The sequence below is a fragment of the Cololabis saira genome, chromosome 19 (assembly GCF_033807715.1).
Source record: "Cololabis saira isolate AMF1-May2022 chromosome 19, fColSai1.1, whole genome shotgun sequence".
NCBI lineage: Eukaryota > Metazoa > Chordata > Actinopteri > Beloniformes > Belonidae > Cololabis > Cololabis saira.
The window spans coordinates 15,184,043-15,256,131 of record NC_084605.1 but is presented as its reverse complement, the minus strand read 5'-3'; the positions used below and the strand labels follow the sequence as shown (position 1 = coordinate 15,256,131).

Here is a 72,089-nt window from a genome sequence, read left to right as displayed (position 1 = left end):
CGTTTTCTCAAGTCATATTCATAAAGAACTGGCTTGTTGGGTAGTTAGTCGTACGGACGGACCACAGTGGCCAGCTGTCAGTTGGTCTTGGAAACATTGCCTGGATGTAATTGGGTTGGAAGGGCGAAGCTTGGCTAAGCAGCCAGAAGCAGCTACCTCCACCCACAGTTGGAGGCTGAAGGTCCTGCAAAGGATGCACAGTCCAACGTATTTGTGACATATTTGATTGTGTGATTTAAACCAATAAGACAACAACACTAAAGATGTAGAACCTGGAGGAGATGATATATGTGCTGCTGGGTCTGTGGCTTGTGTTCGATATCAAATTAAAAAATGAGAGTGAGAGAAGCTTCAAGCGGCGACGCTTTTTTTTTGTTTGTTTGCTTGTCTCTGCGCTGCTGAAAAGTCAGCTGGAGCCGCGAGCAGCTATGAAGTGTCAGAGCTCCTGGTAGATCTGGTCGTTCCTTATCGCCCGTCTAGATCCCTTTTTAATTCTCTCCTCAGCCACCAGGTTTATGAACATCTGCACCTCAGAGTTGGATCATGAAACAGACTTTTGCTGCCGTTACCTGTCGAATAAAATGAGAAAGAAGCCACCGTCAGAGTCGCTCTTTCGCTGATGTCACATCCTGACTCAGACATCTGACTCCAACCCCCCGGCCAATCGGTGGCCTGTAGTGTAAGATACAGCCGACTCAGCCGCTTAGAACCTCGGCAGAGTAGTTAAAGAAAAGTATCTACTCGGCACGTTAGACCTCTAGTGCAGGGGTCGGCAACCCACGGCTCTAGAGCCGCATGTGGCTCTTTAGCGCCGCCCTAGTGGCTCCCTGGAGAAAATGTTTGACCTTTTTTTCAGTTTTTTTTCTTTTTTTCCTTTTTTTCTCTTCTTTTCTCTTTTTTTCCTCTTTTTCTCTTTTTTTCTTTTTTCTCTTCTTTTTCATTTTTTTCCTTTTTTTCCTTTTTTTCTTTTTTCTTCTTTTTTCCTTTTTTTCTCTTTTTTTCTTCCTTTTATCCTTTCCTTTTTAGTCTCGACATTTTGACTTTTTTCTCAACATTTCGACTTTTTTCCCGAGATTGTATTTCAACATTCATCTCCACTTTTTTGTTAAAATTTTGACTTTTTCTCGACATTTCGACTTTTTTCTCAACATTTCGACTTTTTTTTCACGAAATTTTGATTATTTCCTCAACATTTCGACTTTTTTCTCGACATTTCGACTTTTTTCTCGAAATTTTGACTTTTTTCTCGACATTTCGATTTTTCTTTTGAAGTGCATAATGAAAAAAAAAATCTTCCCCCAGTTCTAACTAATATAGATACATGCAGCATGTGGTGCCTTTATTCTAAGGTTTATACAAGACTTTTCATTTTTTGCAGCTCCAGACATATGAGTTTTTTGTGTTTTTGGTCCAAAATGGCTCTTTCAACATTTTGGGTTGCCGACCCCTGCTCTAGTGGAAAAGCGCAAAACCGAGTCGGGCTGAGTAGGTACTAGTGGAAAAGCGCCATCAGTGTGGTCACGGAGGCCGGACCAGTTTGTTTTCACACAGAAGAAAAAGGGGGAATAATTTTCACATATGATGCTGCAGCTTATAGTGAAATTGTGTTTTTATCCCAAGAGTGCAAGTCCTTTGATGATCCTTGTTCTCTTTCACAAGACATCAGGATTTAGATAACCTCTCAGGCAGATGGTTATATGAACCACAAGTACCCCCCCCCCCTCCCTCCAAAAAAAGCTGCTATTGTTACATATCTTCAGATGTAAGACTAACAACCCTCCACTTACTGGCTACAAAAGCTTGCGGCTAAAGTAGGACCGAGCAGTGGACACTGCGAATAAAAGGACTGCAGATTGATTCAGATGCACTTATTCTGGTCTGAAAGGATCTCAGGGGTAAAAGCACCACGTGCAGATATGCATTACAATGGAGGGAGAACGTAGAGGCAGCTCTAAATGATAGAGTACAGCACACGCAGGGACCATCTGGATAATTCTGCAAAAAGGGTGCTGCCGGCTAGAGGCTTCCATCGAGAAAGACGTTCATGGGCTGGATAAAAAGGTTGAAATATTAATATGTTTACTATGCTGAGATTTAAAATGAGCCCAGAAAAAAATAAACGTATGATCGAAAGATGATAAATGTTTCTTGAAATTCTGTTTTCTGAAGGAAATCAACTGCGTTTGAAATGTTTTTACCAGCAACAGCAGAGACGCCGCTGTGCTGCGTGATGAATGCAGACCTCTGCTGGTGTTGCTCCGAAAGTGGCGGGTGGGATTTTATTGTGGGGTTTTGATCCAAATGTTTTCAATGCAAAAGTGGAGAAAAAAAAGCCTTTATGTATTTTACAGTGATAAATGCTGAAAAGTCGTTCATCCTTTTGTATTACTGACATATTGAATCAGATACCATTATCAATCAGCAGTACTCATGGTCTAAAATGTTATATCTGCTGCTAGTCGCTCCAACTAATAACCAAGCAATCACATCAGCTGCTTGTGAACAAGTCAGTCCAAATTGGATTTGAGCGTCCTGCCACTTCCAGCTGATTTGCAGAAGGACTCAGGTGGTCGTCCTGTTAATTGGTCATGCAGGATTGGGACGTAAAACAAGGAGGGGAAACTGTCAATAAAGATGCTACTAAATCACAGTAAGGTCAAGACGTCTCTCCGCCAGATGAGGCTCGTTGTGGCCTCTTTCCCAGCATCCCCTCATGATTTAAATCACTGTTACAGTGCTCGCTGCTGTTTAGTACTATTCACATCAGGCCTTTAAAAAACAACAACAAACAAAAGAAGTGTGGGTGCCAAATCCTCCCAGCTGCTAAAAAAGAAAATTAGGGGTTGAGGGTTGTTTACTAAATATATTACACGAGTAGGGTTGCCACCTTTCAGAAATAGAAATAAGGGACGCCCTGATTTCAGCAGCGCAGGAGCCAAAAAAAAGCCCCAAAACTTCTAAACTGAATAAAAATGTGTTTATTTTATATGAAAAAACAAAATGCTTTGATTTAAAGTTTAAAGTGCTTTAATAGCATTGAACTTGCATGACTGTAGAGACAGACAACCATACTAGCAACTGAAATAGCCTCCTATGCTACGTATGTCCACATCAGCCAAGATGTATAATATAGTTACAGGTGAAGAATATGGTGTAAAAGTTAATTTATTTCAATAATTCAACTAGAATATGGTGTAAAAGTTAATTTATTTCAATAATTCAACTAGAATATGGTGTAAAAGTTAACTTATTTCAATAATTCAACTAGAATATGGTGTAAAAGTTAATTTATTTCAATAATTCAACTAGAATATGGTGTAAAAGTTAACTTATTTAAATAATTCAACTAGAATATGGTGTAAAAGTTAATTTATTTCAATAATTCAACTAGAATATGGTGTAAAGGTTAATTTATTTCAATAATTCAACTAGAATATGGTGTAAAAGTTAATTTATTTCAATAATTCAACTAGAATATGGTGTAAAAGTTAACTTATTTCAATAATTCAACTAGAATATGGTGTAAAAGTTAATTTATTTCAATAATTCAACTAGAATATGGTGTAAAAGTTAACTTATTTAAATAATTCAACTAGAATATGGTGTAAAAGTTAATTTATTTCAATAATTCAACTAGAATATGGTGTAAAAGTTAACTTATTTAAATAATTCAACTAGAATATGGTGTAAAAGTTAATTTATTTCAATAATTCAACTAGAATATGGTGTAAAGGTTAATTTATTTCAATAATTCAACTAGAATATGGTGTAAAAGTTAATTTATTTCAATAATTCAACTAGAATATGGTGTAAAAGTTAATTTATTTCAATAATTCAACTAGAATATGGTGTAAAAGTTAATTTATTTCAATAATTAAACTAGAATATGGTGTAAAAGTTAATTTATTTAAATAATTCAACTAGAATATGGTGTAAAAGTTAATTTATTTCAATAATTCAACTAGAATATGGTGTAAAAGTTAACTTATTTAAATAATTCAACTAGAATATGGTGTAAAAGTTAATTTATTTCAATAATTCAACTAGAATATGGTGTAAAGGTTAATTTATTTCAATAATTCAACTAGAATATGGTGTAAAAGTTAATTTATTTCAATAATTCAACTAGAATATGGTGTAAAAGTTAATTTATTTCAATAATTCAACTAGAATATGGTGTAAAGGTTAATTTATTTCAATAATTCAACTAGAATATGGTGTAAAAGTTAATTTATTTCAATAATTCAACTAGAATATGGTGTAAAAGTTAATTTATTTCAATAATTCAACTAGAATATGGTGTAAAAGTTAATTTATTTCAATAATTAAACTAGAATATGGTGTAAAAGTGAACTTATTTCAATAATTCAACTAGAATATGGTGTAAAAGTTAATGAAAATACGGTACAAATCGTGTCCCGTATTAGTTCAATACGGGACACAACATTTCTTTCTCAAATAAAGGACAATTCCGTATTTTACGGGACGGTTGGCAACCCTATACACGAGGCAAAAGGACGCAACGGTAACTGATAAGAAGCTCATGTACTCTCCAGTATTTAACTGAAACATGATAATTAAACATAACTGGCTTCAGTCAGTCAGAACAAGCTTTACTTTCTTTGTTGGAAGTCGTCTAAGTCCACAGACTTAAATGGCAATCATGCAGTGTATTAAACGAAAGCTCAAGCAAGTAAAAGTAGAGCAAAACGTTAGCATTTCCTGCCACCTCAGTGTTTCTGACCCACAAGAGCCCGCTTTCATCCACGGGAACGTAGGCTTCGATCTAAATCCTGGATTTAATCTAAAATGATGACCGGCGCCCGTGTACAAATGTCTTAAAGCAAACTGCATGCAATAATGGAAATATACCAGTTATAATCAAGAACGCACCGCTGGGCTGGTTGCACTGCTGGTTAGCATGTGGCTAATGCACACAGATGGAAACGGGTGTACTTTAGCTGCAACTAGGGTTGCCACCCGTCCCGTAAAATACGGAATTGTCCTTTATTTGAGAAAAAAATGTTGCGTCCCGTATTGAAATAATACGGGACACGATTTGTACCGTATTTTCATTAACTTTTACACCATATTCTAGTTGAATTATTGAAATAAATTAACTTTTACACCATATTCTAGTTGAATTATTGAAATAAGTTAACTTTTACACCATATTCTAGTTGAATTATTGAAATAAGTTAACTTTTACACCATATTCTAGTTGAATTATTGAAATAAGTTAACTTTTACACCATATTCTAGTTGAATTATTGAAATAAATTAACTTTTACACCATATTCTTCACCTGTAGGCTATATTACATCTGGGCTGATGTGGACATACGTAGCATAGGAGGATATTTCAGTTACTAGTATGGTTGTCTGTCTGTACAGTCATGCAAGTTCAATGCTATTAAAGCACTTTAAACTTTAAATCAAAGCATTTTGTTTTTTCATATAAAATAAACACATTTTTATTCAGTTTAGAAGTTTTGGGGCTTTTTTTTGGCTCCTGCGCTGCTGAAATCAGGTGTTCCTTATTTCTATTTCTGAAAGGTGGCAACCCTAGCTGCAACTGGGGGCATTTCAACACATGACACGTGGAGAAAATCATCTCGTTTAACTCTAGACCTCAGCTAAGTTAACAACAGTGCAATTAGCCCAGTGGGGGTTCTTATATAGCTATGCTCTGTGCAGTATTTTAGGGGATACTCAGAGCTGACACGCCCCTGCTCCAACATAAACATCTCTTATGTCACGCCACCTTTCTCTAGACACACTAATAAAGTTTCAATTTCATTTGAAGGAATATTTGATGCTTTTAAGTAGCTTTGTCATGATCTGAAGATGGTCTGTTTCCTCTACTTCATGATCCAGTCGGCAAGGGTTGGAACTGAATAAAAGACGTGGAGGAAAATAAGCTAATAAAAAAAAAAGAAGCAGTTTCTACCCGAGTGTTCCTGTGAGACGCACAGCAGTTCTGGCCTCGGTTCCCCCATCCCTGCTGGAGTTATTAACTCCACCTGGACGAGGGAGCTTCAGCGGGAGAGGTGCCAGCCAGGCTTCATCCAGCGGAGGCTCCTCCGGGTTTCTGGCAGCGGGTGTGCGCCGAGGAGCAAGGACCCCGAGTTGAGCAACAAGGTTTGAAATACAGCCTGTCCAGTCGGTCTGCGCCTGTCTGACTACTGCAGTTGAAAACCCAGCTCAGTTACGACCTCGCAGGACCGCAACAGCAGGAGAACAAGCCCTTCCACCTCTGTGCCGATCGCATGGACCAGCAGGGCGGACAGAAGATGCTACATGAGCAGAACAAACTGTAAACCCGAATACTACAGAACAAACTGTAATCCCCACGTAAACACTGCCTGTTTAACATCATGTCACACATGGATATAAATGGTCAGCAAAGATGAAACTAAATCACAGAGCTGCAGATGTCACGGCAGAGCAGTGTTGCCAACTCCTCAGTAAGGAAAGTAGCTATTGGCTGTCCCAAAAGTCGCTAGAAGTCGCTAAATGACGTCATCGCCTAATTTGCATAATTGGCAATTTGCATATAACTGTAATGGACGCTGTAGGAGAGAGGAATAACATCGGGGGAGAGACAAAAGTGAGTAAAAACACCCTAAATATGTTTAGAACTACAAATGTACAAAAATAATTTCAACATTAACAATATTTAATGATTTTAATGCTTTGTCTAGATCCACATTACACACATCAGTTTTGTCCTGTATTGTTAAATGTTATAACAGCAAATTTAATCAAAAGATTGTTATGTAGGGTGAAATTCCTAGCTCTACAACCAACCCTCCTCCTTTATCCGGGCTTGGGACCGGCAAAGTGACCCAAAAGAAAAAAGAAACGTTTACATTTACATCCCGCTCTGCAAGCCAGCGGCGGCTTTGCGCAAGCGCATTTCATTTGCAGTCTGGACGCGGAGTGGTGAGGGTCTCCTCTCTGCTCTGCTCTGCCCACCAGATAAGTCTCCAATAACACCAGAAAAAGTCGCTAGATTTGTCGCTAGTCGCTTTTTTGAAAAAAAGTCGCTATAGGGGTCTGAAAAGTCGCTAAATCTAGCGACAAAGTCGCTAAGTTGGCAACACTGCGGCAGAGGTACCTAATGGCACTTTTGCACTAGGACTTACTGAGCCCGACTCGGCTTGTCACGCCTCTACCCGTTTTGTCCCCGTTTGTTTTTCCACAGCCAGGGGAGAAGTGGGGGGGTTGGGGTGAAGCTGCTGTGACGAACTCGATTGCGCAACCGCTTTGTTCATGTCGGCGGTGATCAGAAATCAGCTGGAGCCGCGAGCGGCTGAGAGTAAAACAGCCCGTCTACATCCCTTTTTTAATTCTCTCGTCAGCCACCAGGTTTATGAACATCTGCACCTCAGAGTTGGATCACCAAACAGACGTTTTGCGCTTTATAATAAAAACGCCACGTGCCGCGAGTCGCGCTCGTGCTGACTCCTGCTTCCTGATTCAAACGTCTGCCGGCCCCGCCCCCGACCAATCAGTGGCGCGGAGGGTGGTGACGTCAGAAATAGTCCCGGCTCAGCCCGGATAGAACCTCGGCAGAATGGTTACAGAAATAGTATTGGCTTGGAGCGGCTCTACCCGTCTCAGCCCCTAGTGCAAAAGCGCAAAACGGGGCCGTGGCGGGTAGAACCAAGGTGAAGCGGGACTAGTGGAAAAGGGCCATAAGAGACTGGAGAGAACAGAGAAGGACGAAGTGAAGAAGAAGAGAAAACCAGAAAATGACAAGCAAGACGCCACATTTTGGATAAAGTGCTAAAAGTGACTTCACCTCCCGGCCTGCTGGGAGAGCCTCAAGGCTACAGACTGCAAAAGCTCCCCTGGATTGCAGCTCCATAAAAGTGCACACATGTAAAGACTATGTAAGAAACTAAATAAGAAACAGGAAACATATATATACACTATGAAAATGAGTGAATGAGTGAATATTGCGCATGAATGGGTGAAAGAATATTGCACATAAATGAGTGAAGAATATTGCACATAATGGATGAAGAATAAAAAAATATTGCACAGTATGAGGTAGCTTATGAGTTCAGAAAGTTCACAGCTTTGGGAAAGAAGCTTTGCCTGGGACTTTAAAATGACTTTTTAAAATGGATTTCTGGTGAACGATGTTCTGATGGATGAGGGGAGCTAACAGAGCAATTCTTCTAAAACAATTAAAGATTAAAACAGTTTGAGGAAGAGGTTTCGTTTGGATTTTTAATCTAAATGTATTTACTTCCTCACCACATTGTCTTACCAGAAGGACATCCACATTGTTGGGACAAGCTGCCAACATCCGCCTGGCTTTCCTTCACATCGTACAGAAGAAGCACGTGAGACTTCCTGGTGTGTGTCAGCTTATTCCTGGTGTTTGTCACGCCGCTTCACAAACTCTCTGTAACTTTGCTCCTATACCGCAGGCCTTCTGGCGGTGGCGGTTCACCAGAGTGAACAATCGCTGCTCAGGGGAGAGATCCAGTTACGGCTCAACTTATCAACAAAATAAATAACCAACAAAAAAAATGTCTAATCTTCTCTTTTCTCAAATCTCCAAAACAGAAGTCGTGCACTTGACACTCAATGTATGTTTTGTGCTAAACATTAATGCATATGCACACACCCTATCCATCAACACACACACACACACACACCCACACACACCCACACACACCCACACACACCCACCCACACACACCCACACACACACACACACACACACACACACACACACACACACACACACACACACACACACACAGGTGTATGCACAACAGGAAGCTCTGTTGTTGCCATGGCACTGCATTGCACCTCCTTACGTTACCATGGAAACACAGAAGCGATGACTGGCGAACCTGGACCAGGACGGGGTCTGCAGAGAGGGGGGCAGCTTTGGAGGACAAAAGGTTTGTGGTCAGACACCTGACCCCTGTAAATCAGGTTTTTCTGCATTGTGAAACTTCACTGCGGTATTGCAACAATGCGGTTACTCAACATTTTACAAATACCTGACGTCTGTTGTTTGTAACAAGTGCAAACAAACAAAAACACAGGATCCAAGTAATCCCACAAACAGGGAACAGCTCACCTGGAGTTACAGCTGGGTACGATCAACCTTTCAAGGACCTCTGGCTGAACACGGCAAACTATTTTGGCCTCTTAACCACTCATATCAGCCACCGACTCATCAACGCCACCAAGAGGTTACCATAGCAACAGTTGGGGATTCAAGCCCCCCAAACTCATTATGACGGGTGTTTTATCTTTCTCTCTTTTTCTTCTTAAATCTTTACAGTATGCTCTGATAGTCGTTCAGTTAAAAGTGCCTTTCTGTGCTTCTGAGAAATGGAAGTTCACAGGTGTTTCCGTGTGCGTGGATTCGGTGGGAAACTGGCGCCCCCCTGTGGTCGTATGTGACCAATGACTACTTTTGCTTTTTTCCTCCAGTAATTTATAGAGCTTTACAAATAGGTATTAATAAATGCCATCTTTTAAATCGATTAGCCGACCAAAAATATTTCCCTTGACCGTTATAGACAGCAGGGATGGATAAAACAGTCCCAGCTGTCACGGTATGATCTACAATGCTGAACCAGTCACGGTATACCGCTGGCAAGTACAACAGAAATACAACTCGTAAGCTTTACTAATCTATTTAAAAGATGTGTTTCTTGACCAGACTGCAGGCGGCTGTACTGAACCATAGCGTAACATGTGACAGTGAATAGAATTAAGAAACCTGCTGACACCAGATACTGTAAAAATGTAAAAGTGATAATGAAGCTGATTATCACTGTAGCTTCAGTGGACAACTCCCTAAGAGTTAAAGATCAAACTGTAAAGGAGCATTCAAACTGGAAAACAAATGTCAGATAAACTCAATGAATACATATTTCAATGATTAATTTGAATGATTCATAGTTTGAAAAACATACTGTATCAGTAACAACTGGAATCAATATCAACATTTGTTACACTGATTACGATGGATGGATGGATGGATGGATGGATGGATGCATGGGTGGATGGATGGATGGATGGATGGATGGATGGATGGATGGATGGATGGATGGATGGATGGATGGATGGATGGATGGATGGATGGATACATGGATGGATGGATGGATGGATGGATGGATGGATGGATGGATGGATGGATGGATGGATGGATGGATGGATGGATGGATGGATGGATGGATGGATGGATGGATGGATGGATGGATGCATGGATGGATGGATGCATGGATGGATGCATGGATGGATGGATGGATGGATGGATGGATGGATGGATGCATGGATGGATGGATGGATGGATGGATGGATGGATGGATGGATGGATGGATGGATGGATGGATGGATGGATGGATGGATGGATGGATACATGGATACTTGGATGGATGGATGGATGGATGGATGGATACATGGATGGATGGATGGATGGATGGATGGATGGATGGATGGATGGATGGATGGATGGATGGATGCATGGATGGATGGATGCATGGATGGATGGATGGATGGATGGATGGATGGATGGATGGATGGATGGATGGATGGATGGATGGATGGATGGATGGATGGATACATGGATGGATGGATGGATGGATGGATGGATGGATGGATGGATGGATGGATGGATGGATGCATGGATGGATGGATGGATGGATGGATGGATGGATGGATGGATGGATGGATGGATGGATACATGGATGGATGGATGGATGGATGGATGGATGGATGGATGATGGATGGATGGATAAATGGATGGATGGATGGATGGATGGATGGATGGATGATGGATGGATGGATGGATGGATGGATGGATGGATGGATGGATGGATGGATGGATGGATGGATACATGGATACATGGATGCATGGATGGATGGATGGATGGATGGATGGATGGATGGATGGATGCTCTGATTACTGCACTAATTATATTTTGCCTCCTGGCTTTTCAATCCAATTCAATTCAAAAGTCTTTATTTTGAACTAGTAAGTAAGAGACATGCTTGAACAAACTTATGAATGAATTTAAGAGAGACACTTTTTTTTGGCAGCAGCGTCTTGACATGTTCAAAAAGGAGTAGGAAGAAGTAAAAAAAAAAAACTAATGAGCTCCTACCCCTTGAACTCAATACCATGTTTTCAGATGAACCCTTGTTATTAGAAATATATATAAATATATATTGTGGTATACCTGACTGTAAATTAGCGGATACCTGAGTGATTATTGTCATGTACAGTTATATGTCCCTATACATAAAGACTATTTACCCTGAGTCCCGTATTCATCTATACATAAAAGCTTACATAATTTACGATGTGAATTTATATACACCCATGTATAATCTTATTTATTACAAGCGTTACAAGCTCATAGATATTTCTACACGCATTAAAACATACATATACATATGTCCATAGATACACACATTTCCACATACAGTCCAGCCTCCCTGCCAACCCCTCACCCGTGACAGAACAAGAACAGAACCAGGAAGTCCCCTGTCTTTCAAAGTTAATCAAACACTTTGAATAACCTAATTATGCAGATCCATCTCAGGTGAAACAGAGTGACCTGCCTGCTTGCTTATCTGCACCAACTGACCTTTTGAAGATCCTACCAACCATTGTCCTTCCATCTCGTTAAAGCTGTTTAAGCAAATGTCTTATAAACATTTGCAAATAAGTCATCTTGCTATCTGCCCTCTGCTCCCAACTCGCATCCAGGTACAGTAGACCGATGGCTGTAGAGGCACTTTCTGAAACACCTTTATGGAGAATTAACCCCTGACAGACGATCCAGGCTTGGATTACAAGTATTTAAAGGAGACCTATTATGGCATTTAATGTATATTTTAAACAGGCCTTGAATGTCTTAAGAACAATCTAAAGCTTGTTTTTTCTACATAAATCATAAATCCAGCCTGTGGGCCCTGTCACTAGTTTTACCCCTTCTAACCCCTTTTTCTGTGCTCCATTCTAAGGGAAGGGGGGGGTATGATAATGAGGCTCTGTGCTGATTGGCTCCCTGAATGACGTGTAGCAGGGGAGGAGAATAAACCTCGCTCCGCCAGAGCAGCCCGAGCCTGTAAATAAATACAACACTGAATTTTCACAAATGGCAACTTTATTGTTAAAAAAATAAAATATGAGTTGTATATGAATAACATTTATGCACTATTTCAGCCGGATCTGCCCGGCGGATGCTGAACGCTGGCCCCGGAGCCACGCCGGGCGCCCGGGAGCAGCGCGCATCACCGCGGCTTTAACTGGGGAATCTGACCGGTTCCGACCGGCCGGGACCGCAGGAACCGGCCTGGACTGGTAGCAGGGACTCCCGGGGACCGACCAGCGGAATTTCAGCCGGATCTGTCGGGCGGATTCTGCGCGACGGGCGCTGCAACCCCACGGCGGGCGCCCGGCGCACAGATCCGCTCCGGAGCGCATCCTATGCGCATCGCCCGTTACCGGGGATCAAACCGACAGATTTGGCTGAAAATCTCGGAGGGTGAAGCTGGTCCAGCCTGGGACAGACCCCCAAGGACCCAGCTCCCAAACCACCCGGGAACCTAGATGATTTAACCCGGATCCGCGGCGCTGCGCCGCGTCCGACTGGCTGAAGGAAGCACCGCTCCAGCAGCGGAGAGAGCTGGTTGTGGGCGTGGTTTCAGCAGCGGAGGCTGAACCTATGGAAATGAGCGCCTATGGTGACGTCACCATAGGCGCAGATTCAGAATGGCTCAAAAAAAGGTCACGTGACACTGGGGGACTCTGTAAGGCGGGGGTCAGAGACCCTGCAGAATTTCATGGTATCTTGTCTCCCCTGTGCTGGCAGGGTGAGGGGAGACCACTTTATGTTAAAACAAGAAAAAACGTGTTTTTCATAATAGGTCCCCTTTAAGACATAAAGAGGAGTAAAAGAAGCCTTCTATGTTTGTCTATGTCTCTCTCTCTCTCTCTCTCTCTCTCTCTCTCTCTCTCTCTCTCTCTCTTTGTATATATATATATATATATATATATATACACACACACTATACACAGGTGTGGATCACATATCAGCCACATACATTACAGATCAGATAAACCTCCACAGGTGGCTCAACCATCAGTCACACTTTCATTTACCCAACACACACCAGGCCTGGGGAGGTAAACAGCTGAAAGGTGAGAGCTAATCTAAATACAGCCAGGATGGAAGTGCGGGTCAGTGAACCCACAAGACCTCCTCAACTCTCAGTGTAACTGACTATTGGATGAGAGGTAAAACATTTTCTAGAAAACAAGAAAAAGAAGTCAGTTTGCCTTCTATTCAAGCTTTTCCAACCTGGAAGAGTGGGAATCCGAACCAGCTGATCATGAAAACCCCCAAGTGCTTGAAGAAGGTGCAAATGGACGTCTCACGGTTCTGGAGGAATTATTAACCCCCTCCTTTCAGTAAAAAGAAAACTTGCTATCCATCCTGATATCCAGTCTTAAACTACGATCATCCAAACCCAGTGGGGGTGTCTGGTGAACTTGGCTCTTTTCCAAACACAGCATTCCAGTCCACTTCAAACCCCAAAACATCCTTAGTGTAAAATCTCCTCAGCCCAAGGATGAAACGGCCAAACATAAATTAAATCATGATCTAGTTCAACATGAGTAGCTAAAACCTTCATTTGAGAGAAATGAAAGACTAATTTCACAAACTCATGGCACGCCACTGAAGAGGGCGATTCTCAGGTCAAAACTCGCCTGCATCACAAAGACCAGGAACATGTTTTGGAGACAAGAATGTCCTGAATACTTTCTGAACAGAGAAGAAATCATTTTAGTGAAAAGTGAACAAATCCATCTATGTCAACTGGGAAAAAGCAGCCTTAAACAGAGGAGTTGACCTTGGACATCATCAAGCCGGAACCCAGGGGGGCTCGCAAGCATTCAGTCCTCCCTGAATAGATTAGCAGGCTCATCCCTAGATACCAGCACCACGTCCAGCACCAGCACCAGCACCAGATCCAGTAGCTTGATGCTTGATTCCCTGTGTCCATCGGTGATCCAACAGGTGTGTATCTATCAGCTTCATCAGAGGCCAGTTTCTTTTCTTCTGTCATTAAACCCTCTTTGACTTTAATCAAGTGCTTTACCTTCACTCTCCAACGGCGACCAATCTGAATAACTGATGAATTTGAAAATGTTTTTTTTTCTCTTTAAGTTCCTTGTGTGTTCCTTTTATTGACAAAATTAAAAAAAGATAATCTGGTGGTCATAGGTACAAAACAATTCATGTATTTCAGCATATCTCAAAGCCGACTTCTGCACTTTCAAGCATCACGTTGCAAAATTACACAAAATCAGATAAAACTATTGAATCTACTGATGTTTATATGATTTAAAAAAGCACCTATAGGCTATTCATAGACCGAATTTATTCTTCCTGCCCTGATTTTGTATAAAGAAAAACGCGGAAAGCGCAACAGGCCCAAATCTAGTAACTACCCCCCCCAGAGAGCACCGTCTCTCCGGTGTCTGCGCGCCGGAGGCTGTCTGAGGGCGGACTGAATCAAGCCAGCGGCAAACACACTAACACCGGAAGTTGCTCGACATTGTCTTTAAAATAAAAGCCCTGCAATGCCGAACTCTTCTGGGAATAAATCCTAAGAAATGTTTTTAACAGATCACATTTGCAAAACCATCAAAACAAAATGCACTTGTGCTTCAATTGATAATCATAATCATACAATTTCCCAGCGTGGGATAAATAAAGTATTTCTATCTATCTATCTATTTGTTTATTTGTTTATTTAAAAGGGATCCCCATTAGTCTTCGCCATGGGAAGACTATTCTTCCTGGGGTCCACACATAGACATACAAAAGATAATATAAAAGATGATAATATAATAATAACAACATAACAATAAAGATGACAATAATCCAACTCAAAAAGGGTGAAAAACTTCACTATAATTCCTGAAATAATAAATTGAACCAAAATAAAAGATTAAGTAACCAAACCATCCACATCATAGAAGTATATATATATATATATATAGAAGTATAAATACATATTACATATAATAATATACTCATACATCATCTATCTATCTATCTATCTATCTATCTATCTATCTATCTATCTATCTATCTATCTATCTATCTATCTATCTATCTATCTATCTATCTATCTATCTATCTATCTATCTATCTATCTATCTATCTATCTATCTATCTATCTATCTATCTATCTATCTATCTATCTATCCATCCATCCATCCATCCATCCATCCATCCATCCATCCATCCATCCATCCATCCATCCATCCATCCATCCATCCATCCATCCATCCATCCATCCATCCATCCATCTATTTTATTTTGGAGTCTTTTGCGATACAGTTACACTGTAGTACCGTGTTTGTTTGTTCAAGGTATTACTGCACACCCACATCTTGTGGACCAGTCACTGCACATTTGGATCACAGATGGTTTCTTTATTCGCCATAAAAGCTCCTATTCTAAAGTATATTATTTAGTTCTCTCTTACAGTTATCTTCAGACAGTAAATAAGCCTCCTCTGTTCTTTTAAATTCATAATAATTCAAAATCCTTCTCCTCAAATGTAAAGCTTATGATGACCAAGCTCAGCTGAATTTTAAAGATATTTTAGTACCACATAATAAAGTAAAATCAGAGGCAGAGAATTCAGCTGCCAGACTCCTCAGTTCTGAAGGCAGCTCCAGGTTTGGGTTAGTATTCTCCATATATTAATATATTACCACTGGTGCTATGACCTTTGTGCTTCTCTTTTCCCTTTCCCATAGAAAATATCCTTCTGGGAATGTTTTGCATATTTGTTTCCCCTTCCTGTCATCTCACACCCTTCACCTTGTTGAAGTGGATGGCCACCGTCCCTGATTGGTGTTTCACTTGAAGACACATCCTGTTGTATATGTAAATGTTCACCACAGAATATAGAGGGAATGCGCATGACGTCACAGATGCGACTTCACAGCGGGTTACGGCCACTGAGTGGCAGAAAGACTAAGTGGCAGCATAAACTTTCAGTTTGAGCAATTGGAAAACATCTAAAATGGGAAAGAGCTGTTGTGGGATCGACTGTACTCATAGATTTAGCAAGAAATCTGAGTTATCGTTTTACAGACTGCCAAAAAATAAACTTAAGAAAGACAAATGGATCGCTGCAATCTGCAGAAACAACTGAATTCCAGGCACCGAAACGTGGATTTGCAGTTCCCATTTTGTATCAGGTAATGTTGGATTATTGGGTAGCTAACATTAAACGATCAAATCCTAAAGTTCGGTGTCCTCATCACTTTAATTTCGCCAACAAATCCTGCCTTGAAGTAGGACCAAGCATCAAGACTTTAGTATGCCTTCAAGCTTTGCTTCATGTATTTCCCCGGCGCAGAAATTAAGTAGGCTACATATAAATATCAGGAAACACGATTCATGGCCAAATATTAATGTCCATGGACCACTGGTTCTTCGGGTAACTGTACGGGTCACTGTCAAGTCCAACTGCCTTTAATTTAAGCCGATAATTGGTTGTTATCCCGTCTTCTCCACAGTTTTCCCTACTAGCAGACCCTACTGCAGCTGTTTTTGCCACTCAGTGCGAGTAAGGGGACGTGGTCCAATGGAAATGTGACGTCAATGCATACCCTCTATTGGATATTGAATATTCAGTGTAACATGTTGCTCTTCCTTGATAAAGTTAAAGGGGACCTATTATGGCATCTAATACCTATTTTAAACAGGCCTTAAATGTCTTGAAAACAAGCTTTTGATTGTTTTTGCTAAATACATTAGAAATTCAGCCTCTGAGCCATGTCTCCAGCATTCCAGTCTCTAACCTCATTATCTATGTGGGATTCTGAGTGGGCGGGGCTATGATAATGAGGCATGTGCTGATTGGCTGTCTGAATGACACGATACACCGCTACGAAAAAATGGCGGAAGCTCCTGCCGGCTGAGTTAGTTGTGGGCGTGGTTTCACGCATCGGAGGCCAACCTATGTAAATCGCATTTTCATTGCGTAACGACGAGAGAATCTGAACGGCTCGTAGAAGCCACATGACACTGGATGGCTCATCCGGGCGGCTGTACAGACACTGCAGAATCTGGTTGCTTTCCTCCTTTTCTGAGTTGTCAGGCTGAGGGGAGACCACATATGTTAAAGCAAGAGAAAACGTGTTTTTCATAATAGGTCGTAGGGCTGGGCGATATATCGAGATTTTAATATATATTGATATATTTTCAAACGCGATATGGTACGAGACAATATCGTTTATATCGATTTAAAAAAAAAAATGTTTATGTTTTTGATATAGCTTATTTTGTGACAAATGGATTTGAATGTTTTATTTGAGATTTGCACAAATGTTTTGTTATTTGCACAAATGTCAACCTCAGTGGAAAAGTCTGCCTGTTACTGTCTACATTGTATTAATTGCACAGTGTATTTGAATTTAATTGTTATGCAGGAAAGGGATATTTGTTTTATTTTATTCAAGAAGCATTTTTATTCTATATATGCAGGCAGTTTATTTTTATTTCATTTGTTTTGTACATTTTGATATTGTGCAGACCTCTGTTAATAAAGGTACCTGTGTGACATTTGGCACGAGGCTTTGTATTAAAACTGACTGTTTTTTTAAGGGTTTGCCTCAGAAAAAAATGAAGCTAACAGAGATGCTATGCTATAATGCTTTGGGGGAAACCCCAATTATGACACAGAAAAAATATCGATATATATCGAGTATCGCCAATCAGCTAGAAAATATCGAGATATTACTTTTGGTCCATATCGCCCAGCCCTAATAGGTTCCCTTTAAACCAAAACCAAAACATAAACTCTTATTTTGAAAACCTAACCGGAAGTGAGTGCGTGCTTGCCGACAGCGAGGAATCTGTGGGAGAGCGCGCCTCTGCTTCAGGAGACAAGGTGAAGATGCCGCTGAGCAGTCAGACGACCGTGTCGGCTCCGGCGCTGGCTGTAGACGAGCATTAGTGTGTGACGACGAGAGCCATGAAGAAACACCTGAGTCCCGCCAAACAGCAGCAGCAGCCGTCGCCGGCGGCGGCGGACGTCCCTGCTGCCGGTGGCTCGCTGGCCGTCCAGCAGCTCAACCAGCTGCTGTCGGACGGCAGCGGCTTCTACAACCTCCCCACGCAGCACTTCAACGAGGTCTTCCCCAGGATCTACATCGGTAACGCGTGAGTCGCCTGCCGCCCACCGACCGAGCGTTTGTAACCACGGTGACAGACGGGGGTGTTGGTCCACGGCCGTGGCGGGGAGGGGGTTGTTTTGGCGGCTCCGCCGGCAGCGGGGAGCCTGTTGTTGTCAGCGCGGTCCGCGGAGGAGAGCCGAGACACGGGCAGGTGCAGGTGCAGGTGGAGGGACGACAGCCTGAAAATTACCACCACTATTATTATTATTATTATTATTATTATTATTATTATTATTATTATTATCATTATTATTATTATTATTATTATTATTATTATTATTATTATTACTACCGCAACTATTATTATTATTACTACCATTATTATTATTATTATTATTATTATTATTATTATTATCATTACCACCACTATTATTATTATTATTATTATTATTATAACCATTATTATTATTATTATTATTACCACCACTATTATTATTATTATTATCATCATTACCACCACTATTATTATTATTATTATTATTATAACCATTATTATTATTATCATTATTATTATTATTATTATTACCGCCACTATTATTATTATTATTATTATTATTATTATTATTATTATTACCACCACTGTTATTATTATTATTACTACCGCAACTATTATTATTATTACTACCATTATTATTATTATTATTATTATTATTATTAATATTAATATTATTATTACCGCCACTATTAATATTATTATTATTACTACTACCATTATTATTATTATTATTATTATTATTATTATTATTACTACCGCAACTATAATTATTATTACTACCATTATTATTATTATTATTATTATTATTATTATTATTAATATTTTTATTATTATTATTATTATTATTATTATTATTACCACCACTATTATTATTATTATTATTATTATTATTACTACCGCAACTATTATTATTATTACTACCACTATTACTATTATTATTAATAATTTTATTATTATTATTATTATTATTATTACTACCGCAACTATTATTATTATTATTATTACTACCACTATTACTATTATTATTAATAATATTTTTATTATTATTATTATTATTATTACTACCACTATTATTATTATTATTATTACCACAACTATTATTATTATTATTACTACCACTATTACTATTATTATTAATAATATTTTTATTATTATTATTATTATTATTATTACTACCACTATTATTATTATTATTATTATTATTACCACAACTATTATTATTATTATTATTATTATTATTATTATTATTATTATTATTTTAAATTATTATTATTGTTGTTATTATTATTGTTAGTGACACAGAAACATTCACGCCTCATCAAAACACGGTCAGATTCAGACGTGAAAGACGGACCGGACCAGCTCGTAGTCTAGAAATTCCTCCGCCGTCACGAGTGTCGCTGCGTGTAATCACGTCTCCATCCACCGCTCCCCTTTCCCCCCCGCCGGGCTGCAGGGACACCGCCACCATCGCCTGTGAGCAGCCTGATCTTCACCCCCAGTCACGACATGCAGAGTAAAAACAGCCAGATTCATGCAGAGCCCCCAAAAAACTGGATGGAATGTGAATTTTGTAGCCAATGGCCTGGTAATGCCCTGTTACAGTAAGAAAAAGATAATCTATATGTAGTAAAGTTGGTTTTTAAAGCAGCACACACGTTTACGACTTGCGTTGAGTTTATTGTGAAGAGTTAAACACCTTCTTTCCTCTAAATTCTCTGTATGTTTCTCATGTTGTCTTAAAGGAAACAAATAGTGAGAAGAAAATCTTATTTATGAGGGTCTGAAGTGACTCTTAATTTGAAAATTTCAACATGACATAACCATGTCAGTTTTTGGGGCAACCTGGGCTCTAAATGATCTCATTTGCTGAGACCCACATCCCCACCTTAATGTCCACCTAAACCTCCTATCAGGCTTTATTTGCTGTTTTCAGAGGTGGGTAACACAGAGATGCCAGTTCAAATAACTCCAACAGGAAAAGAGGAGGTGCAAAAGCAGCTGGAAAGAAATGGTTGAAAATGAAGCGGCTTATCTCTGTGGTTGTATGACTAAAACCAGTGTTACGACCACAGGAGTTTTATTTATTTTTTAAATAGGACACAATATCTCTTAAACATGCAGACAAATCAAGACATTTATTGGCACAACATTGGGCTTATGTCATTGTTTTCATTGTGTTTATGTGCAACAGGCGAGTCAGACGATGGAGGAAATCACCTTGCTGATCAGTAGTGAAAAATCATAATTCACCTTTGCATATTGCTATTTATTTTTACTGAGTAAAACATATGAAATAAAAAGAAATACAAAAGAGAAGGCGGTTAAAGGAGACGAATTGATTAAAAAGTTCCTCAATTATTCATAACTTTTGAATTAACAATTACCATCTTGCCTTATTTACGAAAACAAGACAAGAAGGGCAAAATGAACCCAGGCACATCCGGTTAAACAAAATCCTTTGTAGTTCAGTCAGTCAACTTGTGCACTGAAGATTAACTTAATGATAAAACACTTCCGTCTTGGCATCAAGGCTCCCATCTCATCAATCCCTACTTATTAGGCATCTGTAAACATATGTAGGGTTTAAGAATATAATTTACTCCCGTCCATAGGATCAGAGCCTACAGGTGGCAACGAGGTGGGGTTTGAACACTCCACCCACCCCGGACATTTCTGACGTGTCTTCGAAAAATCAGTAAATAACCGATTTGGCAAGCTCGGTGAGCAAAAGACATCGGAGAGAATGTGAGGCAAGTACATCTCACTCCGTAAACAGACAAAGGAGAAGGAATAAACCATGCCGAGGAGTGAAAGCGAACATGACGCCGCTCCAGATGGACGGCCAGACTTGCTCCCAGGAGTTGCCTCGTTTTTGGACTGTTTGAACAAACAAACAGTTGGAAGATGTTCAGTGCTTTTTGAACTGAATGTTAAATCCTGAAATCCTAATGATTAAAACACTGTAGCAAGAAGAGAATCTGTGAAATCCTTCAAATGAACTGTTTTCTGTATTCTTTTACTGTACGACGTGATCTGATCTCCATTTAAGTCATTATAGACAAACAGTTGATAACATACTTTTTTTAAATTAAAACACATCTATCAAACATTCACAGGGCTGGTTTAAAAGTCAGTTAGTTTAGTGTTAATCTCTCCGAGAAGGAGAGACGAGACGAGAGAGTGAGAAAAGCCTGTAATTTAATGCCCGCGGCTAAAAGCAAATGCATGACGATGTATACCCAAATATTCACAATATAGTCATTTTGTACATCGCACAGACTATAAGCAGAGATGTATCGAGTATACTCGATATATCGTCCAGCCCTACTGCAGATATTTTACAAGACTAAACCACACAGCCCAGGCCATGTTTTCTTTGGGTAGAGATGAGAGCTGAACGATTAATCGTATCGGCGATAATGTCGCAACTTACAATATCATAAAACACGATTTGGAAATCGCAAGGTGACCGATTACAGGGTTGTCACGTGATGCGAGGCTGAGCGAGCACTCGACTGCATCAACTATTCATGCTGCTCTTTACTCTGTTGCACAACGACCTCTGGCTAGAGTGTTTTATACAGTTTATGGGCTAGATGGACCGGTCTGAAGCTGAAACAGTTGTAACTAGGGCTGAAACGATTCCTCGAATAATTCGAGTAATTCGATTACAAAAATAATCGAGGAATTTTCTCTGCCTCGAGGAATCGTTTAATTTATTTATTTTTATTTTTTTTTTTCGTTTAATTTCACCAGCTCAAAGCCTCGTATTACGCCCGGACCACATTTAATGCGACACAACACGCTGACGCTGCGCCATACATCCATGCGCTGCCCACGTTAAACGGGGGAGAAAGAGGTTTTAGCATCATGCCATGCTCAGGTAGTCTGCAATGGCCCAGACGGGAGACACATGTAGTTCAGTGCTTAACTTTTATTTTTAATCCACGCTATATTCTTCTGGTCCGTTCTCCTAATGTTCCCCCTCTAATTGTTCCGCGTTAAATCGACGCAGAGTCTACGCCGCTCTCCGGCGAGGGCGGAGAGCGCCGGTCCGGCTGGCGCTGCTGCGCTGCCGTGCAGGCTCTCCACGGCTACGCCCTAGCCTACGGCGTAGGGTACGCAGCGACGCGCAAAAACTGCGTTGTTGTAACGCGGAACCATACATCACCCCTTTACCCGGTATATAAACCTCTGTTCCCGCTACAGTTTTAACTAAAAGAAAAGGCAGAAAATGTCAGAAAAATAAAAACCTAATGAAGCTAACTGGGTAGTTTTCATTTCATTTTATCTCTGTAGTCATTCATGGATAAAACAAGCAGCACTGGTGCCTAATGTGCTCCAATACAGCAGGTCTCATAATTTTATTTTGAACACTGCCAAAACTCTAACTCAAAACTTAACTAGAACTTAAAATTTGCTTGACACAAATGAAAGTTCAATTGAAACACGTGGGAAAAACACCTAACATTTTAAGTGATGTGTGTTATCAGGTGTAATGGCATTTTTAGGTTAGAAATAAGAACATTTCTTGATAAGAATTTGGTCAACTGGTGTAAGTTCAGGGTTTTTAAATGAACAGCCATGAACCTACTGTATTATATAATTTAGTCTTGATGTCAATTAACATCTAACATCTTATGCATATTTATAATTGCTCTTTAACTAAACAAATATATGTTTTATCCAATTACTCGATTAATCGATGGAATTTTCAGTAGAATACTCGATTACTAAAATATTCGATAGCTGCAGCCCTAGTTGTAACTCAGTAGAAGAGGAACAGCACATATATATATATATAGGACCATGGTGCTAACGTTGCTACTACATGGAGTAAAGCTACAAACGTGTTCCAGCATGTTAAACAAAACAACAAACACCAGAGCCATGTACGACAGATGTGTGGCTAAAATGTTTAGCGCTGGTGGCCAGACAAGCCAATGACGGGGATCACTGCCCGAAACGTTTGAAAGTGCCGCTCCTTACCAGGGCAGTTTAAAACCACACGCTGAACTCACTGTCAACAACTGCGTCGTTAGCTAAAGAGGTGGTGCCAGCGCGGTGACCGAGCCTGGGTTCACAACGTTGATAAAGGATACAGGGGCTGCATTTGTCCGGGCTGGCCTCGGTATGAAACTGCTGCTACATCAGGAGACACTCATCTGAACAACAAACGTTACCCATGATTTTGAATAATTAAAATATTTCCAATGGCTCTTGTCTCGCGGTGGGATATTGGATACTACAGTTTACTACCAGAGCTCTGATTAAAACTATTCATATTTCTGATTTACCTTTTTTTTCTCCGCGTGAGTCAGAGACGTTGTCACTCGTCACTCTCAGTTCACAGATCGGTATTAATATATTGGTCATTTATGTTCCCTTGAAAAGAGGTGTTTAAACGAGTAACACCATCAGATCTGTTTAAATGTCTTTGAGCCTTTTGGTGAGTTTAACTGTCCCACTTTGAAATGGAGCAGGAGCGTCTAACACTGAAGTTGGTTTCTGAATCACCGTTCCACTACTTTTAGAGGAACTTCTTTTATTATTATTCGATTTGTGAAAATCTTAAATAGTTAATTTTCACATTGTTTTTATTGGTGCATATTAAATATTTAGCAAAATTTGATGAAAAAAAAAACAAACCCCAAATAAACTCCTTCAAATTGGTATTACCTTAATTGCTCCTTCAATTTAAACTTCACGTCACGTCACATCTGTGGTGTTGAAATAATCTGGGTAAAACTTTCTAAAAAAAAAAAAAAAAGAAGCATTAGTTATATTATTATCATTCTCTGTATATTGTATTTACTGGCTAAATTAAAATATGGAAGACTTAAAACAAAAATTCCTAGTCTTTGGAAGAAAATGTTATACTAATGGCGCTTTTGTACTATACTCAGCGTGACTCGACTCGCCTCCACTCGCCTTGCCCTCGTTTCTTTTTAGACACCCAGATGAGAAGTAGGTGGGATTGGAGTGAAGCTGCTGTGACGTATTTGATTGTGTGATCTAAACGAAGAAGACAACAACACTAAAGATGTAGAACGCCTCCACCTGCCTTGACCCCTAGTGGAGAAATGCAAAACCGGGGCGAGTCGAGTCGGGCTGAGTAGGTACTAGTGTAAAAGAAAAATAAATAAATGTATATTATATTCTGTTAGCATTAAAATCATCCATCAGGTTTTATTGAAGAAAAGAAATTGCAAAATAAATCGCAATCGCAATATTGGGAAAAAAAAAAATTGCAATTAGGTTATTTTCCAAAATCGTTCAGCCTTAGTAGAAACACACTGAAGGACAAATAAATAGGTGCTGTTATTTAATTCTAGCTTTGTCGCACCGCTGAAGATGCTGAGCACACAAGCACTCCAGTAGGGCTCCAGCTATCGAATATTCTGGTAATCGATGATTCTATTGAATATTCCATCGATTAATCGAGTAATCAGATAAAACCTACTTTTGCTTAATTAAAGCCCCATCATAAATATACAATAGAAAACAATATAAATCACTTAATAAAAGCAACCAATTTGTTTCTTTTATAAGAAAAATTGACATTGATTTACATATTATGCAAACTAGTAAACTGTTTGTTAAATTTTCCCAATAAAACTAAATAAAATGACTTCAAACTAACATTTCCTGACCCAGCTTCTTTAGAAAGAAAATAATTAGACTATATCAAATACACTGTTTTATTTATTCTATTACAAAGGAAATCAGTGTCGTGCCCATTGTGTCTTGACAATATTCATGCTATATTAAATAATTGTCTTAGTGATATATAATAATAACAGCAGCGGTCTCATTCTGCTCTAAACAAACAAATAAACAAATTAAATAAAGAAAAACACATTTAGCCCCAAATGGGCCTCTTGAATGGTGGTGGTTATTCTGTCCCTGTGTGCGTGTGTGTGTGTGTGTGTGTGTGTGTGCGTGTGCGTGTTCAAGAGTGATGTGTGTTGTAACCTAGGTTACCTCCGCATTCATGGAACACTTGAAGCTGAAACTCAGACCTTACCCGGCAACAAAAGATCCTATTTTCTGATTGGCTGATAGGTTGGTAACTCCAGACAGCTGCTCTCAGGTGAGAGCTCACCGCACACGGCGCACAATAACGTACTTTGACTCGTTTGCAAGACGGGCTGTTTGAATTAAAGTGCGGTGAAGTTAATTTCTCAGCGTGAGAAATGCCATGTGTGGCATGAGAGCGTGTTCATTTATTGAAATGCGTAAGACTTGAGAGCCCTGAACAGAAATGCTTGGCGGTGGAGCGGGACTCGGAACAAGAGTCTTACACAATGTACACACACCACAATGTTGTACTTAATTTTAATTTAAAATGATCCCACACCTTCGAAATCTTCTGTCTCTTCCTCTTATTACTTTAGCTTTGCTGCGTTTGCTCATTGTTGCTATCAATGTTTTCAATAACATTGGTATTGGTAATGGGGGATAGCGCTCACTTAACGCGAAAACACGAAGGATGGGCTAGTTAGTAATATGATGCTAAAAACTGGGAGCACTCTAGTTCTGATTTTCTTAAAGCCCCCTTAATCATTTTAAGTGCTCGAATAGACACTTGCTGATACACTTAAATGTTACTGTTAGCATATGGGCAGATATATTTCACATTTTATATATATTTGACCTTTTTTTTAAATAAATTATAAGGTTTCCAACAAAGACTATTTTTAAAAGTGGATATAGCTTCAGGTTTTAAATGATAAAGAGACGATAAAGGAAGGTGCTCCAACTGCAATACTGTCAGGCAGGGCCGCCGCAAGGGGTGTGCGAACCGTGCGACCGCACGGGGCCTCGCGCCCCAGGGGGCCTCGCGCTATGGGCCGTTTTTTTTTTTTTTTTTCAAAAAAATTTTTTTTCAAAAATTTTTTTTTCGTTTTTTTTTTTTTTTTTTCGTTTTTTCCCTTATAAATATCAACAGTCACGTTCCATTACAGACCTAAATGTGTACTAGTCTGTACATATCAATAAATATATGTGCAATGATGCGCGTGTCTGTTGTTCAACACAACTGCGTCAGACCAAGCGCAGACACAAGCTAGTCTGATCCAGACGGGTGGAGTGTGGAACAAACTGTCACACAATGTCGAGAGAACGAGACAGAATCAGGAAATTTCCATCAGGGGATGAAAAAAGAAAAAAACTAAAGAAAATGTAAGAGTTTAATGCCTCTCTGAAAGGCTTGTTTGATAAATTTGTTACAAAAATCACCGATCTGACCGGGTCTCAAGCAGCCGCGGGGCCCCGCGTCGAGGCAAGAGATGATGATGAGGCGGGGGAAGGTATCCAGTATTTTGCTAATTGGAAAGTTAAAATTGCACATATAGACACCCGATCCGACCCGAAAAACCCCAAAATTTTGCGAGCGCTCGCTACGCTCACGCGCGAGGGACCCCCCGGCCATTTCGCACAGGGCCTTGCAAATCTCCCAGGCGGCTCTGCTGTCAGGTGTTAGGTGCTGTCTCAATAACGTCTGTATACTTTTTTATTTGTCATGTCATCGTAAGTGACTATAGTTTATTATGCAAATTTTACAGAGTAGCTCTTTAAGAGGGCATATTAAAACTCTGATTTCATGCTATTTACATGCCACCATAGCAGAGAACAGATCTAGGGATGCTTGAGAAGCTTGTTGTCTCTATGCAGAACAATTTGTGGCTCCAGTTTCTGCTAACAGAGTGTTGGAGGAGCATGAGAAGCACAGAATACAGTAATATTCTTGTTGCTTGGGACTGGGGTGGGGAAAAAAAGGAAAAACAAGAAGAAACCTATATGAATGTGCCAGTCTTCCAGGCACAAGTCTCCAAACGAAGTGCTGGCAATCCTGCAGTCAGTTGGAGCTCATCAAACAATATTGCAGGTTTGAAAGGGACTCTGATGTGCTTTCAGCTTTGTAATTTCCCTTGAGGACAAATATTTGATGTATGATCAAGACAATATGTTCACTGATTATATAGAAGAGAGTAATTGCTTACTATTCTCTTCAAAGCCAGCTTACAGGAATGTAATCAGTGAACCATTTTATTTGTATCATGGTCTTAACAGGTGGAAATCATGTTGTAATGTAAAGTGATATTGCAGATGTATCAGGCAGGGAGAGGGGGTATTGATTGTTTATTATGGGCTGTGCCTTGTCTCCAGCACTGGGACCCAGTAAGCCCCTCTGCAGTGCTGATACATCTTACTACAAGAACCCTGGTACAAATAAGACTGTGTAGTTTGTGTGGCAAGATCATATAACAAACAATTTAAAGAGACCAGCACATGTGGTGCTCAAACAGGCTTCTGTTATAGTTCATGACTAAAATTAGATAAATGATATGTCCTGGAAAATATCCATTATAACAAGGTCCCCCAGGAATTTGTCCCATTAACTATTTTTAGGTTGCAATATATACTGTGATTGCAGAGATCTATATACCGTATTTTCTGGACTATAAGCCGCTACTTTTTTCATAGGTTTTCAACCGTGCAGCTTATACAAAGGTTATTCTATTCTGTGGATTTTTCTTCCACCGCTCGGGGCGCTCTAACCAGAATTAGAATCAAAACGAAGACAAAATAAATGCAAAGAAGAATACGCTACTTCTTCTTTAGCAGATAGAAGTAGGTAGAAGCAGATTCCAAACAGATAAATAAATACCGGTTATCTTCTCATTACAAGCAAAAAAATCTTATTTTAAGTGAAAATCTACTTGAAACAGGTGAAAATTGTTGTTTTTTCCAGTGAAGAGTCTTGTTTTAAGTGTAATGAGATTTTTTTGACTAAAAATGAGACATTTTAACTAGAAATAAGACAAATATTCTTGTTAAGATTTTGAGTTTTTGCAGTGTAGGAAAGGATCTATTTAGGTACAAACATGTACATCATTTACAGTTCAAAATCGTTCTGTACATGTAGTAAATATCGAATCTAACAACAAAAATATCTGCGGCTTGCATATCTTTTTTTTTAAATAAAGCGGGTGTGGCTTGTATATCTTTTTTTTTTATTAATTTTTTTTAAATAGAGCGGATGCGGCTTATATGCAGGTGCGGCTTATAGTCCAGAAAATACGGTAATTGCATTTTTTCCCCCAAGGTTTTGACATGATCATTTTTTGGGGGAAATAACACTTTCAAGTTCAGCTAGAAAACAAAATATAATGCTATTAGTCACTTGTAGATACCACTTGATATATACATTTGATCAGTTTTTGTATTTCCATTTGCCTCTATTATGACCTTATTTGAGTGTGCTGCTGGTATCAGATTCTAGGCTCATTTAAATTGTCATACAGTGACAGTAAGTGAGCCAAGACACCTTTTTTCTCTCTCTCTTTCCCTTGAACATTTGCAAATAATAACTTAATTCAACAATAAACTTCATCCAACACTTAGAGCAGCACCATCCTGCTGGATGACCAAGGCTATGAAGCTAACAAAAGCTAACAGGCTTTAATAAAAGCTAGCACACGGTCAGCTCTGTTATCCATCACTCACTAACCAGGCTTTTCTCCCACGATGTTAAATCTTTAGTGGAACCCCAGATATTTGAGCAGCTGCCTAAAAGTATATGGCAACCCTATCACATATTTGTTTATTTATTTTTTTTCTAAATGATGATATCGAAATCTGCTACTGAGGACACAAAGCTTCGATTCAGCTTCTCGCCGCCCTCTGACTCACACAAATGCACGGCCCCTCCCGTCTTAATGCACACACATGGATCAATACATGGACATGCACAGAAGGATGCAACTCAGATTACACTGTAGCTAAATAGCTTTAGGAGGATTTAGACCTTTTCAGGCACTCAAGAACTTTTTCTTAGGAAAAAAAACCCAACAACTTTTAAACAAGCTGTAATTACTTTCTGAATAAGACAGTCACACTCCCCGTTGCTTCAAGTACAGAGAGAAAGACCTTGTGTCTGTGCAGAACCGTATTGACTAAGAAAAGTAGCAGCTAAATACCAGAACAGTCTGTTCAGTAGCATGCCAACTTTCAGGGGCGTCAATGCCAGTGAGAAAAGAAGATTAACATACCCTGTTGCTTCTATTCTGAAATAAATAAGTAAATAAGTGTTTTAGTATAATCTGCCTTTGTGGTGAACAATGATCACAAATGGAAAAAAGTGAAACCATTATGGAAAAAAACCATGACGTCTGGATACGATTTTCTAAAATTGAAAAGCGTTTTAAGACTGAGACTTTATGTTCCCACTGCATTGGCTTGTACACAGTAATTTATGTCTGTTGCAAACTCATGCAGCTGCATCGATGCAGAGCTGACCGTGTCCCACCCTGAAACACCTTGAACTTGAAAAATGTCCCCAGTAGAATTTCAGGTTTGAAGCAAAGCAACTGGACTTCCTTTTCTTTTGTCCTTAAAGACGTTTCACCGCCTGAAAAGCATCTACGGTGAACGGAGGGGGCTTTCCTTCTCTCAAAGGCTTGAAGCAGGTTGCCTTGTTGCAAAGTAGAAGTACCATGACCCGAATCACTGAAAGTCTCCACCGGTGTCTTCACCAGGAGATAAGAAAATCCATTTCTACCAGTAGCTTCCCTAAATGTTACCTATTGAAACTCTAAATGAGGCTTTGCTTTGATGACTGAAGGTTGATTAACATTGGTATCATTCAGTCTTAATACAACTCCTCAGTAGGGATGGGCGGTATGGACAAAAAAAGTATCACGATAATTTCTGGCATTTATCCCAATAACGATAAAAAAAAAAGTGTCATCAACGGGAATATTTCTTTCTTTCTTTCTTTCTTTCTTTCTTTCTTTCTTTCTTTCTTTCTTTCTTTCTTTCTTTCTTTCTTTCTTTCTTTCTTTCTTTCTTTCTTTCTTTCTTTCTTTTTTTCTTTCTTTCTTTCTTTCTTTCAGGCTCATTTCTTTCTTTCTTTCAGGCTCATTTCTTTCTTTCTTTCTTTCTTTCTTTCTTTCTTTCTTTCTTTCTTTCAGGCTCATTTCTTTCTTTCTTTCTTTCTTTCTTTCTTTCTTTCTTTCTTTCTTTCTTTCTTTCTTTCTTTTCTTTCTTTCTTTCTTTCTTTCTTTCTTTCTTTCTTTCTTTCTTTCTTTCTTTCTTCCTTTCATGCTCATTTCTTTCTTTCTTTCTTTCTTTCTTTCTTTCTTTCTTTCTTTCTTTCTTTCTTTCAGGCTCATTTCTTTCTTTCTTTCAGGCTCATTTCTTTCTTCTTTCTTTCTTTCTTTCATGCTCATTTCTTTCTTTCTTTCAGGCTCATTCTTTCTTTCTTTCTTTCAGGCTCATTTCTTTCTTTCTTTCTTTCTTTCTTTCTTTCTTTCTTTCTTTCTTTCTTTTTTTCAGGCTCATTTCTTTCTTTCTTTCTTTCTTTCAGGCTCATTTCTTTCTTTCTTTCTTTCTTTCTTTCTTTCTTTCTTTCTTTCTTTCTTTCTTTCTTTCTTTCTTTCTTTCTTTCTTTCTTTCTTTCTTTCTTCCTTTCATGCTCATTTCTTTCTTTCTTTCTTTCTTTCTTTCTTTCTTTCTTTCTTTCTTTCTTTCTTTCTTTCTTTCAGGCTCATTTCTTTCTTTCTTTCAGGCTCATTTCTTTCTTCTTTCTTTCTTTCTTTCATGCTCATTTCTTTCTTTCTTTCAGGCTCATTTCTTTCTTTCTTTCTTTCAGGCTCATTTCTTTCTTTCTTTCTTTCTTTCTTTCTTTCTTTCTTTCTTTCTTTCTTTCTTTCTTTCTTTCTTTCTTTCTTTCTTTCTTTCTTTCTTTCTTTCTTTCTTTCTTTCAGGCTCATTTCCTCAATTTATCGTTTTTACCGTGAGATGACAAATTCTTATCGTGGGGAATTTTTTTGACGGTTTATCTTGAACGGTAAAATATCGCCCATTCCTACTCCTCAGTTAGGCTTTTGTGCTGATTTTGTTGCTTTGTTTTATTTTTTCATTTGTTTAGACAGTCCACAAAAAGATAGAAAACAGGTACACACACACACAGACTCATGAATACTTATTTGTGAGTTATTTCAATAACCACGGCATTGGCTAGGGCAGCATTTGTGTTTATTCAACTAGTCTGTAAAATGTTCATAAATGGATTATGACCGTACTTTGCAGACTTGCACTGTTTTCAGATGAGTTGTAGTCAGCACTCTGATACCACCCCTCGCAGCTCAGGGACCGACTTGAGGTGTGGTTGTTTGCTATGAGGAACTCTGACTCTTTGTGAAGCTGCTCTTAAATAATGGATGAGGTGGGACTGCAGATCCCAGGGTGAGGAGGCTGGGACGCAAGTAGGAAGGAAACCATTGGCTGTAAACCCAGCTGAACCCAGTATGCCTCCGCATTGTGTTGTGTGAAATTACAGTAAGTGTGAGCACTTGGAGAAGTCACTTCACTGTTGTGCTTCGGATGCTGATAGAAGCACATTCTCCTCACTTCAGATTGCCTTTAAGTGCTCGTACTGTAAACATGGATTGAATCATTTATGATCACCAGCTCGGTCAGGGTACACAGCAGTTTTGTGAATGAAACAGAGCTTCATCCGCCCTTCAGCTGACACACGGGCAGATGGGCTGCTTCAGCCCGGGATTTTTTGATGAGTTCTTGCAGATGGGCTTTGTCGCCACCAGCTCTGTTCAGCTGCTCGGGGGTCAACCAGCCTCGTGTTGAATTTAAGCAGATACAGCAATAAAAGCACGCGCAGCTGACAGGGTGGACGCCTCAGAGTTATGAAGATTTATGGTTCTGGATTAAAGTTTAGCTTTTGTAGGATTTAAAGCAACATACATACTGTGGCAGGAAAAAGCATGTGAACTAGGGGTGTGCAAACAAGGGTACCTCACGATTCGATTCGATTTCGATTATTGGAGCTTCGATTCTTCGATTATTCGATTATAACGATTTTCGATTCGATTATTGGTGCCACGATTCTTCGATTATTGTGATTTTTAATGCTTTTTTCCATACAAGATTGATTTTGTCTTCATCTGTGGCTACATTTGTAAATAAATATCCAATCAATTAACTCAGTTCCTCTAACAACACTCATTAAGTAAATAACAAGGTTTTTTGAACATTTGACATTTATTTTTCAAAGACACAAAATAATTTATTTTATGACTATGTAAACATTTGCTCTTTGACTTACTTAACTTTGACCAGGGAAAGCTGCACTTGCATGAGAGCGCCCTCTATTGGCGGAAAACACTGAAAACGGTCAAGCCCTGGATTTAATGAGTTCATTAATTCAAGTAAACAAGATATGTACTTCCATCAAATGTATTTAGTGTAAACATATCTGCCATATCGGCAGCATCAGTAGGCAGCTTATTCAGTCTGGAATCTGGATAGGATAACTTAAATTTTTATTTTTATTTATTTATTTTTTTATTTTTTATTTTTTTTAATTAATCGATTCCAAATCGTCACGTGACGCATCGCGATGCATCGACACATCGATGAATTGCACCCACCTCTAATGTGAACCCTTTGAAATGAACTGTTTTTCTGGATTAATTTGTTCTAAAATGCTGTCTGATCTTCATCTAAACTGATAGCACAGTTATAATTTCATGTGTCTTTTACGAATGTATCTATTAAACGTCTCAGTGCTGAAAGAAAAAGTCATTGAACCTGCTTTTGTCACTAAAGACTTCACACAAGAGCTTTTCATAGCGCTAAATCAGACTTGCAAAACATTCAAGATGAGTTTTTGTGTGTTAGTCTTCTCAGAAGGGCTTCAGCTTAAACACATTTGAACAATGTCCTATTTAATCAGCTCTCCTGAAGTTGTTTAGAGCGCGGTGGCTTCCTCTGTGGCGGTCTGCCGTGGCCCCTCTTCCTGCCCAGTATGACACATGAACAGAGATGTTTACCAGTTTCAATGGTCTTCAAACCGGGAGCTGTTCCTCGTGGGTTCTTCTTTACCTCACTGAGAATCCTGTTCCGTCATTTGAGGACAAATAGTTGGGTTCTGCAGATTAGGTGGTCTTGATCATGTCTTCAGAATCTCATTTTTGCAAGTTATGGTTCACTTCAGCAGATGCTTCTGATGAACAGAAACTTAAAATGTTTGAGTCTTATCAATCAGAGTTACTAAACCACTTTTCCACCCTCATTTCTTTGGCCTCCAGGGGAGCAAACAACTGACTCCAATTAGCCTTTGTTGAACTAATTAGTCCGTTTCCATTTCTCCTCCAGCACTGTGAAATTTTCTTGGGTTTGTTCAATAAAAACACAAGAAGCTGTCATTTATTTTTCTTGTCATACGCTGATGCATATTGGGTTTGTCTGTTATTGTGACTTAGATTAAGATCAGATGACATTTAATGTAGAAAAGCAGATAATTAAGAATGGGTCATATGCTTTTTTCCTTGTAGCTGTGTCCCTCCATCAAAGCTCACATGGATAACCAGGCGGTGTCTTCTCTGTGTGGCAAGACTGATGTTCTTTGTGTTGTTTAAAAGTACATTTAGCATTAGCATTTCAGTGGGCAGTGCCTTCAGCAGGATGGATGCTAACAGTGGGCGTAGTTATGGGGCCGACGGGTGGATCAGCCAGAAACTTGTATTGCTTTATTGTAGTTTGTTAGACGTGTAGCTTGTAACAACTCATAATGTAATAACCGTTATTACATTATGAGCTGTTAAACGGCTCATAATGTAATAACTTAAATGTAATAAAAGTTCCTAATGTAATAATCGGCTCATAATGTAATAAAATCATGAGTGCATAATGTAATAACGGCTTTGCGCATAATGTAATAATGTAATAACTTATTACATTATGAGCCTTACTGGCGCCGCTCATAATGGAATAACAGCTCATAATGTAATAATGGCTCATATTGTGAGAAAAGTGTTGCATTATCATCATTTTTATCTCAGCCATTCCTGCAGGGGTGGAAGGAAATGCTTTCACCTCTGTGTGTGTCTGTCTGTCTGTCAGCAGAATCACACAATTTCTGCGACACGTGGTGGCGCATTGGCCAACTTAGATGCCGTATAACTCTGCCCCCAATACGCGGCGGGCCACATTAACAGGAAGAGAAGCCTAATTGTTTAACGCATCATCCCCTATAGGTCAAGTCCATCGTATAAAGGTCACAATATAGCACATACTGACAACAAGAATGGACTTATGGGCAGAAGTCTGTGTTTGTGTTTGACTATGATTTGTACATAGGCGGCGCTACAATAATCAGCTCAAAAGCTGGCAGGACAAGAGGGTGTGTAGCAACTCATAATGTAATAACGGCTCATAATGTAATAACTTAAATGTAATACAAGTTCATAATGTAATAATCGGCTCATAATGTAATAAAATCATGAGCGCATAACGTAATAACGGCTTTGCGCAAAATGTAATAATGTAATAACTTATTACATTATGAGCCTTACTGGCGCCGCTCATAATGTAATAATGGCTCATATTGTGAGAAAACAGCTGCATTATCATAATTTTTACCTCTTAAAGATGCAAATAAAGCAAACAGCATGGGTTTTGGTGCATTAGTAAACTAAATTAGTGAAACCAAGTATTATTTAATAGTAATTGCATTCTCACATTTTATTATGTAAGATGTATAACGTTGAGCCATTAGGTGGGACCCATGTTAGTTATTTTGGGCCTTTGCGAATGCCATGCTTACTTCCACTGTCTGATTGTTGCAGGTAAGCAGTGCTATTTGTGAACTCCAAAGTTCAATTAATATCTTTGTTAAACCAAGCCATCCACCTTATGTTTGTTTTTTTTCCTCACATTCACCGTTTGGGTTCTGAAAATGAAATCGTTTTGTGTGTTGTGTTCTGTCCGGGTTTTAGTGCAGCACCCCACACACTACAGGACAAGACAGTGTTTCAGTGTGTGATGTGACTGTATAACATTCATTCAGTCAGAAATCAAACCGCAGCCGGGTCTGAGGCCCAGATCTGTCCATGTACTGTAAGACTTGAGCAGTGGCATTGTACAGGGTTGTAGCAGGTACGGGAATATTTGTTATTATTGCACGTGCCAGTGTTTTTGACGGCCACGTGCCGTCAAAAGGTAAAGGTTTATCTTGCACCAGGAAGCTAAAGTGTTACTCGCTGGTTCTATTTCCGCGTGAGACATTTCTAAGTAGGGAAAAATAAATGTAATATCATACCAAGATGTTGCAGTATGTGTGGAAATACAGAGTTGAAATGAAGCTTTTCTGTTTCAAATCATCTATACAGTAATCTCTCGCTATAACGCGGTTCACCTTTCACGGTGTCGCTGCTTCATGGATTTGCATTGTGCATCGGCTTCTGCATTCTGATTGGCTAAATAGTCTCCCTGCTTCTTCACTTCCTGTGTCAATAACGTTGGTTGCTTAGCAACAATGCTGAGAACGGCCAATGAGCTTCAGCGAGCAGCTCAAGAACGGGACCCTTTGATGAATCGTTGATTACAGTTCTCAGATATAATCCATGGTGGCATGTCGGGTTATAAGAATCTTTTTGCCCAGAAGAAAAAAGAGCGTCAAAAACTACCCATAACTATGTTCTTCTGTCGAAAAAACACTCCTGCACCGCGGGCTTTAGAAGAAAAAGACGCTACAGAGCGAGTCAGGATGCAGCGACAGTCAGAAGAGCAGAGAAAATACGCGCCAGTCACAATTTGTCCTACTGTACTTATTGTATTTTTTTTTTTTTTCATATTCTCCCGTTCAAATCCAATTAATCGGGTCGCGGTGGGGCGGGGCTGATCTCGGCAATTTGAAGCCTTGTATAATCATTTGCTAAAAAGTTGCTACTTCGCGGATTTCAGCTATCGCGGGTTCTTTTTGGAACGTAACCCCCGCGAAAAACGAGGGATTACTGTACCACTTTTAGTCTTCTTGTAACCATTAGGGGAGGCCAAACATTTTACAGAGGAGATGCTGCACAGCAGCACTGACCTCATCTTACCCAGCTTCAGTACAAGTAAAGACACAGGAAGCAAGAGGTGAAAACACGCGTGTGGAGAAGCAGAGGCCAGAAACTCCTTATAGAAGCTGTTTCCATTTGGATTAATTAATTAATTAAAATGTTTTGTTCTTTAAAAAGTTGTACTTCCAGAAACTTTAAACAGATTCAGAGTTTGGGGATAAATTGATAATTAATTTGTTTTGAGCACAGTTTTAAAAAGGCGACATGCAGAACTGGTTCAAGACTCCCAGCAGACATTCAGCATCTGGCTGGGTTTCAAGAAAAGCTTCAATACCACTGCAGAGTTGTTGTGATGCAAACTTTAATCACTTGGTCTGCTGACATGCTACTTTGCTTTATTTGTTTTTGTTACAGCTTTTATCTACCTTAGTTTTTTCTTCTTCACTTATTGTGGACTCATCATTTTGTGTTGCAACATAAAAAAAGATGCATATACTGTCACAAAGTGGTTGATTAGGACCCAAACGCAGGAGAGAGCAGGTGGCAGGAGTTCCAAAAAAGGTGATTTATTATGTCAAAATCAAACCAAAAGCGCTGCAGACTAAGGTTGACAAAGAACACGAGAGGAAAAATCCAAAAGCATGACAGGACACACGGAGGGTGGAAACAGTACGGACCAGCAGGGAGCGAGAGACAAGACCAGATATGCACGGAAGGGTTGACGAGACACAGGTGCAGACAATCAGGAGCCGTTCAGATTCTGCTCCCGTCTTGAGTCACGACAGGAGCAGAGGTTTGGCCTCCGCTGCGTGAAACCATGCCCACAACTATAAAACCGTGTAACTGCATGCGAGCGTCCGACTATCGCATCGCACTGCGTGACATCGGACACTCTGTCCATCTCCCTCCAGTCAGCTGCCACTTTATTGAGGTTTTTGTAGTGAAATGAGGAGGTATCATAGAGATACCTTCTCATTTCAACTAACTGGATCAGCCGTTCCTCATCCGTGACCGTTTCCTACAGGGCTTTCAACCGGCTTTCAACGCGAGCGACAGGAAGAGAATAGAAGCAGGGCGTCCGACAATTGTGCAGCTCAAAACGCCGCGCCGCGTCGCGCTGCGCAGCGCTGTGTCGCTGCGGACAGTTAGGACAGTCCAATAGAAAATTAAAGCTGCAAGCAGCGATGAACGGGCCCTTGCACTCATGGCCACCGCCCCCCATCAGCATATCAGAAATGACACCACCCACGACTTTCTATGTCAAACCATTCAAAAGTTATGGCAGAAAATAGGAACTATGAAATATCGACCAATCAGAAGGAGGGGCGGGGCTAATTTGCACCAATTATGGTCAAGGACACAAAACCATGTCCGATGACACCACTTTATGTGGTGTCTTTATGTCAAGCCATTCAAAAGTTATTGCAGAAAATCGGAAGTATCACATCGACCAATCAGAAGAAGGGGCGGGGCTAATTCATGCCAATGAAGGACAAGTACTCAAAAGCGAGTCAGATGACACCACCCACAAGTCTTTATGTCAAACCATTCAAAAGTTATGGCAGAGAAAAGCTTTCTAGGGGGCGCTGTTGAGCCATTAGGCCACGCCCATTAATGCAAACCATGAAATATCAAATTTATCGCCAGGCCTGGCTTGCGTGCAAAATTTAGTGACTTTTGGGGAACTATCAAATATGGATATCAGATGAAGGGTGGGCGCGCTTTTTGGCGTCTAGCATCGCCACGGTAACGCTTTTGACTAAGAAAAGTAATGCGTGTTGTCGCAGGATAGAGACGCACATTTTGATGTATAACACACTTGGGTGCACGTTACGGTTCGGGCCTTATTAACTGCCGAAGGAATGGCATAAATTGCGCCAAAACTTCACGATTGATTCAAAATGGCCGACTTCCTGTTCGGTTTCAACCATGGCGCCAAGAGACTTTTCTTTAAGTTGCGACATGATACAGGTGTGTACCGATTCTTGTGCATGTACGTCAAACCGTATTGTGGGGCTTGAGGCACAAAGTTTTCTAGGGGGCGCTGTTGAGCCATTTTACCACGCCCATTAATGCAAACCATTAAATATAAAAAATTTTGCCAGGCCTGGCTTGCCTGCACAATTTGGTGACTTTTGGGCCACGTGTAGGGGGGCAAAAAGGCCCTCCTTTCATCAGAAGAAAGAAAGAAAGAATAACGACGACGATAAATCCCTAGAGATACAATAGGGCCTTCGCACTGTAAGTGCTCGGGCCCTAATAAAGCAGTGGAATTGATTTTGTCGCTGACGCTCGCTCGCATCGCATGGGACACGGTTCAAAGCCTGAATTATGGTTCCGCGTTAAATCGACGCAGAGCCTATGCCGTAGGGTACGCCGCAGCCTACGCCATAGCCTACGCCGTACGGTGCGCGTCGCCACGTACCCTACTCCGTAGGCTCTGCGTTCGTGTAACGCGGAACCATAAATCAGCCATAGTGTTTGCAGCCGGCTGCTCTTCTGCCTGGAGGGAGGCTTTGTGCCCTCCCCTGCTACACGTCATTCAGGAAGCCAATCAGCACAGAGCCTCATTATCATAGCCTCCCCGCCCACTCAGAATCCCTAATAGAGAAGGAGGTTAGAAACGGTAAAGATAAAGACATGGCCCAGAGGCTGAATTTCTAATTTATTTAGAAAAAACTATCAAAAGTTTGTTTTGAAGACATTCAAGGCCTGTTTAAAATAGACATTAAATGCCATCATAGGTTCTCTTTAAATCAGGCTTTAGCCATTCACATAGAGACTAATAGCACATGGATCAGAATTAAGCAGACAGCAGACGTTGCTCTAAGTCAGGGGTGTCGGACTCCAGTCCTCGAGGGCCGCAATCCTGCATGTTTTAGATGTCTCCCTGCATCAACACACCTGATTCAAATAAATGGTCGTCACCAGCTTGTCATCAAGGTCTGGACAACTCTGTTGGTGAAACAGCTACTTTTATCACAGTGTGCAGAAGCAGGGAAACATCTGAAACATGCAGGAATGCTGCCCTCGAGGACACCCCTGCTAAGTGATCCACCTCCCACAGTTCTTCTACTTCCCTATCGCCTGCTGCTTAATGTACAAGCAGTTTGAAAAATATTTCCAGGAGAGCTCTGACTAGCGTTTTTCTAGGTGTTGATGATTGTGACTTGTATTGGGTTTACAAGGCCCACATCTCTGCTTAGGTGGGAACCTCTGTTATCTCCTTTTTGCCTGTTCTGCCTGTTGGAGTTTGGTGGGTATGGCGTTGGATTGTGCAGGGTTCAGGTACTCCGTGTGGTCAAGGCAACAGCCATTCTCGGTTTTATGGCCTCGTACGGCTTTGTCATATTGTACTTTGTGGTAATGTTTAAGGTGATTGTAAAGATTTGTGATGTTGCCTCGTGGCGCTGCTACGACAGTAAAACACACACTGAGTCCCACAAAACTTCCACACCACCAACCTTTTTGTTTTCTTGGCACAGTTTTGGTCGGTTGATTCTCTATTTTGTATTCTTAACACGGACTCTGTGACTTCCGTGACCAATGAGTCACGTGACGTCAAGGCGTCTTGACATACTTTGAGGTAGAAGGGGATGCCAATGCAGTCCTTGGGTGTGTTGAGGAGCACTTGAGAAACTCCCAGGAAACTTAGGAATGCTTTTCTGTTTGTAGCATGGAGAATAAAATGCAGAAGAATCAATGTTAAATGGAAATAAGGTTGCATGTCGACGTGAATAGAGCATCGTACATATTGTTAATGATTTTATTTATATAGCGGCAGGTTTGTCACAGACATAAACGGCTCTTCTCACTGACTTCCTCTCACCCATCCAGGTTTGTAGCCCAGAACACGATGCGCCTGCAGAAGCTCGGAGTGACACATGTCCTCAACGTGGCGGAGGGAACCTCCTTCATGCACGTCAACACCAGTGCCGAGTTCTACACCGGCACAGGCATCACGTACCACGGCATCCAGGCCAACGACACCGAGCAGTTCAACCTCAGTGCCTTCTTTGAGGAGGGGGCTGGCTTTATCGACAAAGCACTCGCGCACAACGGTGGCAAAGGTGAGTTTCTTTTGTTTTTGATCACGACGAATCAATGGTGGGTCTCCTGACCTGAAAATGACTTTAACCCTCAGAAACGCATCAGTCAGCTCACTTTCCATCTCTCACTGTTTAGTTTTGGTTTTCATCGTCAAAGTATGGGACAAGTTGGCAACTAGCTGCTGAACAACAAGGACAATTTAATTCAATTAATTTCAATTCAATTCAATGTATTTGTATAGCGTCAAATCATAACAAAGGTCATCTCATGATGCTTCACAACACAAAAACAGGGATAAAAGTGATTAGATATAATACATCATAAAATAATGTATAAAAACATAAGCATCAGAAATAGATCATTCATCAGTGATAAAAGTGATCAGATATCACACATCATAAAATAAAACACAAGCATCGGAGAAACAGAAGAACAGCAAAACATCCAAAAAACACAGTAAATACTAGCTGACTCTAAGCATAGGATTTTTCGTAGAGGAAGGTTTTAAGCCTAGTCTTAAAGGCAGAGAGTGTTCCCGCCTCTCGGACTAAGACTGGAAGATTATTCCAGAGGTTAGGGGCCTGAAATTTGAAGGCTCTGCCTCCAATTCTGCTCATGGAGACTGTAGGAATCACAAGCAGTCCATTCCGTGAACGCAGTGGTCTAGCAGGATCGTAGGGGACTATAAGTTATTTGAGGTAGGATGGAGCCTGACCATTCAGGACTTTATAGGTGAGGAGTTAATTTAGCAACTAAAGAATCAGATATCACCCTTAAAAGTTAAAATGGAACCGAAACATCGGGGGGTTAGGGTTGTCCACCTTACCCTTTCACCTTCTGACATACCCACTCTCTATATGAATATATATATATATATATATATATATATATATATATATATATATATAGATATATATATATATATATATATATAGATATATATAGATTAGGGCTGTCAAAGTTAGCGCGCTAATAACGCGTTAACTTAACGTCCTCTTAACACCGACAATTTTTTTATTGCACGATTAAGGATCGCAGGATAAAATTATTATATTATCATTATATAATTTCTGGCGGTCGACAGGCGCCGTAGCTTGAGGAAAGGTATGGTGGACTTTTTTGAAAAGTGAGGAAAGATGGAGAATGAAAAGGGACTTTTGAACGGCGAGTTCACTTTCAAAAAGATGCCAGATGGTTCGCTGGACAAGACTAAAGTTATTTGCATGTACTGTCGATTTGAAATGAATTACCATCGAACTACGTCGAGTCTCAAATACCACTTGCAACCAAACACACGACCGATGCAGAGAGCGCGTTTCTGCTACACTCCCTGCTGTTACATGTGCACTTTGTTTGAAATTTATTTTTTCTATCACCCTGTTTTGATCCCACTTAGGAGAAGGGGATATTTTTTGAGCCTTTTATTTTCCTCCATATGAGGTTAGACATAATTACATGGAAAATGTAACTGACCAATGCACTTCTTGTACAATGTTTGTGATGCATATGGTTCATTGTTTTACATTGAGCTGCTTAAAAAAACAAGGAATCTTAAGTTAGTCTTTACAAGTGTAAAGTTGGGGACTACATTGTGTTTGTATTTATGAAGGAATGTTACATTCAGGTCAAAAGCTTTTTTTTTTGTGGAAGGTTGAATAAACATTGGCATAAAGAAAGCATATTTGCCCTTTCTCATGTTGTTAACAGTATTAAAAAGATTTAAAAATACCTTAAGGTAATTTAGAACAGCAAAAAATTTGTGAATAAATGTGCGATTAATATGCGATTAATCGCGAGTTAACTATGGACAACATGCGATTAATCGCGATTAAAATTAATCGCTTCACAGCCCTAAAATATATATATATATTTTTTTTATATATATTTATTTAAAATGCATATTTTTACATAAGTGCCAAAAACCATTGATTTTTAAGACTGATTGACATCTAACATAAAGTTGACACTAGTGCTTTTGAACGCACCTATAAGACAATTGAGCATTTTTTCTTGAACAAAACCCTTCAAAGGTAGAAGACATCAAAGTGGAGCACAAACGTCTGTCTGGCTTCAGTAGCTCCCACTTTGAAAGCAATTTGTTCCCACAAGCCGAGACATGAAACACACTCCTTTTGCTGCTCGTCTAAAAAGAGTACAAGATGTAAAGTGTCTCTTCTTTTTTCTTTTTTTTTCTTTTAATGATTCAGTTGCTCCATTTGATGGATCGTAAATTAAAGACAGGAGGGAATCATCAGGCCAAATCTGACACACTCCTGAGCCCTGCTCCACATTACGCTATCAGATCATGTCCTTGGATGTCAACATTGTCAAAACACTTCATGCCTGACATGTCAGTGGTTAAACTTGTGGCATTTTTGGATGGTGGAAAAGAACAAGAGAAGCACTGCAGGAAAATTTAAAAAAAAAAGGCTATGCAGAAATCTCCAGGGAGGTGAGTCTTAAATTTGATGTAGCCTTTAGGAAGGATGTGCTTCCTTGTAATTCAGTGGGTCCCAGGAAACGTCAACCTTTCTGCACCTGAAAGCGTTTCCCCAGCTCTCCGAAGGTGGCAGTGACATTTTGTCTCCATGTGAAGGAGGCTCAATTAGTGTGCTGAAGCCAGTGGATTTACCATGGATTTACTGTCAGGTTTGACACAGGAATGCATCTTAATTCGCAGGCAGTCGGGCGACACATGCAGCAACACTGGTAAATCACGTGACGAGGCGAACGGCGGAGAGCAGAGCATAAAAGATTGACGAGCAGGAGAAGGTGTTAGATCTCTGCTTTGTGTCTGGTGTTGCTGCAGTAAGAATTTGTGGCCGGTGGAACGTTACGTGTGACATTTGTGGACCTCAGTCGTAAGCTGTGGAAAGGTCATGGCCTAGATTTTAATGAGGAGCTGCAGTGATGCATTATTCACGAGAGGAAAACAAAAGGCAGCTCAGTTTAATTGGTCTTGTTTACAAGCTCACACCAAGCCCATTTTCTTCCAAGCATATAAAAATAATGAAAAGATATCATTCAGCCATAAACTGTATAATAGAAGAAAGCCAAGTGGACATTGTGCTCTCTTTTTTTTTTTTTTTTTTGGTGATGCCCAAAAAGACATGTAGTGAAAAATCTAGAGACCTTCTAAACCAACTGTAATTACTTTCTATATTAGACACTTTGCTTCTCTCTGCTTCAAGCACAGACATGGAGATGTTCTGGTACATCACCAGGATGGTCGTAATGGACACTCGCAGCGGAAATGTGACGGCTGACTGCCTGATCACAGGCTGTTTATTGGCATAAAGAAGAAGAGGCAGCATGATAATAATGATATAACTAATGCTTTTTTTTGAAAGTTTCAACCAGATTACTTCAACATCACAAACCAACAGATCTACTACCTTAAGACATAAAGTTTCAACTGATGAAACAGTTAAGGTAATACCAATTTGAAAGAGCAACTTGTATGTTTGTTCTTTTTTCTATCAGATTTTTACTAAATATTTAATATTGGGACCATTGAAAACAGTGAAACTGAACTATTTAAGATTTTCACAAATCAAATAATTTGAGTTAATTTGAGCAGTTTAAGTTCTGGTCTAAGGCCCGGTTCCTCTAAAATGCGGCCGAACGGATCTTTGATCTTGCTGTGATTCAGAAACCAACACCTTTTCAGAATTTCCACTAATCAAAACAGTGGCACTTCCTAAAACTGCCTATTCTGAACGATGTTGACCTTTACATCGCATGTACAGTACCATGTCATTGCAAAGCCGAGTGTTTTAAAGAATGCTTCAGTATTTGTGTGTGTTGATTGTTTCTGTCTTTCGCTGTGGATTGCATTACAGGATACAAGAGACACCGGTCGATTGTTTACTGCAGGGGTCACCAATCCTGGTCCTCGAGGGCCGGTGTCCTGCATGTTTTACATGTTTCGCTGCTTCATTGCATCGTGATAAAAGTGACTGTGTCGTTAAGAGAATTGTGCAGACCTCAATGACAAGCTGATGACGATGATTAATTAGAATCAGGTGTGTTAAAGCAGAGAAAACTCTAAAACATGCAGGACACCGGCCCTCCAGGACCAGGATTGGTGACCCCTGGTTTACTGGGACCTGTTTCCAGAAGCAGTGCAACATTGGCTCCTTCCTTATTTAGTTTTTGTCCTGGGCCTGGCATATTTGGGAGTTGTTTGCAAACACTATATATATATATATATATATATATATATATATATATATATATATATATATATATATATATATATATATATATATATATATATATATATATATATATATGATTGAGAAAACTCCATTAAAGGAGCATGTGGCTCCTTTTAAGAAATGAGACTCATTAGCGCCACCCTTCGTCACGACGGCCTTCGGGGGTACTGCAGCCAACAGTGAAGCCGGCACGGGAGAACGCGCATGCAGCGTCATTTGACGTCACATCCGCAGGACAGCGCGGGAAATTCTGGCCCGGAATTGCAGCACATTTTGCAGCACACAGCCTGTTCAAGGCAACGGAGAGATACGCTAGAGGGCTCATTCGTTTTGGTTTGGAACGCTTCATCTGACATTATTACTAGAAAACTTAAAACGTATACAAATTTTTTTCATAAATCCTGCCTCAATCCTGCCTCATGCTCCTTTAACAGGCGATAATAATCTACTTTTGACAATAACTATTTAGGGCCATCCCAATGTTCACCCTGCTCACTACCACTAGCCCTCACCCACTACCACTTCACCCTCAAAATGAAGCCACATGGGGTAGTGCTTTGTAATCTTCCCTAGGGATTGGGACACCACTTGCTACGTCACTGCGTGGTTTACGTTCGGGTACGTAAGCGACTGCGTAGTTACGTTTGCACATATGTCACACCATATCAGGAAGCCGAGAGCTAAAAGCTGTTTTAATTTCGGCTTTAGCGCTTTTAATATGCCACTTTATTAAGTTTTAATATTTTTTTCAGGCGTAAAAGTAACCGTTAAGATCCCCAACCTGGGCTCAGTTTTCCAAATAACGCCTGTTAAGAAATTTGCTCCGATGTTTTCGGGGATGACAAGAGCCGCCGGCTCGGGAGCAGCAGCTGGTTCCGCGTTAAATCGACGCAGAGCCTACGGCGTAGCGTACGGCGTAGCCTACGCCGTATGGCTCTGCGTTGGTGTAACACGGAACCATAAATCAGCCTTTATTCTGGCGAGATCTGAAAAAAACTTCGCAACAACGGGCAAGCGAGTGATTATGTACATTCACTGAGTGAATATTATGAAAGTAAAATATATATTTCTCTCTAGAAATGTAATCAAAACGCATTTTTATGCAGAAACTAACTCAAAATATTGATTTTATTCACTAAAAATTAGAAATGTCCACCATGTTTTTTTGTTTGATTCTGTCTGCAAATGATGACGTAAAGCATTCTGGGAAATTTTCTCTAGCCCTCAGTCGGCGAGTCAGCATCTGAAATCCCTCGCTCTCAAGGGCTAGATTCATACCCCCTACCCCTCGTTATGCCCACTACCCCTACATGCAAAGAGGAATTGGGACACCACTACCCTCACGGGAACGCGCAAAATTTAGGGGTAGGGCTGAAAAGTAGGACTAGGGGGGGATTGGCACTGGCCCTTAGTCTATAACTCTAGATAAATGACTCCCTGACGTGAGTCATGTGACTAATGTCAACTTTAGAGCGGAAAAACGAGCTAGCTAGCTTTTTAAGAAAAGAAAATTTGTTGCGAAATTGACTTGGCTATTTCATATTTAACACTAGTTAGGCCTGATGGATAAATTTGTGACAATAACGAAGCCTAAAGCTGGAGATTGTAACGTTACAGCTCGGCCTAACGTTACTCCTTCCACGTCTGACGAGGCCAAAGTTTCATCAACCATAAACACATGTAGGCTAATAACCCAGTCAGGAATTGGCTAATAAGGTGATAAAAGCAGAATAAAACACATTCAAAAGTTATTATAAGCCAGGTTTAAAACTTGACACATTAAAAAAAAAAGGGAAAAAATAAGAATTACAAGCGGGGGTCCCTGCTCTGTTTTTCTCTCATCCAAGGGGTCCCTGGGCTAAAAATTTTTTAAGACCCCTGATGTAGAGCATGAATGATAAAAGAATCAGAATCAGGAATTTAGGTCTGCTGTCTTGATGTAGGACAAGTGAGCCAGTGGAGAGGGAGGGACGGAAACCCAGACATCTAGACAAGACTTTGAACAGAGAGATCTAAGGGCGACAGAGTGAGAAAATGAGTGAGTGAGCCAAAGATCCCGTGTGTCTAACAAGAGGATACACTAGAATGGACATTGATCCGTGTCAGGCACGGTGATTAGGTATTGAATAGGTCAAGTCATTGGCAGAGAAGAGAGGGAAGGAGAGATGTTGGGGATAAACTAGAGGGAGGACAGTAGGAGGGGTTGGGTTTCTGAAAAAAAAAAAAAAAAAGAGCCTACTCTGCAGTTCTGACCCGAGCCCAGCTCCTCGGCTGCTCTGGAGTCCCTCGTGGGGTTTTTCAGCTGGTCTGAATACACTATAATGTGGTGCGGCTGAGACAGTGATGCATCAGGGCATAAAAATACAAATATGGAGCAGAAGAGATCGAGGCTGAAAACGGTGATTCTCTGTTCTTTTAGGGCGTGGCTTCATCGTACCGTCTGGCTGCACTGAAGATGATTGACTTTGCAGAGTCTGCAGCAGAGGTCAGGTCCTGGATTTGCATCTCCTGGCAGAGAAGCTGCTGCTCTTGGCAACTTTACTCTCAGCATGTGTTACCAACTTTTGCTTCCATTATTAATTTGTTTCCCGTTATTTTTTTTCAATAATTTTGCTTGCACCTTGCTGATTTTCTTTCTCCAGTCAAAACTGCTATGAGAGAAATAATGCTTATCAAAGATAGTAATCCTTGAGATTTAGGATTCATGGATGGCTACTGACAGCTTGGAGGACTTCAGCCCCCTTGAACCAGATGAAGCAGGTGTAGAACATTCAATTCAATTCAATTTTATTTATATAGCGTCTATTACAACAAAAGTCAACTCTAAGCACTTTCCAGAGACCAGAACATGACCCCGAGCAATTATTACATAAATTTAAGCTGCAAGCAGCGATGAACGGGCCCTCGCACTCACAGCCACCGCCCCCATAAGCATATCAGAAATGACACCACCCACGACTTCCTATGTCAAACCATTCAAAAGATATAGCAGAAAAAAAGGACAACCAATCAGAAGAAGGGGCGGGGCTAATTCAGGCCAATGAAGGTCAAGGACTCCATACAGAATCTGATGACACCACCCACGACTCTCTATGTCAAACCATTCAAAAGTTATAGCAGAAAATCGGGACAACCAATCAGAAGAAGGGGCGGGGCTAATTTTCACCAATTATGGTCAAGGACTCAATACCGAGTCCCATGACACCACCCATGACTCTTTATGTCAAACCTTTCAAAAGTTATGGCAGAGAAAAGTATTCTAGGGGGCGCTGTTGAGCCATTTTGCCACGCCCATTAATGCAAACCATGAAATATCAAATTTATTGCACAGGCCTGGCTTGCATGCAAAATTTGGTGACTTTTGGAGAACTATCAAATATGGACCAATCAGATGAAGGGGGGCACGCTTTTTGGCGTCTAGCATCGCCACGGTAACACTTTTGAAAGAGAAAAGTAATGCGCGTAGTCGCAAGATGAAGACGCACATTTTGATGTATAACACACCTGGGTGCACGTTACTGTTCGGGCCGTATTAATTGCCGAAGGAATGGCATAAATTGCGCCAAAATTACACAATTAATTCAAAATGGCCGACTTCCTGTTCGGTTTTGGCCATGGCGCCAAGAGACTTTTCTTTAAGTTGCGACATGATACAGGTGTGTACCGATTTTCGTGCATGTACGTCAAACCGTATTGTGGGGCTTGAGGCACAAAGTTTTCCGGGGGGCGCTGTTGAGCCATTTTGCCACGCCCATTAATACAAACCATGAAATATCAAATTTATCGCCAGGCCTGCCTTGCATGCAAAATATGGTGAGGCCAGGATGTCAGCAAGCATATAGCAGACATCCACAAAGACAGGTGGAAGCAGATGATCAGAGGGGGGGGACTGCAATGTCAGCATGCAGCTCCTGAAGCTCCGGCCTGCAAACATGTACAAAAGAGAAAAAAGGGGGCCAGCACAAGAAACTACAAGTACAATGGACAAAAATGATTGGCCATGAGATACTTAAAATGGAAAAGGAGAAGAGAAGAAGAGAAGAAGGGTGAGGGGCACCGCCCAGTGGATCATGCCGGTGCCCCCCTGCAGCATAGGCCTATAGCAGCATATTTACCACAAAGCTATGTTGTTCTATAGCTGCAACTTTGACTACTGGCCAGGTTTTAGCGGTCCCCGCCCCTTCATCGTGAGCTTCACAGTAGCTGTTTCTTCTGAAGTGCTGTGTTTGGTGTTCATCACACACGGTAAGCCATCGAGGACTTTGACGAGTTCACTGAGCTCTTTAGGGTCAGAGACGTAGCTGTAGGCGCGTTTCAACTCGCGGGAGCTCCGGGTAGATTGTTCGGGGGCCAGATCGTTGCTGTGTGTTTTCCAGGAACGGCTCTGCAAAAATGTGAAGTAGGAGGGGTACTCAGGTTGCCCAACAGGAACCTCCTGGTGGGGTTAATCTAATCATGATTTGTAAATTACGTTCAGCACTCTCACATGAACATAAATCATGTGACCACAGCTCAATTGAACCACTTGGACCAGAGACATACAAGTACATTTGATGAAGTTGGGGATTACAAGAAAAAACGATAGATGGACTGATGATTCGGTTCAGGTATTTTTGGCGTATTACGCCAATGTAGAGGTCTGGTGCGGGTGGTGGGGTTCTTTTGATCTCAATAGCTACGACAGCGCTTTATGTTAACACATCGTACATCGTGGTTTTTATTATTTAGCATATGTTATGTTATTGTTTTTCTTGTTTTTTTTTAAAATTGGTATTATAAATAGTAGTTATACAGTCATTTGCTGCGATGTATAATTCATGATGGACCTTCTCTGAAGCACCTCCAGCGCTGCGATTGTAGCTATATACGATGTTATTTTGTACCACGTCAGGTGAATTTATATAAAGTTTATTGCTCCGTTACATCCCGTGTAGAAATATCCAACTTTGTATCAGAAATAAAAATATTTACAACCTGTTTAAAAAAAAAACAACTGGTTTTGGTCTCTATAAAAGATTTTACATCCATGAAGACTCCGATACCACTTCACATGAATTGATAAAAAGACAACAATAAATTAATTTACAATTTGAGACGTAGCCTTTTGATTGGCAGTCAGCTCAGCCAGTGGCGAGCCGTCATCACTTCCTCATCAGTCATCTTGAAGCTCAGTGACACGATCAGCAGTTTGTATCCATCGGTGCTAACGCAACGTCGCCTGAACGCAGCGTAGCTTGAAGGCAGCATTGCCTAGGGTTGCCAACTCCCTGAAAGATAAATAAGGGACATCTCATCGTCAAGGCCGGCCAACCCGATTGCCTTCACCCTTCCTGGCGTGGTGAAATTTTTAAGCCCCCTTTTTTGTGAGTGAAACGATTTTTTTACTATTTGACTCGAACCTGAATTGAATTAGATGCATATTTTTGAATGTCATGAACGCATGGAAAAAAAATTATTATCCAGCAATTCACTTTAATACAAAATAACAAAATTAACTGAATAAAATAAGTATTTTTCTTAAACAGAAACCTGTCCTGCTTAACTTAAAATTGTATACATTCATATAAAACAATAGAAAGAAAGCAGAACATCCATTCTGTAATAGTGCACATTTTTAGTGCAATAACAAAAGTTCAAACACAAAGTCTGTACAAATCTGGAAAACATCTTTGTGCCTCAAAGGCCATGACTGTAGGCTACAGTTGTAGTAAAACAGAAAAAAATAAATAATAAACTCAACAGCTCAATGCCATTTTCCATGGGCATTTTATGACTATTTTTTGACTCTCACAGTAATCCGGGACAAAGTGCCTCCCTTTTCAGCTCAATACAGGACGCGTACTTTAGTTTATAAATACGGGACGATTCCGTTTTTCAAGGGACGGTTGGCAACCCTAGCGTCGCCTGAACGCAGCGGCCGTCTCTGGTTTCATGAGCAAAACGACATCTGAAACGGGATATTCCTCTGTGAACGTTCACTAATAGCTTCTCAGGCGTGGGCTGAAGGAGCTGGTAGCCACGGCTAACACTGTCCAGTCCAGCGTTCCCGTAGGTACCTATGTACCCAAGAGGGGATGTTCTGGATCGTCCGTCCAATCATATTTAAGTCTATGGTTCATAGGGGTGTAACAATATATCGTGCCACGAAATTTCGCGATACAAAAACGTCACAATACGTGTCGTGGAGGTGACAAAGTGTATCGCGATATTGGGTTATTAATATTAATCTATTGTGTTAACTAGTAACGCGCATCCGACCGCGCCTCGACCCGTGGACCAAAATCTTCCTCCGCTCAGAAGAAACTAGTCCTGTTTTGAGCTCTGAACTTTTACTTATGTAAGGCTGGTGTAGAGTTAAGCCATACCTTATTAAATTAAACCTTTTTCGGGTCGTGAGTAGGATAAACACGGGGACAACTTCGGCTGAGTTCAAGTGTACTTCAATGTCCCTCAACAGTGTAGGATTTTAGAACATCAACACAGCACCTAGTGCTGTATCACTCCGCCCAATCTAAAACATATTAACAACTACAGATAAACTGACTAGTGTCATTATAGTCCCTGATTTACAGAATATAAAGAATATATTTATAAAATAATGAACCCTGAATTACCAAAATAACCTTCTTAACAAAAATAAATCTCCTCTTACACTTATAAGGTGAGCATGAATCAATCTTTTTTATGATGTAAAATTGTATGTATTTATTTACTTTTATTTATTTATTTAATTTTAGTTGTTAAATTTCTGGAAAAGAAAAAAGTAAAATCATACATGAGAGAAACTATTCAGTTTGTGGCAAAAATATTCTTACTTGTATGAAACTGAAGATGCATAATGCAAACCTGACATTTACTTTTAGTTCAGTTTGTGGAAAATGGTTGGCCTGGCTTTCTCTTTAAGACTTAAACAGTTATAAAGCATTACAAACTGTAACAATAGGGCAAATGCACAGCATTGTTTTGTATTTTGTGTCTTTCAAATAAAATAAATTTTTTTCCAGTCATATGTTCCTCATTCAAGGTTGTTAAAAAAATACTGCTATATCGTATCGTATCGTTATCGTGACCTCAATATCGTGTATCGTACCGTATCGTGAGATTAGTGTATCGTTACACCCCTAATGGTTCACTGAGTGAAGTATTTCCATGGTAACGTGTTACTCCCAGAGAGTGGATGTACATTGCTGTCACGCTGAACCCGGACTGACGGCGCGTCAGTCCGGACCCTGGCCGGTCGGTCTTAAGAAAAAGTTCTGCTGTTGTTTATCTGTGTTTTTACACACACTTGAGAGGGATGGGAATTGATACAATTTTTTACGATTCCAATTCCATTTTCGATTCTGCTTAACGATTCGGTTCTTTATTGATTCCCTTATCGATTCTCATTTGGAAAAAAGGACAAAAATCAGGCAAATGGCGCTAATATGATAGGCAATGTTCGTTAGTTAATGAGTTACCTAATATTATTAGCCAAGGACATGCTAACGTTGCTGCTGCTGGGTTGAGAATTACTGACGTTGGTCCGAAGCCGATCGAAAACGTGACACACATTTTTTTTTTTGCATGTTTGTAATATTTCCTCCCTTTGATTAAATATTCACTTGGCAAGTATTGAAAGTTGCTCCGTTGTTGCCTTCTTTACTGAAATGTAAGCAGACTTTCGAGCGTCCGTATCGCTAGATTACGCAACGTGCGTGATGACGTCATTCATGCTCACTGGAATCGAAAAAGGAATCTTTTACAAAATTTGCAAACGATTCCAAGGAATTGAAACACTGGGAACCGGTTCTGAGCAAGAACCGGTTCTCGGTTCCCATCCCTACACTTGACTGTACTTTCTCATCAGTGCCGATCCTGGCTCCCAGGGGGCCCTAAGCAGGAATCGTGGCAAAAAAAAAAAAAAGAAAGTTTGCTGAGAAAGATTTGCCCCACATTCTCTGGAGTTTTGGTGTAATATTCAATAAATGTTTCTACCTCATTCTGATGTGTTTGTCTACCTACTCTGAATATGGATTTTAACTGTTTTTAAGGTGAGAGAAACCCTGCAAAAACACTGGCCAAAATCAGTCCAAATTGGCCCAAATCGCCGCTGCCCATCCTGTGGCCGCCGGCCGCGGCGATTTGGGCAAGTTTGGGCATGATTTGGGCCGATTTGGACTGATTTTGGCCAGTGTTTTTGCAGGGTTTCTCTCACCTTAAAAACAGTTAAAATCCATATTCAGAGTAGGTAGACAAACACATCAGAATGAGGTAGAAACATTTATTGAATATTACACCAAAACTCCAGAGAATGTGGGGCAAATCTTTCTCAGCAAACTTTCTTTTTTTTTTTTTTCTTTTTTTTTTTTTTTTGCTTCTGGGGAGGTTCCTGGAACAACATATTCTGAGATTGGAGTATGTGGCCAAATACAGATATATGTTTACTGAGGCTCTTGGTCATAGTTTGAGAACCACTGACACTGACATAAATAATAAACTGTTAATAAGCCTACAGGCTGACTGCACATAGCTCTTAAAATAAAGTAGTAACACTGATGACATAGTAAAATGTAAAAAAAATGGTGGAATTCCTCTTTAAAAACAAAAACACGACATTGACGTTACTAGTCTGCAACACTGCAAGTTGCATGGAAGTCACGTTGGCTGGTTACCTGACTGTTGTTGACGCAGCTCATCATTCCGTTGCTTCTTTTTCTTTTTTCGCACCGTGAAGGATATATCCTTTTCATTTTGCAGTCTGCAGTGTTGGTGTTACTGTTACTACTGTAACTCTGAACTAGGTTTTCTTTTTAGCGCCGGCTCGGTCGCCGGCTCGTAAACGTAAACAAACAGCTGCTGGCTGCTGCGCCGTGCACGCATGAGATTGAACGTCAAGTTACGTTTTTGGATTCACAACGCACCACTGCGCAAATACCGTAGCAGCAGCTGTGGCGAGGGGTCTGTCTGTAGTACTCAGATAGTGGGAGGATCCTATAGTAGGCTACGTTCTTTACCTAAACTCCGCAAATTCGCTCAGGCAATTGGGGGCCCCTGGCCGTCGGGGGCCTTACGCAATGTGCGTAGTCTGCGTATAGGAAGGGGCGGGCCTGTTTCTCATTGTGAGTGTATGTCTGATGCTCTGTTCCAGACTCCTGCCATACGGCCCCCCTCACGTGTTGTTCTCTGTGTCCTTCAGGAAAGGTGTACGTCCACTGCAGAGAAGGCTACAGCCGCTCCCCAACCATGGTCGTCGCTTACCTCATGCTGCGCCACAAAATGGATGCGCGGCAGGCGCTGGCCGCCGTGAGACATAAGCGGGAGATCGGCCCTAACGACGGCTTCCTTCGTCAGCTGTGCCAGCTCAACGAGAAGCTGGCGACGGAGGGCAAGCTGAACGGGGAGGTTGGCAAAATAAAGACCAAATGAATCTCCCGGAGCCCTCTGCTCCGTGTCCTCCCATCAGGCCTTTCACAGGCTGTAGCTGCTCGGGGAAGCCCCCCCCCCCTCCCTGACTGAACCAGCACCTAACTGAACACATCAGGGGCATTGTGACACATACATGCATTTATCCCCATAGTAAACTATTCGTCCTATGTGCATATATCCACGCTCACACACACATTTACCTTCAAATCTTTAGTCCATGTCTGTCACTGTTCTTCAGAGTGTGATACTGAATTCAAACTGAATCCCCCAGCCTCCGTTTTGTAGCTCCACACCCCCTTTTGCTGCACTATCAGCGCTGCTGAAAGCATTCCTTCAGTTTCCACGAGCTAAGAAAGTGACAACTTTACCCACACTTTTGAAATGTCTTCACAAATTTGTACAAAAGACAGGATTATAGCACAATCATTCCATAGTTTCCCACTGCCGGAATGTCAGTGATGTCTCGGCCATCAGGAGGGCTCCAAAAAATCCCAGATAAGCTCCTGAACATCAGAACTGGGTGATGCGTCCAAAACCAACGCGGGCAGATGGAGGAAAAACCCCAAACATTCCATGAAAAGTGACAAAGGCATCCGGACCCAATCCCTGAAATTCAAACGTCTGTCTGTTGAGGCAGACGCTTAATGCACAAACACACTTCTCCATCGACGTTCCATCGGATGTAAACTGTTGCTCACTTCGGGCCTCTGGTTTGAAAAGTCCTCGTAGACACAGTCGGCCTGCAGAAAAACAGCAATTAAAAATGATAAATGCAGCAAATGTTCATTTGTTTTGGGAGTCTAGTTATCGACACGTCCACTAATCTAAGACCTTTCTATCAAATACGCTCTTTAAAAAAAAAAAAGATGGTATGTGTCTTCTTCTACGGAAGAGTATTAGGGCCACTTAAAAAAAATAAAAAGAATTCTGAGAAAAAAGTCAGAATTCTGACTTTAATCTCAGAATTCTGAGAAAAAAGTCAGAATTCTGAGAAAAAAGTCAGAATTCTGACTTTTTTCTCAGATTAAAGTCAGAATTCTGATTTTTTTTCTCAGAATTCTGACTTTTTTCTCAGAATTATTATTATTTTTTTTTTAGTGGCCTAGAATTCTGACTTTTTTCTCAGAATTCTTTTTATTTTTTTTAAGTGGCCCTAATACTCTTCCGTATTCTTCAATTGCTAACCAAGTCATTTAAAATGCTTTCTGGACATATTTGACCAGTCTATTTCCCTCTACATGGACATCCACTTTCCTTTATTTGGATAGGATAGTTCCATGCAAGAAAAGTTCAGGATTCTAGATTTTTTGAGCTTTTTAAGCATAATTGTAAAAATAATATAATGTCTTGATATGAGCTGTAGTGTCTGTTGGCAGCACTGAACTACAAATCTTTGATTCAGCACAGATGGAACTAAACACATAACCTGTAAAATGTAACAGTTTGACAACAAACATTAATTAGGGATAGTTGCAACATTCATGGTTATTTAATGCTGCGAGCTGGAGCTAGGGTTTTTAGTCTCATCGACGACAGCAGGGACGTCTCTTCACCAGACACACGAGAGCTGTAAGTCCTTCACAGACGGCAGAGATCTGTCCCATCTTCCACAGATAAGACTCTCAGAATGCCACCAACCATCACAGCCACCGCCGACGGGCCCGGCACCAGCCGCTTCAGTCTCAGCTCTCGCTGCATCCATCTGTCGTAATTATCCTCCTGCACCCCCACGTATGTTCAGCTCGCTCAAATACGTCCACACCTAAAGTTCCAGTTTAACTGAGACAATTGTTTCCGTGGGCATCCTGTCACACGCACGAGCGTGAGTCAGCAGGTGGAGATGAATCCCTGCACACACACAATGTACTACATTGTTTGCAGATGATGCTCAACCCACGCTACATGTGCAGTGGTGGGAAGGAGATTCCCACCGGCTGGTTTGTAATGGCCAGTAATTGGGTCATAAATTCTGCATCAAAACCTTGTTATTAAGTTTTTAATAGTGCTGTCAGGCGATTAAAAAATGTATCTAATTAATTACAGGATTTATAATTAATTAATCTAATGAATCGCATTTTAATCTCATATCTGCTAAAGGTCCCCAAATAAAGAATTTGAATTCTAGGACATTGCAGTGCATGACAAATCAATTGAATACGCTAAGAAAAGAAGATTTGAAATCCACATTTTTATTGGTGAAGTGTGTTTCATAAATTAAATTCAAAAGAAAAAGCTCAAACACATCAGCAAACCAATTAGGCCAGGTGCAATATTCAAAAATGAAATGCAAATACAGTTAAATAAATAAAATTCAAAAATAAAATAAGGCTGAGTTTCAAATAGGCACTTAAGCAGACTCTCAATTCAAAATTAAAACTAAAGCTGACTCAATACAGCGATTCAAGTACTAGTACCTGTAACGTTTACAGTGTACAGTTTACAGTTTGACTAGCAACGCAGGTGGGAAGTGACCTGCCGCTGCCAAGTGGCCTACGGGTCCCTCAATGGGCCAAATTTAAAATGCATGCGCATTTTTCCACTCAAATTGTGTTCATTTTCATAACGCGTTAATTAGCAGTGTAATTAATTAATCTAATTAACGCGCTAAACTGACAGCCCTAGTTTTTAAATGTAATTATTTTTGACACATTGAACTCCACGCGTTCAGTGGTATCCAGCTACGTTATGTTTGAGTGACGGCAGGCATCTCTCTAACTGGATCAACACATTCTTTCTGATTTGAAATGGTTTGTATCAGCCGTTTCAGTATTTATGGAAGAAACTGGTTTAATTATTCGCTCTAGGTTTTGTTACAATTCAGTTTTCCAACCTAGACTTTGTATCAGCATTTCATCTGGTAGCAAAAATTCAGATATTTAAATAAAGCCACATCACGTAGTTGAAGAGAAAGTCCTGTTGCCTGCAGTTTTAGCTTTGTGAATGCAGGAGCAGCATCAGAGTCCCGCTGGACGCTTCAAACCAGAGGCCTGGGCTGTCAGCGGTCAGAGGCGCCGCGGGGAAGGTGCCACCCGCTCAACACAACCTTCCAGTCATCACGCCAGACAGTTGTCCACTGCCATTTCCCTGACGCAGCCGTTCGGCCTGCGTCGAGTCCCACTGCTCCACCGACACACAACACGCCACCCATCCCACCCTTAAACACACAGTCTCTTCCTTTCCTTTTCTTTGTGTGCACCCAAGCATTGCAATATATGTCAATACCCCATCAGATATGTAGAATGTTCTCACGTTTAATCCCACTAACCAGGCAGCATCTGCTGCATATAACGACTTGAGTTCAGTAGTACATTTTATATAGACTTTATTTCAAACTTGGTATAATATTGTAAACTAAGCCTAGCGTGAGGAGGAACGGTGACGGGGCCTCGATAGCTGGAGCAGATATGAGAGCGAAGTCGTGTGAGACCAGTCAGTTTGAAGATCTCACCTCATTAATGGTACTATTTAATCTTTCTTTGATATAATTATATACATTTAAATATATGTATATGTATACTGTATATGCATATTTACGTGTTGACATATATGAATGTACAAGCAATGTGCGTATAACTTGTAGGTATCGTCAGTATGTCCTTAAATGTCATATTATATTTGTATATGAACAGTTCTTCCATTCCTTCGGTTCCGCGGTGAACGCTATGTACATTAATACTCAGATATGATGTGCATGTTAAATGTTCAATGTAATTGTGATATTCTTTTATCACAATTTTGCATTGTTTTACCCCCCCCCCCCCCGTCCCAGCCGGGACACTGGGACGGACACTTATGGTGTCTGCACAGGTTTAAGTTCCCGTCGTGATTCACTCATGAAATATAAGATGCAGATGGCAGCTTATATGTGTTATGTGTGTTATCCCAGGATGCACTGCTCTCATCGTCCGTTTCATCGTCAGTTCTCAAGTACTTCAAACGCTTCTTTGGTATTTAAATAGAGGGAATGCATTGATGTCACTTTCCCACGGGACCACGCCCCCTTACTCACACTGAGTGACAAAAATGGCTGCAACTAGTGGAGAAGACGGGATAACAGCCGATTATTAGCTTAAATAAAAGTCAGTTGGACTTGACAGTGACCCGTACAGTTACCCCAAGAACCAGTGGTCCATGGACATTAATATTTGGCCACGAATCGAGTTTCCTGATATTTATGTACTTAATTTCTACGCTGGAGAAATACACGAAGCAAAGCTTGAAGGCTTACAAAAGTCTTGACGCTTGGTCCTACTTCAAGGCAGTATTTGTTGTAAAAATTAAAGTAGTGAAGATACCGAACTTTATGATTTGACCGTTTAACGTTAGCTACCCAAAAATCCAACATTACCTGATACAAAATGGGAATCGCAAATCCACGTTTCGGTGCCTGGAATCCAGTTGTTTCTGCGAATTCCAGCGATCCATTTGTCTTTCTTAAGCTTATTTTTCGGCAGTCTGTAAAACGATAACTGCGATTTCTTGCTAAATCTATGAGTACAGTGGATCACACAACAGCTCTTTCCCATTTTAGATGTTTTCCAGTTGCTCAAACTGAAAGTCTACGCTGCCACTCAGTCTTTCTACCACTCAGTCTTTCTACTACTCAGTGGGCGTACCCCGCTGTGAAGCCGCATCTGTGACGTCATGTGCATTCCCTCTATTAGCAGGTGTTTGGTGGAGAGTGACGTTAATCTTGCAGCTTGCAGCCTTTTTGGTCCCAGTCGTTGTAGCGAGCTTGTGACCCACCTCTTCATCTCACCCATCAGTCGGTCTAGAGGACAGTGTTCTCTTCAGGATGAGACGGATTTATTAGCCGCTGCCCTGAGCCCGCCTCTGTTGGACCTCCGAGGGCCTGTGTCGTCATGGCTGCGTGTTTGTGTCCATTTGAATTGATAATTGTGGTCAGGTTGAGCCGCTTCCACCAAGGAAATCAGTTAGACTCCAACAAAGGAACCCGCAAAGCCAAAGGGGTCAGTGAGGGGTTCGTTCATGTGAATGCTGGCACAGGTTGCAAGATTGACTCGCACAACCGAGAAAGTCAATGAAAAAATATAGATGAACATAAATGATCACGTCTGCATTGAAGATTATTTATATAAAGTTTCCATGTTTACTCCAGGAAAAATGGAGACGTAAAAGCAGCCGATCAGCCTGCAGATGCTGCTGTCGCCACCTACTGACAGAGACAGCCATTCAGACTGTATTTCCACCTTCAGGCTGCTGATTTAATGAATTAATGGAGCTCCAGCTTCTTTCCTGATTATTTCATATCTTGCATATTTTCATATTTTTTGTTGTTTTTTTTAGGGACGCTGTACGTTTTTTGAAATTATAATTTTCTTCTTTTTTTGAATGTAGACAGGTAAACAATCGATCCACTGAGGAATATGTTGGATACCCTATTTACCATGAACTAATCATAAACTCCATATACATAATAATCCTAACTTTTCAGTGCTGATTGACTTTCTTTAGAGCACAAAGTAAATGAACAAGTAAGATATTTTAAAAACCCTTTATAACCACTACTGTTATTCTAATGGTTCAGAGTTCAGTTCATGCAGTTATTTGTCCTGAAAACTACGACGGAGTATTAGGGCCAAACTAAGACAAAAAAAATTGGAAATTATGAGAATAAAGTCATAATATAATGAGAATAAAGTCGTAAAATTACGAGAATAAAGTCGTAATGTTGTGAGAATAAAGTCGTAAAATTAAGAGAATAAAGTCGTAACATTACGAGAATAAAGTCGTAATGTTGCGAGAATAAAGTCGTAATAGAATAAAGTCGTAATATTATGAGAATAAAGTCGTAAAATTCCGAGAATAAAGTCGTAAAATTCCGAGAATAAAGTCGTAAAATTACGAGAATAAAGTCGTAAAATTACGAGAATAAAGTCGTAATGAATAAAGTGGTAATTTATGAGAATAAAGTCATAATATTATGAAAATAAAGTGGTAATTTATGAGACCTCTAACAGGAAGAGCAGTCTTCTCCCTGTGTTAAAATGAAGAATATTGAGCATCTTGTGAAGTTATATTTATATATTTATAATATATTACAACTTTATTCTCGTAATATTACGACTTTATTCTCGTAATATTACGACTTTATTCTCGTAATATTACGACTTTATTCTCATTACATTATGACTTTATTCTCGTAATTTCCTTTTTTTGTTTTTTTGCTTGGCCCTAATACTCCGTCGTAGAAAACAATTCAATTCAGGCAAATTTTGGCATTTATTGTGACTTTTTTTTCTGTATTCCTTTGAATTGAGGCAACGGTCATCACATCAGTTCAGTGTGAAAGCGCTGTGTGTTCATCAACCTTTTATTTTGAGCACATCCCTGTCAGATGTAGCTGAGGACACAAACTGCCTCTGTCACGGTTTCACCGCTGATAAACACTGCCACCTGCTGTTCAACCTGGGAACTGCTTTTCACATTGAGTTGATCCTGGTTATTCTAACTCTAACATAGTCAGAGTCCCGTCCCACGTTTTTAAAGCTGTTTTTCTTCCCCTCCTGTGTTGTAATGTCAGTGTTTACCAAGTGTTTGTTTAAAAGATACCAGCATCATTGTGTGGCTTATACAGTACATCAAGTATTATCCAGAATGTAAAATGCCATTGATGTATATTGTTGTATGCTATGTAACATAATACTGCTGCATTTACCTGTCGGGAGGGGCCTGTTACGGTGAGAGGAACTGAGACCGGATGAAACATTTGTTCCAACTTATTTTCTGCTCAAAGTGACGTTTGGTTGATTTTGAATTTAGAGTAGTGGCGTTATGAGAGCCTGTGTTGATTTGAGGTTTACCTGTTTCGTGCTGCTGATAAAGAAATGCTCATGGTAGGGATGGGCGGTATGGACAAAAAAATGTATCACGATAATTTCTGGCATTTAACCCAATAACGATAAAAAAAATACCAATACAAAAAGTGTCATCAACGGGAATATTTATTTCTTTCAGGCTCATTTCTTTCTTCTTTCTTTCTTTCTTTCTTTCATTTTTTTTTTTTTTTTCAGACTAATTTCTTTCTTTCAGACTCATTTCTTTCTTCTTTCTTTCTTTCATGCTCATTTCTTTCTTTCTTTCTTTCTTTCTTTCTTTCTTTCTTTCTTTCTTTCTTTCTTTCTTTCTTTCTTTCTTTCTTTCTTTCTTTCTTTCAGGCTCATTTCTTTCTTCTTTCTTTCAGGCTCATTTCTTTCTTTCTTTCATGCTCATTTCTTTCTTCTTTCTTTCTTTCAGGCTCATTTCCTCAATTTATCGTTTTTACCGTGAGATGACAAATTCTTACCGTGGGGAATTTTTTTGACGGTTTATCGTGAATGGTAAAATATCGCCCATTCCTAGGTCATGGAGGTGTGATCCTGACCTCCTTCTCCTAACAGTGGGTTAAATGGGCGATGTCATTCTCCGGGTTTCTTTTGGGTGAGTCACCTCCATGTGTGATGGTAGTCAGACCCGGGCCGGACGGTAATTGTAGCCTACATCACGGTGGAAGAGGATCGTTAAATGGCTCAAACAGAGCCAAGTAGTTGTGTTTATTATCGCAGAAAAGTACATCAAATTGACTTTTAAATAATTTCCTGTGATTTTCGCTGAAATTCCCAGTCCCATGTGGCATAACTCGGCCATCTGTCGGCCAGAAGCTGAGAAGTTCAGCCCTCCATGACTGACAGTTAATGTCTTACATCATGGAAACTCATCTGGCTGAACTGTGAAATTGTCCATGACGCAGTAAAAATCCATCCCTCTGGTGCTCCTGAGGGCTTTCCAAACATACACTGGAAATTGCTTACAAATACGGTTTGGCCCTGGTGTGGCGCTGACTCCGCAGCGGTCGCCGTCGTCTCACCCACATTCTGATAAATGTCTTAACGGAGGAGTTGTAGCACAAATGAGCCCACTGCCTGACTCCCCCGGAGTCCGTTACACAGTCGACGCCTCGACACGTTTCTGTTCACGTAAAGATGTCGCAGAGGTCTTTGTTGTGATGTGGGGTTAGCTGTAAATGGGTTTGCCTAAATGTCTGTCAGCGCTGGCGTTTCAGCGAGAGCATCACAACAGAAACACCACGGCACTCGCCACCCAAAGCCTTACAGTAATGACCGATTCTTTAGATCTGTTTTTCAGTTGGTGTGTCTCACTTCACGGTTGGAAGGGACTGACCCTTACAGAGCGACATGTTGTTGAAGTGCACTTGATTTTAAATTGCAATGTTATTTTTTTTACCTTGGAGAAGTCCCTTCTTTCTTATGCTTAAGAAATAAATGGCTGAGGTATTAACAATCAAGCGTAATGAGTGGTTTATTGTTTTAATGCTCAACATATCGATTTTGTACGGTCTTGTGAAAAAAATAACTCATTTTATGCCGCTTTTCCACTAGTACCTACTCAGCCCGGCTCACCCCACTCGCCTTGGTTCTTTCCCACCAGGGGTCTAACGTGCCGGGTAGATACTTTTTCTGTATCTACTCTGCCGAGGTTCTAAGCGGCTGAGTCGGCTGCGTCTGACGTCATCACACTACAGGCCACCGATTGGTCGGGGGGTTGGAGTCAGACGTCTGAGTCAGGAGGCGGAAATCAGCGAAAGAGAGATTCACGGCGGCTTCTTCTTCATTTTATTCGACAGGCAATGGCAGCGCAAAAGTCTGTTTGGTGATCCAACTCTGAGGTGCAGATGTTCATAAACCTGGTGGCTGAGGAGAAAATTAAAAAGGGATGTAGACGGGCAATAAGGAACGACCAGATCTACCAGGAGCTCTGTCACTTCATAGCTGCTCGCGGCTCCAGCTGACTTTTCAGCAGCGCCGAGACAAACTAAAAAAAAAGCGTCTCCGCTTGAAGCTTCTTTCACTCTCATTTAACTTGATATGGAACACAAACCACAGACCCAGCAGCACATATATCATCTCCTCCAGGTTCTACATCTTTAGTGTTGTTCTCTTCTTTGTTTAGATCACACAATCAAATACGTCACAGCAGCTTCACTCCAACCTCCTACTTCAGGTGATGGATTGTAGTGGGAAAGAAACCAGGCAGAGTCGAGCCGAGCTGAGATGAGATGAGTAGAGATGAGTAGAGCTGAGTAGGAACTAGTGGAAAAGTGCCACATCCCCACATGTTTGGACTTGGACCTGGGTCGGCTGCATGGCGACTCCAGCTTCTCTCTGGGCGAACCGGACCTTCCAGAAGCAGAGTTGGAGACGGAGCCTTTGGTTTCCCGGCTCCTCCCTTGTGGAACAAGCTCCACGTTTGTGGCGGGAAGCAGACACCAACTCAGACGTAAAACTCTCTGTCACGAAGCTCACAGTTGGGGCTGCTCAGGTGCCTGAACCACGCCTTCGCTGCTGCTGCCAAAGGCCCGGACTGCTGGGGATCTCCCATGATGCACCGGGTTCCTTCCTCTCTATGTTCCCTCTGACCTTGTCAATATTATTGCAACCGACTTTGAGAAAAAAAGGAAGGAAACACAAAGTTTCTTTAGTTTCCTGAACCTGTCTGTATCGTAAAAAAAAAGAGAACTTATTTGTGTTTTTACAGCAAATGATAATCCAAGTTCATTAAGCATAAAGGAAAGATAAAGGTGCAAAAAACAAAGACTTCAAGTGGATTAAAATAAGCTATATACAAAATAAATACAAAAATAAAAGGGTTTTATGAATATATACACTTCATGTTCAACAAACTATTAAATAATTTAAAATAAACTGACTTAAGTATCTTTGCAGCAGAGAAAGATGACGAGGTTGTGCACAGCATCAGCGGTTGGGTATCCAGGATGCAGTCTCATGACCAGGATTACATCATTTGCACAGCCACCCCTCTTCCTTTACTCCTACAACGCTGTCTGCTGTCTAGTTTCCCCCTGAATTGTCAGAAATCTCGACGGACAGGTGCTGGAGTCCCGATAAATCCTGCCACGTCTCTGCAACGTGGACACCGGACTGCAGGTATTGACGTCATCAGAGCTACAAGCTCCTCTTTTCTAATTCCCAATGATGATCAAGGGTTTAAATGTCCTCCTATCTCTTTGTTTGCTCCTGTCCTACATCTTTGACGTCTCCTATTTCATCTCGTCTGGATTGGGGGGCTTTTGAAAACCGTTGCCAATCATAAGGGATGTTAAAAAGTGTCAGAAACACTAGCAGAAACCCTCCAGAGAACAAAGTGCTTTAAAACTCAGTTTTGACATAGAGGTGGAGAGAAAACAGCTTTACTCGCAGTATTTTTGTACCACTTAAGCCAAAAATAAAGCTTTCCATTGTTCTGTTTGATGAAACGTTAGCGTTTTCTTGACAAACACAAACTGGGCAACAAGACAGGCTCAGAATGGAACAGAAACTGGGCTGTTAGCATTGGTTCAGACAGAAGCCTCTTTTGTTAACGTGATCGATCACGGCCCAATCATCCAATAATCGAATTAAAGAGGCACAACGAGCAGAGATCCGGCCTTGCACAACCCCACCAGCAGGTGGAGGCACGCCACAGTTCAAATCTGGAAGAAAAGAAAGAGGATTAAAGACAAAAATAGAGTAAAAGTGAGGCTGGGAGAGAAAGTCAGAGGGGAAATTACATCAAGAGTGGGAAGGAGATGACACAGAGAGAACCAACAAGCCTTCCAAGTCTCCGTCTCAAAGTGTTGATGCAAATGCTATTTCATGTTTCACAAGACTGGGCCGGCGCACCTGGGCCGGGCCAGGAACGCAGCATGACATTCATCAGGGTTACTGACGAGGCTCGAACCAGTCTTTACCTCCTGCACTGGTCCTGCTTGCACTGCAATTACTGCGGAGCAGCTGTGCGGCCCCCCAGGGGCCCCCCCGGTAATCCAGGGACCCCTTCCCCGCTCGGAGTGGAGTCAAACTCTCGCTGCATGCTGAGAATTTCAAACAGAAACTCCAACTGCAGTGGTGCTGAAGCACAGAGCAGGAAAGAGGGCCGATGTGTGCAGGCATGCACATGCATGGAGGTAGCAAAGATTGGTTTAAGATTCAGGTGAAACAATATCTTTTTAAATTTAATGAATTATGATTTGACATTTGGAAGGAACAGAATGAAGTTTGAATAGAATTACAGGTAGTCTAAACCCTATCACAATAAAGGTGGAAAGTGGTCAAGAATTCTAAGAAGGTCATTTCAGGCAGGTATTGTTTATGAAGGTATTTTATTTGATTTCATTTCTATGTATTTATGTCTGAGAATGGTGGTGATTTAGTGATCCTCTGTGTTGTTTGTGACTACGGGAGTTGTCTCTATGTTTGTCATGTATAATATATGTCTGTTATGTATTAAGAAAAAAAAACACTAGCCGGTCACATAGATTCTATCGTCAGTTATGTGTTTTATCCCAAATCATTTGGGCCAAATGCTTATCAGTAGGTGTTTCTTTAAGTATTTCTGAGCCTGTATACTACAACAGTATAATAAAATCCTGCAATGATGGCTTTTAGTTTTGGTGTCCACCCCAAGAATTTAAGAATTTAAGTGGCCCCCCCTAGGAAACATTTTTGGAGGCGCCCCTGGTCGGATCCCAGGAAGAATATGCTGTTGCTCATGCTAATGGTGATCCTAAATAAAACAAACAAACAACAAACATGCAGGGTTTCTGATGGAGAAACATGGCAGGTCCAGGGCGAGCTGCGCTCAGGAAGCAGTACCAGCAGAAGGGGGGGTGTGTTACAGGCAGAGGTGGACAGAGTACTCGACCCCAGTACTTGAGTAAGAGTACAAATACTACTGGTCAAAATTTACTCCGTTACAAGTAAAAGTAGCTCAGTCAAAATATTACTCGAGTAAGGGTAGAAAAGTACTTGCTTTTAAAGGTACTTAAGTATCCAAAAGTAAATGCTTTTAAATTTACTTTAAGTAAAAGTAAGAGTAAGAGTAAGAGTAAATTTCTTATTTTCCACATCAGTAAATTACTATATTTTTCTCAAACATTGAGTTAAGATACGGCCAAGGATTTTGTGAAAGTCCCTGCTCCGAGTCCGGCTCATTATCAGACTCAGACGACTCAGCGGATTGTCTTTCTTCTCCTGACGCTGGCGTAGCCATTGTTGCGGCTATGTCTTGACTTGTTGCGGCTCTGTCTTGACAAACGCAGGCTACTTTGGCGGTATCGTTTTGAGGAGGCTTGACGTATTTCCGCTTTACGTACATCCCAGTGGAGAGCGTGCACTGTGATAGGTCTCCTCCTTTGACAAAAACAGCTTGTGTCCAATAGGATTTTAGGGAAGAAGAAAAAAGAGCAGACCTGAAAGTAACGAGTACTTTTCAGCCTTCCTAGAAATTTACTCGAGTAAAATTAAAATTACTTGTCTTGGAAATGTATTCAAGTAAGAGTAATAAGTACCAAAGAAATCTAATACTCAAGTAAACTACAAATCCTCTGGATATGTACTTAAGTACAGTACTCAAGTAAATTTACTCCGTTACTGTCCACACTGGTTACAGGCCCCCACTGCTTGAAGGAATCCAGGAAGCTTGTTTCGGAAATGTCATCAATAACAGCCCTGGACTCCGTGTGATGACGTGCCAATTATTGGAGCCGCTGGGAGCTTTTTTTTCTTCTTTTAAGTTAAATCCGGATTTAGCTGCAGTCGCTTTCACCGGTGACACTCTCGACGTGTTTACAGTCGAGACGGATTTGATTTCCACATTTCCAATAAGAGTGGATTCAAACAGCCAGCCAGTCATTCCTCTGGATGGGAGATGAAAGGCACCTGACGCGGGTTTGAGCGTCATCGTGTTTGAACGATCCCCGCACCAAGTGTTTGATTCACGGGCATAATGATTCACGGGCGAGTAACAGGATATACAATCTTTAGATAGTTTTGGCCTTAACTAACAAGCATATCCCCACTAAACAATGTAATCAGCCGTCTTTGAAAATGTTATTGTTTGTTGACTCATTCGTCCTCTTCCCCCGCGGCTTGACAAACTCGCACATTTTGTACATTTTTTCTTTTTTCACCCATATGTTAGGACTCGTCAAAAGTCCTTAAATACTTTTCCTTACATGGGCCACTCAGCTTTAATCTTTGTCCTCGTTTTTAATAGCTCCGTCAAATAGAAAGCACATGGTGCGTTTACGTTCCGCGTTCGCAGTGGGTGAAAAGGGAGACGCGCACATCTGCGGCGCAGCGCTAATTATTAGAAAGCATCGCGAGCAGGAGGATTGAAGAAAGGGCTTTTAGAGCGGAGGGATCCTCAGATCATCTTCCAAGAGCCTGTGCCCGTGGTGCTCTCGCCTGTTTCATCTCCGAGGCTCGAGTGTTGTTTCAGCGCACTAACACTTGCTGTGCGCGTGTTGACCCTGCGGCTCCGACGTTTACGCACCAAACCTGCGCTGATGAGACCGTAAACCTCTCACCTCCGGCCCAAGAAAAGACACTTCATTTTTAGATTTAAAATATATATATATATATATATATATATATATATATATATATATATATATATATATATATATATATATATATTATTATTATTATTATTGTTGTTTAAGAGACTCTGAGGTGTACGGAAGAGTATTAGGGCCAGGCAGGAGAAAAATAAAAATAATATTTTAGAGGAGGAAGATAATTTTTCTGTATGCCCTTCGAGAAAAAAGTCGAAATGTCGAGGAAAAAGTCGAAATGACGAGAATAATGTTGAAATACAATTTCAAGAATAAAGTCGAAATTTCGCCTTTTTTCGCAACATTTCATCTTTATTCACGAAATTTTGACTTTTTTCTCGACATTTCAACTTTTTTCAAGAAATTTTGACTTTTAAAGTCGAAATGTCGAGATTAATGTTGAAGTACAATTTCGAGAAAAAGGTCAACATTTTGTGGAAAAAGTTGAAATGATGAGAAAAAAGTCAAAATTTCTTGAAAAAAGTTGAAATGTCGAGAAAAAAGTCAAAATTTCGTGAATAAAGATGAAATGTTGCGAAAAAAGGCGAAATTTCGACTTTATTCTTGAAATTGTATTTCAACATTATTCTCGTCATTTCGACTTTTTTCTCGACATTTCAACTTTTTTTCTCGAAGTGCACAATAAAAAAAAAATCTTCCCCTCGTAATATTGTTTCTCCTGCATGGCCCTAATACAGTCCACAGAGTGGACATGAGATCATGGTGTGCATGAGCATCAGTCCCCCCTCTCATGTGCTGGTTGAGTGGCAGCAGCCAATCAGGGCTGACTGGACACACCTTTGGAAAGGCCCTGGGAGGAGAAGTGAAGGAGACCGGAGCAAAAAATAGTAGTTTTAGGTTAATTTTACCAGTTTGATTATTAGTTAGTAGTAGTATTAGTTTTAGTTCACCTGTGTGCGTGTATTTCTAAAAGTAAGTACATGTTTTACCTGTATTCCTGTTTAAAGTGTTATTATATTGCTACATTGGGCGATCATTTGGAGGCAGATTGTTGAATTTTCTTTGGATAAATGTTACACAAACCTGTTTATTTAGTTATAGTTATATTACCAAGAAAATTTAAACGTACATTATTGTGGTATTTATTTTATTCGTTTGCCTAAATTTGTTATTTGTTATAATAATACTTTTGTAAGGTTATTATGAAAGCAGGACAGAGTTATGATGCTTTGGTGTTATTTTAAGAGTATTATTTAGTATAGATGTTTACTGCAGATAGCCTAACTGTTCTCTATGGATCTGTTATTTTGTTCTGTAGACCACACACATTCCTTCAGCCTAATAAACTGGTGAAAAGGGAAGTTTTGCCTCCTTTGTTTTTAGTCACCCCTTGGCGACGGCTATCATACCTGAACCCTTAGTCTCACCTACAATTATCCTCCTCAATATTTCCACAAACGAAACAATCCCGATAAAGAGCTGTTAGACAGAGATGTAAAAGCCACGGAGAGCCGTGGAAGCACAGGCCTGCTGCACACTATCAACCCCTAATGTCACCAGAAGTAGTGACTGCACATGGACATTTTCTCCAGAACCATTTTCTTACATATCTGTTCTCTGTGCCTGCAGAAATAGGGCACACAGAGCTGCGTTGTGTCTGCATCCTTGAATGTGCCTGACGTGTTTCAGGAATTGCTATTGAGTGATACATTTTAATCAGCTCCAGATGGGCTGTACCACTCAATTAGCATCACCTGCTCAAAGTTAACTGCCTCATATTCTAAATACGGCCAGTGCTCAAGCTTTTAGCTGTAGGGGTGGCGGGATTTTGTTTCTTTGAGGCATAGTTCAGGTTTTTAATAAGCTCATTTGAGTCACTGTGAATGTTTTCAGTCTGACTAGAAAGCAGGTGGTGCAGCTTTTTAGGCTTTAGAGGAAGTGGGGTGATATCCTGTTCATGAGAAATCATAAAGGCGTCTTTGGAACTCGATTCAAGTTGAGAATTAAGAAAAAAGGAAAAGAAACGTAACTAAAAAAGGTACCGTTTATATATTCTTACGTCAAGTCAGTGCTGGCACCAAGTGAGGGCCCTCTCCTGTGTGGAAAGCCCCCGCCTTGTTTATGGAGAAACTGACTTAGATGTGAGGCCAATCCTGTGGTCCTATCGGAGGAGAGCATGCAGCACGGTCCAGTCACAAACGTGTCATACTTCATGGAGCAAATTTCTGCTTAAAACAAAGGCCTGTCAGGAAGCTGCACCGTGGGTGGGCTCGGGTCTGACAGGGAGCAGCATCTTTACAGGACGAGCCGAGGCACGACCTACCCCCAAACCTCTGCTTATAATTAACATTTATTGGATTAAGCACAAGAACTGTGGATTCATCTCACATGCTTGTAATCCTGTTTTATAAACGTTGTAAACAAAAGGAAAAGAATTGTCAGGAAGCTTTTGTGGCCCTCGTACGTCCCCGTGCGGGTGTCGGGTGTTGCCAGCGTGGCGGCCAAAGCCTGTTTGGAGTTTCATGCTTAATTAGCACAACTTGCAAGGTATTTTGGGAGATTTTGACATTTGGAAGGAATGCGCAGCCCTAACAATGAGGCGGCATCAAAGTTCTCCCAACACGCTCCTGCTGATGGTTTCTACGGAAGAGTATTAGGGCCATGCAGGAGAAAAAATATTTGAGAGGGGAAGATTTTTTTTTATGGAGTGACTATTTGCACCAGGGTACAAATAGCAAGCCCCCACCAGCTGAGCTATTCACACCCCGTTGACATATGAAAACAAATGCGTTGCCCATGCGCATGTGCAACACTCTAAAATTGGAACCATGTCAAACAATAGAGCCAGGCAAACGTCTTCTCTCACACTTTTGCATGAACAATAGAGGGAATGCGCATGACGTCACAGATGCAACTTCACAGCGGGTTACGCCCACTGAGTGGCAGAAAGACTGAGTGGCAGAAAGACTGAGTGGCAGCGTAGACTTTCAGTTTGAGCAACTGGAAAACATTTAAAATGGGAAAGAGCAGTTGTGCGATCGACTGTACTCATAGATTTAGCAAAAAATCGGAGTTATCGTTTTACAGACTGCCGAAAAATAAGCTTAAATGTATAGTCTCTGATTTTGGAGAGCTAGCAAGATTTGAAAGCGGCACCTCCTCTAAGCCCCGCCCCCTCTTCCCCCTCCCGTCAGCGCTCCGTCCAAAGCCACGCCCCCACAAACTTTGGGGAACGCGCATTTGCAGGAGTCAAGTTTTCCAGGACATTTTCGACAGCACGTTTTCAACAAAACTACCCCATGTCTCATTCACCTGTAAGCGAGAGCCAGTTTTAGGGGGGGGGGGGCTGTGCCCACCCAAACGTACATCCTGCCCACCCAATCAAAGTTATGAGGATCCTTTATTTTTTATAATTTTATTTTTTTTATAAATATAAAAAAATATCACAGAATATCTGTACCGTTTCTGATTGGGTGGGCACTGTGCATAATTTTTAGACACAACAATGAACGCATACTGCAAAAGTTGTGTCTCGGCGGAGGGACCCGACGTCCCAGCAAAATGAGCACAACAGAGAAGTGTTCAGAACAGCAGACAGAGCACACACTGAAGGCTGATTTATGGTTCCGCATTACACCAACGCAGAATGGTGCGCGTCGCCGCGTACCCTACGCTGTAGGCTACGGAGTAGGGTACGCCACGGCATAGGGTCTGTCATTGTCATTGTCAATGACAGACCCTCATTGTCAAGATATTTTGAAGAGATTAAATGAAGTTTATCAAAAGTGGTGTGAATACCTTTCAATCATTGTTGAGCTGATGGATTTTTTTTTTATAAATAAAATAATATAAATAAATAATATATATAATATAAATATAAATCTTTTTACATTTTTTTTTCTAATAATAAATGGGCATAGCATAGCATACATTGATATTGGTAGCAGGGTGTAAATAGCCTAAGCTTTTTTTTTTATTGTGCACTTCAAGAAAAAAGTCGAGAAAAAAGTCAAAATGTCGAGATTAATGTTGAAATACAATTTCAAGAATAAAGTCGAAATTTTGCCTTTTTTCTCGACATTAACTTTTTTCTCGAAGTGCACAATGAAAAAAAAATCTTCCTCCTCTAAAATATTTGTATTTTTCTCCTGCCTGGCCCTAATACTCTTCTATATGTTTTCAGACTTGGGGAGCTATTTTTTATTTCTTCTTCTTGCAGAAATAGCTGTCAGTCATTGCTTGGCACCTGACGGAGCAACAGTGGAGGACCCCAGCAACAACAAGCATGCCTCCCAGCACACATGAAAGATGCTCAGGATGAATTAGAGCTCAGAGCTTAAGCCTGAGCAGACCTGCACGGCGCACGGAGCAGCTTTGGCCTACGCCGGTATTTGATTTGGTCCTGGAAGTCAGATGGAAACGCTGATACCACTCATGTTCAGGGTTTACACAGCTGGGAGGCAGCGAGCCAGAGAGCGTTCAGAAACATGGCACGATCGCCTTTCTGAATCTGTCGCACGATTGTTGCCCCAGAAGCACAACTTTGTTATTGCGCCAGGTCTTAAGTCTACTGATCCTAATGATAAAAAAGAAGACGTGAACACGGGCATGGACCAATCGCACAGCACGAGGTCTCCCTATACTTGTCTTTATAGACACAGTATATAGATATATACAGTATGACAGGTCCTGCACAAGGTTTCTTCCCTCCTAAAGGGGAGTTTTTCCTTGCCACTGTTTGGCTTAAGGTTTTTCTCCCACTAGGGGAGTTTTTACCTGCCATTGTTTATGTAATAATTGCTCGGGGGTCATGTTCTGGGTATGGGTCTCCGGAAAGCGTCTAGAGACAACTTTTGTTGTATTAGATGCTATATAAATAAAATTGAACCACCACCACAGCTGTCAAA

General features: G+C 40.6%; 1 protein-coding gene across 1 annotated transcript; it reads left to right on the top strand.

The window, feature by feature from the left end:
- Positions 1-17,977: 17,977 nt before the first annotated feature.
- Positions 17,978-54,706, top strand: dusp3a (dual specificity phosphatase 3a). The gene is made up of 3 exons (XM_061708233.1): positions 17,978-18,244; positions 39,967-40,199; positions 53,578-54,706. Exons 1-3 carry the CDS (start codon positions 18,057-18,059, stop codon positions 53,805-53,807), a joined length of 651 nt encoding a protein of 216 aa, XP_061564217.1. The 5' UTR covers positions 17,978-18,056; the 3' UTR covers positions 53,808-54,706.
- Positions 54,707-72,089: the final 17,383 nt, after the last annotated feature.

Excerpts from the sequence above, each read along its gene's own strand:
- dusp3a (XM_061708233.1), top strand. The coding sequence starts at position 18,057 with ATGAAGAAACACCTGAGTCCCGCCAAACAGCAGCAGCAGCCGTCGCCG. Across the intron at positions 18,245-39,966 it reads AGGATCTACATCGGTAACGC|GTTTGTAGCCCAGAACACGA; the intron begins GTGAGTCGCCTG and ends TCACCCATCCAG. Across the intron at positions 40,200-53,577 it reads CGCGCACAACGGTGGCAAAG|GAAAGGTGTACGTCCACTGC; the intron begins GTGAGTTTCTTT and ends TGTGTCCTTCAG.